Below are 63,912 nucleotides of genomic sequence, written 5' to 3'. Positions count from 1 at the left end.
CTTTGGTATTGATTAAGAGTTTCTAGAAAGAAGGTCATCTCCTTCTTCCTGGTACAGAGAGGGAGGCACCTTTACAGATAGAGATTTACCTTACAAATGTAAATGTGTCCTAAGGAAGGGCAAGTTCCATTCCTCAGAGCCTCCTTCCCTGTCCCAGTTTATCAAATGCAATCAGCCTCAAATAATCCTGATGCCAAAGAGACATATCTTGGGGTGGCCAATTTCAGGTCCCTACAACGGTCAATGGCTAGAAAGATAGGGTGCTTTTAGGGGTTAGCAAGGTGAAGAGAGAGGAAGCAAGGCAGTTAACCGAGAGCAGGTAAGGTACCAGAACCAGGCAGTAAGTGCTGGAATGAGATGGCAGGAACTGGAACCAGCTGGAATCAGCATTGACGGGAATGGACAAGGAGCAGAGGTCTGAAAGACGGGGCAGCGGAGGGGCAGCAGTGACTCAGTGGTCAATCAGCCAAAGCAGGGCGGACTCAGCGCAGAAGTCTGCAAGGGGCACCGTCATGTGAAGGTCACCTCAGGGCAGGGGCCAGGTAGGCAGGACAAGAGGGCAGCGGGCAAGTTTCTCCATGCGAGAGAAAGTGGCGCTTCGGCTCAGTGTGGGGAGACCACGGGACGCGGCAGGCCCCGGGCAGCGGGAGCACCAGGCCCTGCCGAGGGCTGCAGCGGTCCTGCGCTTTCCACCTCAGCCAGGGGTGGCCATGCAGAAACCCTGGCCCACCTGGGCATTTGGGAGAAATCTGGATTTTCAGGTAAACCATCCCTTGTCAAGCACTTGTGACTAATTTAAATTGCAGTTTGCAAAGAAGACGTGATCCAGACTGGCACGTGCCCATGAACTGCTTTCTCTGCCTTCTAAGTATTTAATCTCGTATTTTGTAAAATGTCCCTATTAAATAGTAAGATGAGGTGGGTCCCAATTGTTCACCAAAATCTACCATGGACTTCACTGTGACCTCTTTAGGGGTGGTGACTGCCCAGAGCAGGCAAGGTAGAAGGGAAATGGGGCATTTCATCCTGACCCTGTGCAGAGCGCGCGTTATCTGTGGAGCCAAGGCCCCTCCGCGTGTTCACCCCGTGAAGCTCCACTTTTGTTGTTCTTATGCTCTGGGCTTCATTTCGAGACAGGTCTCCTGAGTAAAGAAAGAGGAGTGGGTGGGGAAGGGATTCAAACCACTCCTCATTCCTTGATGCCATGTTAGACGCCTACTCTGCAAGGCAGGCTACGGGCTGCTTATTCACTGTGTTATTTAATCCCTGTTATCTTTAATTTATACACAAGGAAAACAGGCACAGGAAGGTTAAGTAAGTTGCCTAAGGTCACACAGCTGATAAGGGTCAGGGCCAAGGTGACTTTGGGTTACCTGCCTGAAGGCCAGGCAACCCACCCACATTGTACTGTCTCGCCTCCTGCTATCTCCTTACTGAGCAGAATTCTTACTCCATACTACTGAAGCTATGCAGGATCATTTATCTAGGGCAGTGTTTTAATCTGAGCGGTGAGCTCATCAGAGGGTTAAAATATTAATGGGTCACAGCACAGTAGGAACTTCCACTGTATTAAGTATCATTTCCTGAGACTGTTGTTTCCGTTAGTGTTAGAACCTGCAGGAGCTGGCACGTTCTGTCCCACCTGCCTCACTTACTTAAGTGAGTAGGCCTCAGGCCATCTCCTCTGAGTCATCTCCTGGTGGCACTGAAAAGACCCCAAGTGCAGTGTTTGTGGCAGGATGAGATAGAGTAGTTTGCACTAAGGGGTTAATAACTGCTTACAGCTCTGAAAATCTCTTCAGTAAACAGTGTTGGGAAAACTGGACAGCCACATGCAAAAGAGTGAAAGTAGACCATGACCTTACACCATGCACAAAAATTAACTCAAAATGGATTAAAGACTTGAATGTAAGACCCAAAACCATAAAACTTCTAGAAGAAAACTTAGGCAGCATGTTCTGCGGCATGGGTCTTGGCAGTATCTTTTCGATTACCATGTCTCCTCAGGCAGGGGAAACAAAAGCAAATGGGACTACGTCAGAATAGAAAGCTTCTGCACAGCAAAGGAAACCATCAACAAAACAAAAACAGCCTAACAACTGGGAGAAGATATCTGCAAATCACATTTGATAAGGGGTTAATATCCAAAGTATATAAAGAACTCATACAACTCAACAACAAAAAACCTAATTAAAAAATGGGCAGAGGATCTGGACAATTTTCCAAAGAAGATATACTGATGGCCAACAGGCACATGAAAAGACGTTGGACATCACTAATTACCAGAGAAATGCAAATCAAAACTACAATGAGATATCAGCTCACACCTGTCAGAATGGCTATAATTAAGACAGGAAACAAGTGTTGGAGAGGATGTGGAGAGAAGGGAACCCTTGTACACTGCTGGTGAGAGTGCAAACTGGTGCAGCCACTATGGAAAACAGTATGGAGATTTCTCAAAAAATTAAGAATAGATCTACCATATGATCCAGCTATTCCACTTCTGGGTATTTATCCAAAGAACATGAAAACATGAATGCGAAAAGCTATCTGCACACCTATGTTCACTGTGTCATCATTCACAATAGCCAAGACTTGGAAACAACCTAAGTGCCCATCAGTGGATGGATAAATAGAGAAAATAGGAGAGAGATATATATATATACACACACACACACCATCGACTACTACCCAGCCATAAAAGATGAAACCGTGCCATTTGCAACAACATGGATGGACCTTAAGGGAATTATGCCAAGTAAAGTAAGTCAGATAGAGAAAGCTAAGACCTTACGATTTCACTCATGAGTGGAAGACAAAAACAACAACACACACACACAGATACAGATTAGATTGGTGGTTACCAGAGGGGAGGGAGGGAGGCAGGGGCAAAAGGGGTGATAGGGCACACGTGTAGGGTGATGGATAGCAGTCTTCGGGTGGTAAACATGATGTAGTCCACAGAAATTGAAATATAATGACATACACCTGAAATTTATATAATGTTATGAACCAATGTTACCTCCATAAAAAAACAAATGCAAATAATTTTTTAAAATAAATGATAATGGCCCTAATGCTCAGTCCTTCCCCCCACAAAGGGCATTCATATTTTAATAAGGGTAGTCTTTCCTCAGTGAATGGATTTTAGGCAAGAGAGAATTTGTTTTGGCCACTGGGCTTTTCCACAACTCCACTGTCTTTTCCCAAAGAGGTTCTGGGAAAGGGACTGTCACATGGTGAGAAATTTGGCAAGGTGGAGGGCATGGACCCTTCTTAGAGGATCTAATGGAAGTTAAGGGCCCTCTACTCAGAAAAATCCACATAGATGAGCCTACCCCCTACACATAATTAGAGGGTTCAGGAACTCTGAAGGCCCTTCTCCTTTCCAACTAGGTGTGGTCTGTTGTCATTTGAGTAGTATGATGTGCTCATGTTTGCAAATGCCTTTTTAAGATGAATCAGGTCCAGAATTCTGAAGTAACAAAGGTAACTTAAGTTGACAACTCATTATTGAGTATGTTCGTTGACATAAGGGTTATAATAGGAAAGGGTGCAATTTTATACATCCCTCACAAGCTTTGAAGATCTTGTCGAACTCATCTCTATGCCTCCAAACTATTTCACATGTAAACCTTTAAGACCTAATTCATGAGGTATTTTAAAACTTTTTATTAAACAAGTTCATAGTAGAAAAACCAGGAAATACAAATAATCATAAAGAAAAAAATCCTTTTTTCCTCCCAAAAGCCCCAGTACATGGCTTTAAGTCCTTCTATGTGAGCAGCTGCCACACCATGGCTAAGGACAGACCAGGGGTGTGAAGCTGTCCCCAGAACCAAACCTGGGCCGCCTAAGTGGAGGATGCCAAGCCTTAACCACTAGGCCATCACGGCTGGCTCCGAAATGTTTAGTGACCAGCAATTCCACCACCAGAGATCATCTGTTAATATTTTGGTATATGTCCTTCTAAATTTTTCTCTATGTGTACATTTTTTCCTTAAAAATACTTTGGGATAGGGGCCGGCCTGGTGGCGCAGCGGTTAAGTTCACATGTTCCACTTCTCGGCCGCCTGGGTTTGCCGGTTCGGATCCCGGGTGCGGACATGGCACCACTTGGCATGCCATGCTGTGGCAGGCGTCCACATATAAAGTAGAGGAAGATGGGCACAGATGTTAGCTCAGGGCCAGTGTTCCTCAGCAAAAAGAGGAGGCTTGGCAGCAGTTAGCTCAGGGCTAATCTTCCTTAAAAAAAAAAAAACTTTGGGATCATAGTATGCATATTAAACTTGCTTTTTTCTGTACTGTACTATACTCATTCGTTAGATATCTGAGGGCCTAATATGTCACGAGGAGTCACTAAGGTGACATTTAAGTTCTTGAGATTCAAGAGCCCGTGCACAGGCTGCACATGAGCAATGAGTGTTCTGCCATGGAGAATGAAGTCTAATGATCCAGGGAGAAAATTCGGTGGCAAGTACGGAGAGGGTTAGGGATCCAGGCATGACGGGCCTTGCAGAGACAGTAAGGAATGTGGATGTGAGGCGACAGGAAGGTGTTGAGCAGATCTGGTTTTAAGGTCACTAAATCTAGCGAGGCGTGTGGAGAAGAGGCCGTAAGATGAGAAGAGCTGGAGAGACCAGTCAGGAAGCTATTGCAGAAGTCTGTGCCGGAGATGATGTGGTCAAGACGAGACCTGGAAAGAAGTGGATATATTTGGGGAGTGTAAGGAGAGACGACAGGACCTGGTAACTGAACGGCAGTGCGGGGTCGGGCAAAGGGGAATCAGGGATTACACTTAAGATTTAAGCTGGGCAGACAGTACTGAGTCTGGGGAAATAACAGATTTGAGAGGGGAAAATCCAGATTTCTGTTTGGAGATGTCGATCAGACATCCAGGCAGAGGTATCTGGCAGGCAGTGGCATGAGTCTAGAGCTCAGTAGTCAGGTACGACTAGAGATAAAATTTTGGAGTCACTAGTCTCATCCCACATGACATCCTTGAAGGCAAAGATTTTTTTACAGGTACATTTAAAAACTTTTAAATTGAAGTATGAGATATATACGTAAAAGTCCCCTATGGTGAGGACACAGTTCAATGAATTTTCACAAACTGCGCACCCTGTTACCAAGATTGAAACAGAACGGTGCCCTCTCCCCAGCAGCTCTCTCCTTCCCTGGCTCATCACCACACCCCACGCCCCTCGACAGGACAGTCACTAGCCTGACTTCTCACAGTGTGGCTTATTTTTACTAAGTTTTGTCTGTTACATAATGGAATTGTATGCTATGTATTATTTTGCACCTGTTTTCTTTCACACAATGTTAGTGACTCATCCACATTGTTCATTCTTGTCCATTGTGTGGCTACACACAATTTATTTATTCACTGTACTACTGATGGGAATTTGGGTAGTTTCCACCATTTGTGTATTACAAATAGTGCTGTATCAATAGACAAATTCTAGTATATGTCTTTTGATAGAGATATGTATGCATTTCTGTTGGGTGTATATCTAGTAGAATTTCTTAGTCATAAGGTATACATTAGATTCAATAGCAGTTTTCCAAAGGGACTGACCCAGTATATACTTCCAGCATCTGAGAGCGCCAGTTGCTGTGCATTCTTAGAGCACAGCGATCGTCTTCTGTTCCGGTGCCAGCTCTGTTCCTTCCTTACCTACCTATATAGCAGGTGCAGCAAGTGTGCCGTAAATATCTGTTGACAGAGCGAATCTGAGCATGGGCGGCATTTAAAGCCGTGGCCTGAATAAGATCATCTTGGAGGAACTACGGTAAGAGGGCTGATGAACAAGGCTTGGGTGACTCCTACATTTAGAGCAGGGGCAGAAGAGGAGCAAGTAACGGAGGAGGAAAATGGGAAGCATGGAGTTCCGTAAACTGAGAAAAATGTGTCTCAAGGGGGACAATCAGCTGCCTTGCATGCTGCCAAGAGATCCTAAGATGAGGGCAGAAGCTGGGAAAGGAAAGGAGTCAGGAGTTCTAATTTTGGTCATTTCATGCCTGAGGAGCTTAAGCGTTAATGGAGACTTCAAATGGGCAGCTGGATATAGGAGTCTGGAGTTTATATGGAGAAGAGATGGGGTTGCAGCCTCCAGGCATGTCCACTTAGGTGAACAGAGGTAAACACTTGGAAAGCAGACTATGCAGCATCAATGTCTGATGAATTAGGAGAGAAACCTGCACAGTGTCTTGTCACTGAGGAAATGCCAACATCAATTGTGTTAAATGTTGCTGCGAGTTTCAACAAAATGACCAGAGAAAAATCATCACTGGATTTAACAACTACTCCGGTCAATAAATATACTTCTACAACGTCACTCTGAGTGGCTGCATAGAATTCCCTTTGCATGGCTGTACCAAAATCTGCTCAACCAGTCCCCCTGCTGAATTCTTAGCTTCTTCCCCAACCTTTAGCATCAGAGATAACTGCCTTGAGCATGCTCTTGGAGTTGGAATTGCTGGATCAAAAAAGTATTACATTCTAAAGGCTTGTGCTATAGCTACCAATCTAGTCTCTAGAAAGGTTTTCCTAACTTCTAGCACCACCCCAAGGATGCACAGCATGTGACTGTAAAAACGGCTTTTACCATTTGGATAGGTGCTATGTGCTATCTTACATTTGTATTTTATTATTAGTAAAGTCATATGTTTATCGATCACTGGTTATTTATGAACACCGTGCCTCTATCTCTTGCTCCAAGAGAGAGTTGTTGCAAGGCAAACTGTATGGTGAAATATCCAGAAAACTGAAATGTTGGCTTAACGTGAAAAAAGCAAAAAAATCTCAGCTTGAACCCCAGCTTGTGAATACACTAGCTGCGGGACCTTAGTAACTTCTCAGGTCCCATCTTGTCTGTGAAATGGGGATCTGATCCACCCTGAAGCGTTGTGAACAAGGCCGAAAATTAGGACAATTATGATGATGGTTATTCTGCAGGAGTAACTGCACCACGGCACAAGAATCTAAAACCGCGGAATGCAGGGTAGCTGCGGTCTGAAGTTCTACCAAGGCTATTCTGGCATTTCCACCATCCCTCTCCGCCTCCTGCCCCTCCTCGCTCCAGGGTGCTGGCGGTGTCACCAGGGCAACCAGCACGCGCTGCCCACGCTCAACTCCCGGCCGGTTCCGCAACCGCCCACCGCACTCTCCGCACCTGCGGCTGCGCGGCGCGTCCCACGCCCCGGTCCCGGACCGGTCTCCGGTGGCCTCTGGGCTGGAGCCGCGGGCAGCATGGCCAGGGCAGCAGCCTCTTCGGCGCTGGAGGACTTGGACCTGAGCGCAGAGGAGGTCCAGCGGCTCACCTCGGCCTTCCGGGACCCGGAGTTCCGCAGACTGTTCTCCGACTACGCCGAGGAGCTCACGGACCCCGACAACCGGCGGCGCTACGAGGCGGAGATCACGGCGCTGGAGCGGGAGCGCGGCGTGGACGTGCGGTTCGTGCACCCGGAGCCGGGCCACGTGCTGCGCACCAGCCTGGACGGGGCGCGGCGCGGCTTCGTGAACGTGTGCAGCAACGCGCTGGTGGACGCGCCCCGCGGCCGGCCGGACGGCCACTGGTCGCTGCCCTACAGCCTGGCGCCGGGCCGCGAGTACCTGGGGCGCCGCGGCGGCCGCTACACCGTCTACGACGTGGTCTTCCACCCGCGCGCGCTCGCGCTGGCCCGGCGCCACGAGCGCTTCCGCCGCATGCTGGACGACGCGGCCCTGGACGCCGTGGAGACGCAGTGGGGCGTGAGGCTGGACCGCACCAACGTCAGGACGCTCAAGATCAAGTACAAGGGCACCCCGGAGGCCGCCGTGCTGCGCGCGCCCCTGCCCGGGGCCGGCCCGGCGCGGCCCGAGGGGGAGCCGGAGGGCCCTCTCCCCGGCCTGCCCTACCCCTACCCGCCCCCGGCCCCGCGCCCGGCCGCCCGGCCCCCCGCGCCCGCCCCTCCGGCCGCCGGCCCGCCGCGCGCGCCCACCGAGCCCCGCTACAGCGTGGTGCAGCGCCACCACGTGGACCTGCAGGACTACCGCTGCGCCCGCGACTCGGCTCCCGGGCCCGTGCCGCACGAGCTGGTGGTCACCATCGAGCTGCCGCTGCTGCGCTCGGCCGAGCAGGTGGCGCTGGAGGTGATGGGGAGGCTGCTGTGCCTGGACTCGAGGGCCCCCGACTACCGCCTGCGCCTCTCGCTCCCCTACCCCGTGGACGACAACCGCGGCACTGCGCAGTTCCACCGGGCCCGCCGGCAGCTGCTGCTCACGCTGCCCGTCGTGCGCCCCGCCCCGCGCCCCGCGGCGCCGGAAGAGCCCGCCCGCGCGCCCGGAACTGACGGCCCGGGGCCGGAGGAGCGGGAGAGGGAAGAGGAGGAGGCACCGGAGGAGGAGGAGGAGGAGGAGGAGGAGGAGGGTGGGCGGGAGAGGAAGGATCGGGAGGAGGGAGAGCTGGAGCGGCGGGAGAAAGAGCGGGGGGAGGAGAAGCAGCGAGAGGAGGAGGAGGAGCGGGAGCAGCGAGCAGAGGAGCGACAGCGGCAGGAGGAGCGGGAGCATCGGGAGGAGGAGGAGCCGGAGGAGAAGCAGCGGGGGGAACGGCGTGGGGAGGAGGAGCAGCGGGAGAAGGAAGAGCCGGAGCGCCGGGAGGAGGAACAGCCGGAGGAGGAGCAGCGGGGGGAACGGCGTGGGGAGGAGGAGCAGCGGGAGCAGCAGTGGGAGGAGCGGGGCCCGGGCGGGCGGGCGGTGTGGACTGCGGCCGTCGGGGAGGAGCCGCCCCTCGGAGCAGGGAGCCTCCCGGGCACTTCAGCCGGGTCCCCGGGCAGGGGCCCTGGTGCAGGAGCAAGGGGCGCACGCGGGGAGCCTCGCGGTGAAGCCATGGGTGGTCCTGGGGCCGCCCGCCGGGAGCCCGTGTGTCCCCCTTCGCGGTGCAGGCAGGACGAGGAGTCCCTGACCCTGCTGGTGCAAGTGCCTCGGATCCAGCCGCAGAGTCTGCAGGGGGACCTGAGCCCCGTCGGGTACCAGTTGCGCTTCTCCACCCAAGACCTGGGTTCCTACGCCTTCTCCCTGGGCTTTGCTCCGGAGAACCAGCTGAGCTGCAGGGCGCCCGCGGTCAGCGTCTCCCCGCACAACGCGGTGATCGAGCTGGCCAAGGCTCCGGGCTGCCGCGGGCCCTGGAGGGAGTGGTATTACGGCCCACACGGCGGCTCCTTGGAGGTAACCGTCCTTTCTGGAGTCGGCGTTGGCAGTATCCCGTCCCACTTTGCTGGCCGTTAGGGCCATCCTCCGTGTGTCCTCAACACAGCCTTTCCGCCGTCGCTCCTCTGGCGAGGCCTCGCAGTTGCTGCACGTGCCGACGCGCATCCCCGCGGGGCGGGTCTCGCGTCTTGGGAGCCGCCCTTCCAGCGCTGTCCCCTCCGGAGTCCGCCGCCCTGAGGGAGCGCGAGAGCAGCCCCGGGCCAGGCCGCCGCCGCTGTGGGCGGGAAGTCGGGTGCTGTCCTCGGGCGAGAAGGGCGTCTCTTCCGTCATACTCTCTGAGGGCTTTGTGACCCACCTGGGTTCAGGAGGCACTCTGTTATGGCCATATTCTAAGTGGGTAAATAACTTTTTCCGACCTTAGGAGGTCAGTGATAATCTACTTCCGGAGAGCAAAGTACCCTAGCGGGCGCCGAACCCTTCTCACACGGGAGACGAACTCGGACCCAGGGGTGAACTAAGTCCCTGTGCTCTGGGCCGTACTGCGGACCTTGTAGTCGCTGACGGTGGGCGTTCTATCTTTAGGTCCCTACTAGTATTTGGCACAATGGCTGGCATGTAACGAAGTGTGATACACGTAGTTGTTAAACTGAACAGCAGCAGCAGCAGCTGCGCCTCTTCTGGGCGAATCATCTAGAATCGGGGCTGCGCGTGACCCAGTTAGGGTGTAATTCGGCTGAATAATTCAGTGTGTCCTGTTGTAGTTGCTGCTATACTTTTTAGGTTATTGAGGTTCTTGAAATGCAGATTCACTACGCCAGTACTATTGGCAAATATTGAAAAAAACTACTTAAAATTTGAAGCGCTAAAGAACGTTTTAATCTCAAATGAACTTTTAATTGGTGGTTTTGATTGATGTTTGTATCAGTTACATGTAATTTCTTTTTAGCTCTTTTAACATATCCAAGGGTTAAATTCTCAGAAATGCTAGTGGCACAGATTATATATTAAAAATTAAGGTTTTGGCCTTTGGCTTTAACCTGCCAGAAATTTTCGCTTCTTCCCATTGTTTTTCTAGAAATTTGCTAATAAGTTACATTTATATTTTATGAGGGGTGTCTTCTATGAGAAGTGGTTAATTTGAAATCCTCCAAAAATGGTAAAATAAATTGCCAGGACTGGGTAAGATACTTAGTGAGAATATAAAATATGAAACTGACTATGTGTTTATGTCATCAGAAGGGAGAAGTTTAGGAAAGGGCAGTCATTTTCCTGTAATTGTCTTAAATAAATGTGAAAATAACTCACAGTGTGGGAAGAAAGCTCCACTGACAGCAGTTGAGAGAATACTAAAGAATATATTTTAATCTGATTTTCTAGTATGCTAACATTTTAACAGAAACTAGACAAAAACGGGATTCGGGCAACTGTGTTTTATATCTGATGCCTGAAATAAATTTATAATTCATTAATCATCACATTTGCTAAGGCTGAAAGAATCACAATGTTCAAGTTTTTTCTTTATATTTCTCTGGGCGAGGCTCTAAGGATTAAAGTAAATTTTGTGTGTGTGTATATATTTACATTTTTTTTAAACTTTTTATTAAGATTATGATAGTTTATAACTTTGTGAAATTTCAGTTGTACATTATTGTTAGTCATGTTGTAGGTACACCACTTCACCCTTTGTGCCCTCCCCCCATCCCCCCTTTCCCCTGGTAACCACCAATCAGTTCTCTTTGTCTCTATGTTCAACTTCCACCTATGAGTGGAGTCATACAGAGTTCGCCTTTCTCTATCTGGCTTATTTCACTTAACATAATACCCTCAAGGTCCATCCATGTAAAGTAAATTTTTAAAAAATCACAAGAGTAGTAGGTGGGCAGACAAATAATATATAATGATTATATTATATGCGTTATATGAAAATAATTATAAAGACATTTGTGATTATCAAGGTCAAAATTGTTATTTTACACATAAACCAGTATAAAATGTATTTATATAAGCCTTAAATATCCATTGGGAATTTTCCTAGAGCTTTAGGACCACTGAATTCAGTGTCTTTTATAGTAAAATCACTCATTATAGAATGAGAAGGCAAGTTTATGCAAATCCTTTGTATTTTAATCATAACCATTTCCATTATAAATATTTTTCTTCCTTGGCTTAACTAAAGACTAAACTATTTGGAGTATTTTTTGCAATTAACGCGTGTTTCTTTTTCAGAGACATGAACCTTAGAAATGCTTTTGATAGGGGTGTTTCTATAATACAGTATTATTCTGGATCTTCAAATAATAGCAAGGCAGATTACTCCAAATGTAACATTTTTCTGTTCCCAAGGTTCACTTTTGTTTGGTAGTTGTAAACTGGTTCACACGTAAATAATGTGTACTACAAGCGAGCTTAAAACTTCTCTTTCTGATTCCCCCCTCATTTCGACCAAATAATGAACTGTGTTTATTTGTAATTATAAAATTTGTGTATATGAAAGTACAGAGGAAAATACTTTTATTTTGCGCAACAATGAGCTGATTTTATGAATTTTAAACACAGTTATTCCTTCAACATCCTAACAGTAAACCTGTATTCACTTGACATGAGTATGAACACACTGCTTTGTGTCTGGGATTCTGGTGAAAGTGATTTTTGCATTTCCTAACAGTACTTTGGAAATCTTTCCGTGTCAGTGTCTTGAAATCTACCTCATTCTTATAAATAGCTATATGCTAGTGTCACACTGGACTATCTCAATGCTTAAAAATAGAATATACTTCTCTTCAATATTAAACTGGGCTCTTACCTGGTCACACACAATTTGAATGGATCCTGTCATGTATATTTCATAGCGGACTCATTAGGAAGAGTTGTAAAATCGAATTTTATAGCTGGGACTGCATTTATAGCCCTAAAGGTGATATTTTTATAAAATATTAAGAGAGAAAAAGGAAAAGAAAACGTCATTTGTAAGTAAGATTATCTAGGAGAGAAAACATACCTCCAATTTAATAGAGACCTAGAAAAGGAACTGAGACTTTTTTCTTTTCGGGTCTCTTCCTATCTGTGTGTGTGGGCTTGCTATTCTTATTGCTCTGTACAATACTCACAAAGAATGTATTTCTTTTGCCAAGACAGCACAGGAATAACATTAAACAAATTTAAAAAGTGTAATCCTGAACTGTGAGAGAACTTTTATGAGCTGTTTTTAGATAGAACTGTGTCAAGTATGACCTATAAGGCAGAACATTTTTTCTCTTTTTATTTTAGGAAAGGTTGTTTGTCAATGAAGAAAATGTTAATGAAGTTCTTGAAGAAGTCCTCAGCTCTCCATCCACGTGGACGGAGCCCCTAACCCCACCATTGATCGAAGTTCTTCAGGTTTCTGATAGTAAGATTCAGATTCATGCAAAGGTAAGGACTTGCTTGGCTTTACAGAGTAGTGATGTAGGACAACGTTAAACCCTAATAAATAACTTAATTCCCGATTTTTTGATGTAGTAACTTTAAATGTACATAATGGCTGAGAAGAGTGAGGTTAAGAGGAGTAAAGACTTCTTTGTATGTATTGCACTAAGCCCTACACACTCCGCAATTCATTTTCACATTATCTCATTTAATCTCCAAATAACTGTCCAATGAAGGATAGAGAGAAACTAACATTTGGGAGTTTGAGTCTTTGTGACTCTCAAACCATGGCAACTATGTCATACAGTTTGTTCATTCTTTCTAGTTAAACCTTAAGTTTGGTTTTCTGTGGTTTGTTTTTGCTGAGGAAGATCTGCCCTGAGCTAACATCTGTGCCCGTCTTCCTCTATCTTGTATGTGGGTTACAGCCACTGCATGGCTGGAACAAGTGGTGGAGGTCCATGCCCAGGAACCGAACAGAGGCCAGTGAAGCAGAGAGCACCGAACTTAACCACTAGGCCATGGGGCTGGCCCCAGTTTGGTTATTTTTATAGTCTTCGATATTGGACACAGAAATAATTCAGTAACCAACACTTCTATATAAATTGGAGGGGAGAGTGGCTCTGAAGAATCAGAGAAATTCAAGAATGCCCTTCTAAGAATGACTGCTGAAGGGTTTGTAGGCCAGGATGATTTTATCCTGAAGGAGACGAGGAGTCACTGGAAGGATTTAATCTGAGAAGGAGCGCCAGGTCTGCACTAAGCAGTGACTGGCAGCACCTGGAGGACAGCTTTGAGGGGAGCCGGAGGAAGCCTGTCGGCAGGCTGGCAAATTAGTCCCTCACAACTTTTTAAAAAAAATATCTTATTTTCAGAGGGTACTACAATTTAATTTTCTATTTGTTTGAAAGAATTATTAATTTGTTGTTTCCCTTGACACAGTTGCAAGAATGTAGTAACTCTGAGCAGCTTCATGAAAATGAAGAAACAGTCAACGAAGGAAGTCATCTTACTGAAAAAGAAAGTACAGAACATTCTACCAGCTTCCCGAGCGAGTCTGCTGATTCATCTGGAGCAGTTCAAGTACTAGAAACAGCCAGTTGTGGTTCGGCTGCACACTTGCAACAAGAGTCTCTCGATATTTCTAAAATGCCACTTGGAAAGTCTGAGCAGTCCGAATCAAAAATGGAACCTGAATTTATAAAAGAAAAACGTGCTGTTTACTCAAATGAGGAAAAAGATAATTTAAAAGAACCAGTAACAACTGAAGAGGAGTTGTTAGATGATCACCTGTCTTCATTACTGAACAAAACCACGGTTCACAATGGATCTGGTTTTGACAACATAAAAGAAACCAATATGCAGGATGGTAGTGTGCAGATTATTAAAGATCATGTGACTCACTGTGCATTCAGTTTTCAGAACTCTCTGCTATATGACTTGGATTAATTCTATATAATTTTGGAACTTAAAGGTTAAGAGTAAAAAAGTGTTGGACTTAGAGTCTTTCTGTTAACTACTGTCTTCAAACTGAAGGTAAACAACGAAGTATAAAATTAAAATTTGCAATTTTGATTCTAATGGGGAAGCTGGAGATATTTTTTTTGCATGTAGAGAATTTATACAAAGCTTCCTTAATTATGGAGATAAGTTTTGTGATTTCTCTGATAGAGGTGTATTTTTTCTAACGGAGAATTAAACATTTAGTTTTAATATAACCTGTATATATTTACTTCTGTCTTATTTTTGGCTTCTTTTACAATTTTAATAAAATTTCAAAATATTCACTAAGTTGTATCTGTCACAAAAAGTAATTACCAAGAATGCAATTAACTAGGAATATAAATGTGTGTGTGTGGGGGCGGTAGAATCTCAAAACTATATATAAATCTCACTGAATAGGAGGTACTTAGGCCTGAAACAGGTTCTTAGAGAGGAAAGAACTTACTAACCAATATTAACGATCCAAACAATTACAATACAAATACAGTGAATGAAATTTAGTATTTTTGCCTCAACTCTGTATTTTACTTTTCTGTCACACAAAATATAGGCATAATACAGGTTATTTAGTAATGACTTTGAAAATTGAATTTTTTGGAAGTTGCTGTCATAGTATTAAAATATCTTTTAGTTTTATAAAATATATTTATGAATTTTAGAACAGAATAAAAATATCTGGGAATTTGCTCCCATAGGAAAATTGTCTTCATTATATTTGTTACATGAAAACAACAAAAAAAAGCTGGTGTTTTCTAATAATTTTTTTCTGTAACATCTATAAGAGGGCAGCAGATGATGTATCTAACAGTGGCTAAGTTATTAATTTTGTGGAACAGTATTTTTATTTGTGGCCAGGAGAAAATTCTAATAGATTTTTTCTCACAAAAATTTTTAGTACAGCATGAAGGAAAATTTAGAAAGAAAAATATTTGATCTAATTCCTGACCCCAAGGCCATGGAGCTGATCTATTTCCATTCCAAAAATGGCTACTAATTCAAACCTCTGGTCTTACCTCAGTCCTGGAAACTACCTAATTGTCCTTCAAACTGGGGAGGTCAGATCAGAGCACCAAAAGCAGAACAAACGCAGCTCATCAAGCCAGAGAACTATTCGCTTCACCTTAGATGACAGGATGCACTTTTCAATCCTAACAGGAATCTTGGTTTGATGCAATAATTTTGAGACTGTCAATTTAATACACCATTTTCTTAGACTGAAATGACAAATTGTAGTATCTACACAGAAATTAGTCTGAATAATTTCTTGTTGAATGGAATTATTCACCGTTAAGAAAAACTTCTTTGTTAAGTATGGAGTAAATTAAAGACTTTCCTATTATTTACTGTTTGTCCTTTAAAAAAGTATGATTTCAGTTAAAATAAAGCTGGCACTAGAACATGTTTCACTTCGGAATGACTGAACTTTGTATCATTTCTGGCTTTCGAAAACAATTCAGGCTGTATTTCACTTACACAGCAGCTTTTACTGTTCATTATCTATGCCTGGCTAACCTGAAAGCCAGTTTCTTCCAAAGGGAATAATGCATCGTCAATTGCTGGGTTTTCTTTATTTCAGACTCAGTTACACAATGTACAAATAGTAAATATGAAAATGTAATTTTAAAACTCCTAGAATGCCTTTCCTGAATTTTGGTGTAAACAATTTATTCTACAAAATGATTAGGAATCTTTTTATGCAAAAATGAGTATTTATTTTGGCAGCACTAAAGGAAAAAAAACACAACTGTATTTCTACATTGAGGTGAAAACAGTGTTTAAACTCTCTGATCAATCAAATACATTCCAAAAGAAAGTATGTTCTATGAAGGTTCCAAAGCACAGGCAAATCTTAACAGAGGAATCCGTAATACTGAAAATGACTGTTCCGACAGGGTGTTTAACAGCCAGTGAAGCAATCCCTTCCTAGTAACTGTGTCAAGAGTGAGACTGGGCTTGTCCCATTAATACTCTAACAATTTCATTTGAATACTTTTTACTGCTATGACAATTTTAAATAAATTTTGCTGTACTTAAAATAAGTTTTGAAAGTGGAAAAGTGTACAAAGTTCCAGATAAAAAGATTAATAGATGCAATTTAAATAAAATCCCCCCATTAACAATAATGATTACCTTTAGCAGATACAGCTCTTTAAAACCCAACTCGCAAAATGAAAACCTGTGTTTTAAATCTTAATCAGACATAAAAGGAAAAGATTAATACATTGGACACCTTTTACAAGAATTATTTTTTTTTTTGTATTAAAGCAGAAACCAGTTCCTAAACCCTTTTATTCAATTGTATGTTTGGGCAAATATCAAAAATAGAAGACTGTCACTTTTGCTTTGTACTTGTGATATTTCACTGCAGTCTCCTATAACTTTTACAGAGTTCATGGTCCCTAATATCTCCCCACCCTCCATTTTTCCTAGGTGGGGCAACGGCTGCCACAAACTTCTCACTGACAACTAGAGTTTCTGGAAACAGGTACTGTTTGTTATTATTTAAGAGTGACTCGATTTGGGCACTCTGGGTGGACGGTCTGCAGGCTTTCTTGTGGTGCATACCACAGTCTCCTGCATGAAAAATCCTAGGAGCTTGAGGAACCAGTACTTTCCAGGATTTTGGAAGACAAGATACAGTCAAATACTGAAGAGTCCAGTCCCAGTTATAATCATCGTAAGTACAGAAAGCGTCTGTGCACTCGATGAGCTTCTGATAAGCATCCCGGGTCAAGGCTAGACCCATATTGTGCTCTGTGGATTTCCAAGTTTTCACGTCCACCTTGTCAGCAATGCCGTGGAAGCTGCGAATGGCAGTATAGGTCCCCAGGGACAGCACGTCACACTCAGGACACTCTTGCTGCTTTAGCTTCCACATCTTTTTGAAGACGTGGTAAAAGTCCGGGGCTAAGTAGTGATCCTCCTCCAGGAAAAGTATGAGGCCAGCATAGTCTCGGAGGACCTTGACCCTTTCCCACACAAAGTGCAGCTTCCACCACCAATGGTGTTTGGTTTGGGAGAACTTGGCCTCCCGGTAGTGGCCGAAGGAGTCGGGGTACTCGGCGTTAATGCACCCCATCCTCAGAGCCGCCTTCTTCTCTAGGTCCCTGGGGCAGTCCCGGGGGTCGCTGCCCGGAAACTCGTGGGGGTACAGCTGGATGCTGAAAGGAAAGAAGACCTGCAGGACCGGGCAGAAGTCCACCGCGGCGATCAGCCGGTTGATCTCGGCCGACCAGACGTCGTGGCTGAAGATGACGAGGACGTCGCCGATGCCGCGCGCCCTGCGCAGCGAGTCCAGCAGCAGGCTCAGGTACTCGGGCCGGTCGTGCACCTGCACCACCAGCACCAGCTCGCGGGGCGCCCAGGCGCCGGCGCGGCCCGCGTTGCGCAGCGGCTGGTCGAAGTTGCGCTGGTACACCAGCGCGCGGTAGCGCAGCGTCAGGTTGTCCGCCTCGGGCTGCGGCGCGCCGGGCACGGGCGGCGCGGCCGAGTCGTTGGCGGCCCGGCGGGCGCCCTTGGGCTCGGGGCGGTCCCCGCGGCTGGCGGCGCGCGCGGGCTCGGCGTCCGGCGGCGGCGGGGCCTCGCTCTTCCGGCGGCGGCCGGCGCTGCTCCAGAGCACCACGCCGCAGGCGGCCAGCGCGAGCGCCAGGCCCAGCACCTTCCGCTTGTAGACGCGCAGCCGCATGGTCCCGGCGGGCGGGCGGGCGGGGACGGTCTGCTCGGGCGGCGCGGCCGGGCTCCGCTCACCGCGCCGCCCGCGCTCGGCTCATGCCGCTCGGCCCGCGCTAGCAGCCGCGGCCCGCCGTCGCCCCGGCCCCGGCCCCCTCCATCCGCGCGGCCGCACCAGCCCGCCGCTCCCGTGCCGTTACCTGCGCCGCCCGCGGCCCCGCGTCCTCCGCGCGCTCATCCTCGGCGGCCAGCGGCCAGACCCCGCACCGCGGCCTCCCGTTCCGGCCGCCGTCCGACCCCGCGACTGGCCCGCCGGCGCCGCGGCTCCGGCCACACCCCTCGGCCCGCCCCTCGGAGCGGCGGTCGGCGCCGCCCGGACACGTCAGAGACGCCTATTGGCCCGCCGGCCTGTCGCTCAGGCTCGGAGCCCACTTCCGCTTCCTGCTTCCTTCCGCCGAGGCGCGTGCGGTGCGGGGAGCGGGTCCCGGTGAGCGCGTACCGGTGAGCTGAGGCGGGGGCGGCGGGGCCCGTGGGAGACATGGCGCGGGGTCGGTTACGCACGGGCCCTCGTGGGGAAGGGAGGGCGGCCGCCGCACTAGCCGGTGGTTCGGGAGGGCTTCTCTCTCAAGAGGGGCCCCCGCATGGCGGCGGCGCCCGGAGCGCTCGTAAGGACACGTCAGCTTCGGGCGCGGGCGACGCGGCCACCGGGACGGGCGGTCGGGGCGGCCGGTGGGCGAGCGGGGCGGGGCCGTGCGCGGCGCCCGGGGCCGGCAGGAAGCGAGCCCGGCCTCTCTGCCTGCCGGCGGCCGCCCTGTAGACGCGCCGGTGGCTCGTCCCGAGGTGTACGAACGCGCGTGGAAAGGGAGCACTGGGTGCGTTCATTCCTTACTAGCTCATGTAGTGATACTTTCGCCAGATATTTACGTGGACCGTTACTTTTCAAACGCTTAACGTCCGCTGCCGTATTTTAAGTCTCTCACTAGTTTTCATCGTGTGGACAGCCCTACTGCAAAGATGGTCAACGTCCCTAAAACGCGAAGGACTTTCTGTAAGAAGTGTGGGAAGCACCAGCCGCACAAAGTGACCCAGTACAAGAAGGGCAAGGACTCGCTGTACGCGCAGGGCAAGAGGCGCTACGACCGCAAGCAGAGCGGCTACGGCGGGCAGACGAAGCCCATCTTCCGGAAGAAGGCCAAGACCACCAAGAAGATCGTGCTGAGGCTCGAGTGCGTGGACCCTAACTGCAGGTCCAAGAGGATGCTGGCCATTAAGAGGTGCAAGCATTTCGAACTGGGAGGAGACAAGAAGAGGAAGGGCCAAGTGATCCAGTTCTAAGCTTTGGGATTCCTCTGCTTTTATTTCTGAGAGGAAAATGTTGACGCCATAGGAAGATTACCTGTATGAAAATAAAGTGAGAATCTTGCCCAAGTCTTTTGTGTTTTTAAAAATATAATGACATGCTTAATGTGGTTCTAAATTAAGGAAATAACAGTAAATTATTTGTAAGTGAATTAAGGTTTAGCCTTTCTCAATTTGTCATTTAAATTTAGTTCCACAAGAATTGGTACTTTGTATTTATACATAAAAAAGATAGCAGTCCTACCTCAAACCTCACAACTAGGTTTTGGAGAGAAATCATATAGCAGGGAAAAAACATACTTTACTCTTTTCTGGTCAGTTTCAAATATATGTGGTGGGTGAATTCATAGTCATGAGTGAACTGCTGGGAAAGGTCTCAATCAAATTTTTTTAAAAAGTACATGAAGCGGATAAGCTAGGCCTGTGTATAGCAGACTGGGTGGGGCAGAGGATCCAAGTCGGGGGGAAAAGAGCCGACTTTTTACAAATTGTAGTGTCCAGCAGGGACTACTAGCCACATGTAGCTATTTAAGTTAAAAATGCAGTTCCTCAGTTATACTAGCTACATTTAGTGCTCAACAGCCACATGTGGCTAATGGCTACCCTACTGGAGGACACAGGTAATAGAACATTTCCATCAGTTTTTTTGGACAGCACTGTTTTAGACTGTGGTCTTGAATGTAAAGCAGGAATTGATTTCTAGCTATAAAAAGTTCTAAAGCTAGTGAAAAAGCCATGAGTCCATCACAGCATAAACCGTTTCTTGAACCTTTTAGAACATAACTGGGAGGTATTCAAATATTCTAACTTTTTGACTGTTGAGAGGGTTGAGGAGGTAACTGAAAACGGGATGGAAGGTTGCAACTCAGAATTAAAGAAGTGAACCTAGCAATTACCTGAAAGGCAAGAAAGAAAAGTTGAGTATCGAATGAAAGGAAAAATAAACTGGGAAAAGGTATGGGTTATGAGGACAGGAAATCCTGCTTTTCGTATAAGACTTTGAAGTCAGCTAAGATAGTTCCATGGGGATAGCTTATAGGTAAGTGGTGAGAATGCAAAGGCAAGGGGCTGGGGTGTAGGAGGAACAGCACTTACTCCCAACACAGACTATTATATTTGCCTTTGTTGATGAAATTGTTTTCCTACAAGAGTGTGTAAAAATCAGATACACAAAAGTATGCCAAAAAACATCACTTTTTAAAGAACCGTATTTTGATGTGGTTTGTAGTATTTATGGGCAATCCCTCGCCAACTTATGAGTTTAGAGAATCCTAAGATATTTTACTAAATTACAAAATTCTTGGTTTTAAAGACCAAAAGTGAAGTAACTTTACAAGGCAGCATAAAGCCTGGGCTTAAAATCTCTGATCTGGGTTCATGGTACCTCCTTCCTTGGGTGATTTGTGAGTATTAAATAAAATACGTTATATAAAAACACCTGGAACAAAGTAGGTACCAGAAAAATAGCAGCTCTTTTTATTTAAGGTATGTGTGCACTATATATAAAATTTTCTTAAATGAAAAACTAGAAAGTATGTAAATCTTTTGTAGGAAGAATCTAACTGACCATTAGTAATACAAATGTAAGGTCACCCAAAGAATTACTCCTCTGGACAATGCCTAGTCTCAAAGAATCAGCTCTGAGAAGAAACTATGTTTTGGAGATCATATACATAAAATTTTAATAAAAATGTTCTAACATTTAAACAGTATTTACTCAAGAATATTTGTATTTTCAGAAAAGAAAAAAATGTCCCCAATAAGAAATGTTTTAGGAAGAAAAGGAGGTAGTAGTTAAACCATAAGAAACTTTCATAGACTCCACCTCGCTGCAAGCCCAAACAGCAGTGATATGCTGACACTGGAGAGGCACTTCTCCAGTCACTTTCTCTTTCCACTTCTTGTTTCTGAACCAGTTCCGAGACTACTGCCATGATCCAGGAGGGAGGCTGGCTTGGAGAAGGGTAGTGGGAAAGAACAGAATGGCACAGGTCTACTGACTCCAAGTTCCATGATTCTTTCAACTTAGTTTCTTTTCTCTTCCCTCTGACCTAGTTCAAAGCCTCATCTTCCTTTAGCTGGTGTATTACCACCAGTTTTTAAATTAAAAAACTTAAACATAGCAAGTGACTAAACAGAAAACCACCCTCAAATAATACAGAATATAGTCAGTAAAAAGCAGCAATTTTCTGCTCTTCCCACCCAACCCCAAAACCTTGTTCCAACCCTAAAAATTAACTTAGAAATCACAACAAAGATTATATGATTAACATTACAAAACTTATAAAAGCTGAAGTCCATTTGTCCCAAAGCAACTCATACTTCATACCTGTTGAATATAAAATTCCATATATAGAATACACATAAAAAAACAAAAAGTGGTATGCTAAAAACTTCTATGTAGTTTCATACCAAACAAGTTTTCACTATAATTTAGACCATAGTCCTCTGAGGTATATTTTCTGCATACAGAAACTCAATTTCTTTAACTGAAATGCAGGAAGAATGTTGATAAGAAAATCCTATGACCAGAGTGATTGGGATCAATATCTGTTTAACATTAAAAGATAACCCACAACCCATTCTGGAAACACTAAGCTGAAATCAACACAAGTGCAATAAACTGATAAAAAGTTAACGCCACGATGAAAGTAATCAAGTTTTAATGAAATTAAGACTTTATAGTCAAATGATTGAAAATTTTAGAATAACACACATTCTTCCCCTCAAGCAAGTATACAAAAGCTTCCCTTTCTCCAGTTTGACACTGTTAAACCACAAATGAATCCCAAACTGATGTGTAACTAAATGGGATTTCTTTTTTGTGGTTATCACCTATTACTTTAACATATCACAGGAATTTACGTAACAGGCTAGAGAACAGAAGTAAGAGATGACAGGCGCTTCAGTACCCCCCATGTTATCTACTAAGACCACAGTGTGAGCAACAGAGTGTAGATTCATGGTAGAAGTTCCTTGAATAAAACAGCTTAGACAGAATCTTCCACAAACACAGGTTTTTGCAGTATCCAAATCTCGGCAAAGATGGAAAGGAATGATATGAGAGCTGTACGGAATCCTATTGGAAAAACATGTTTAGAAAATATTTTTTAGTATGTTATTAGATGCAGAACTTCACATACAGTAGTCCCCCCTTATCAGTGGGGGATACGTTCCAAGATCCCCCAGTGGATGCCTAAAACCGCAGATAGTGCCGAAACCTATATATACTGTGTTTTTTCCTATACATACATATTTGATGCAACAGCAAAACTACCTCGAATTTCTTTTTCCTTTTTTAAATTTCATGACTAGAAGATTCATTCTTTTTTTCTCTTTTTTTGGTGAGGAAGATTGGTCCTGAGCTAACATCTGTTGCCAATCTTCCTCTTTGTTTTCTCTCCCCAAAGCCCAAGTATATCATAGGTGTATATAATACTTGTAAGTCCTTCTAGTTCTTCCATGTGGATGCTGCCACAGCATGGCTTACAGCATGGCTTAATGAGCGGTGTGTAGGTCTGGGCCCAGGATCCAAACTGGCGAACCCCAGGCTGCCAAAGCAGAGCGTGTGAACTTAACCACTATGCCACTGGCCAGCCCTAGAAGATTCATTCTTAAAGTAGATCTTAGCAACCTCAGCATATGAATTTTTCTCTTTCCTTAAGTTGAGAACTTTTGCCTTTTCACTTAAAGGTAGCACTTTATGCTTCTCTTTGGCATATCCAAGTTGCAGCATCACCACTCTTGCACTTTGGGGCCATTGTTAAGTATGGGTTAAGTAAGGGTGACTTGAACACGAGCACCGTGTGTGCAATACCTGACAGTCGATCTCATAACTCAGATGGCTACTAAGTGACTCATAGGCAGGTTGCACATATAGTGTGGATCCACTGGACAAGGGGATAATTCATGTCCCAGGTGGAAGGAGCAGGTCAGCAGGAGATTTCATCATCAGAATGGCGCACAATTTAAAACTTATGAATTGTTTATTTCTGGACTTTTCAATTTAATATTCAGACCACAGTTGACCACAGGTAACTGAAACTGCAGAAAGCAAAACTGTTGATAAGGGGGACTACAATATGAGGACATGAATTACTGGACACTGAATTATAACCAGGGAAAAATAAAATTACTCAACTGACTCAGTATGTTTTATCTTTCAAACTGGTAAGAATGGGGAAAATACATTAAAAAACCAGCATATGACATACTGTAAACTGAAGTAGATCTATATCACTTCATAAAGTATCTTGTAGCATTGCCATTTAATAGCATAACCCATTGAACAGAATGAGTCATCTGTCCTTTATAATTATATTGTATGACCAGTGTAACATGATAATTTAAATGTCTAGCTCTGTCATGTAATTCTCATAATGGTAATAGGAGAATTACTGAGTTCCATCTGTGAAGAAACATTATAACAAATAAAGAAACAAGTAAACTGTGTGAAACAAATTTAAAACCTGAGTCGTTTGGGGCATTAGTTTTATTTTACTGGCTGAGCAAGTAAGGCTCACCTCACCTTGCTTCAATCGTTCACCCTCCTGATTAAAGCTTCAGCGGTGCCCAGTGCAATTAAAATCAAGTCAAACTCTTTCTCCTCATCTATGAGACGCTAAGAGATGGGCTCTTGAGATTGCCTGCCCACTGCCCAACTCCTCTCCCCTAAACACAACCATGCTCCAGCCACTGTCTGTCTCCCACACACTGTCTTTTCTTTGTTTCTCTAGGCCCTAGCCAAGGCTGGCACATATAGGTGTTCAGATCTTTTTCAGTAAATAAAAGCTACTCTTCAATTTAAAATGGAGTTTAAAACTCTATTAGAAAAGTCTGAAAAGATACACATCAAATCAAAAATAGAGATTTACTTCTCGTAAGGGATTTGAGATTGGCCTTGCTTGTAATTTTTCTTTTTTTCACATGTACTAATTTGTTGCTTGTGTAAGTAACAATTTTTTTTTTTTTTTTTTTTAAAGATTTTATTTTTCTCCTTTTTCTCCCCAAAGCCCCCCGGTACATAGTTGTATATTTCGTTGTGGGTCCTTCTAGTTGTGGCATGTGGGACGCTGCCTCAGCGTGGTCTGATGAGCAGTGCCATGTCCGCGCCCAGGATTCGAACCAACGAAACACTGGGTCGCCTGCAGCGGAGCGCGCGAACTTAACCACTCGGCCACGGGGCCAGCCCCAAGTAACAATTTTTTAAAAACTGTGCCAGAAGTGTCTACCATGTATTTACATTAATCTCTTTCAGGCTATTAATTATAGTCTAAGGAAACAGGCAATAGTTAAAAACTATATTTTCTATCTAACATAATTTAAATCCCCACATATTTTTTTAATAGACCATAACTTTGTTTGTAACCAGTAGGTTTAGGACAATTTACCAACAGCTAGAGAATAGATATTCTTCTCATGGTTTGGGATCTATATTCTTTTTAAAACAAAGGGGCTGAAAACACGCAAAATTATACTTTAGTAAAGGTTAGGGTCACCTTATGAGGACCTATATTAATGGAGGGCAAGTTTAAAAAAACAATGTAGGCGGCCAGCCCAGTGGTGTAGTGGTTAAGTTTGCGCTCTCTGCTTCAGCAGCCTGGGGTTTGTGGGTTCAGATCCTGGGCCCAGACCTACACACTGCTCATCAAGCCATGCTGTGGTGGTGTCCCATATGCAAAATAGAGGAAGACTGCCACAGTGGTTAGCTCAGGGACAATCTTCTTCAAGCAAAAAAAGGAAGGTTGGCAACAGATGTTAGCTCAGGGCCTATCTTCTCACAAAAAAAAACCAAACAAGCCAACAATATAAATACTACAATGCTAAATCATTCAGCACTAACAAATTATTTTTCTGCCTTACCTATTATATCACATTTTGATCATGTATTTTTTTCCTTCCAACTCTGCACTTTTCCATGTTGGATGTCAGTCTGGTGTTTTTTGATCATCTGGCCAATTTGTTATGGTCTTTTCAAATCACCAGAAACCATTTACAATGTTTCCCATTTGGATATAATTTTCAAATTTGAATAAGTACAATGTTATGTTTTTCATATGTAAGTCTCAGAGAAAGCATAGAATAAGAGTCTCATGAGCAACTCTTTGCCAAAAGACACCATTTAGAGTTCCCTCATATCAGTGGTCTTAATCTGGATCATCAGTATCACTTCTGGAGATTTTTTAAATCTATAGCATAGAACAGGAGCCCATCTCTGGAGATACTAGTTGGTCTGAGATAGAATCTAGGCATCTATATTTCTCATCTACTACTATTTAAAAGCTCCTTCACAGCTAATAACATTGATTTTTAATTGCCAGATAAGCAAATTACATGTATTTATACATCTAATAAATATTTTTGAGAACTATTATGAACCAGGCACTGTTCTAGGCACTTACAGGTAGTCATTGAACAGGTAATTTTTAACTCCTAGTTAAGAGTCAATGTCTTGGGGCTGGCCCCGTGGCCGAGTGGTTAAGTTCGCGCGCTCCGCTGCAGGCGGCCCAGTGTTTCGTTGGTTCGATGCCTGGGCGTGGACATGGCACTGCTCATCAAACCACGCTGGGGCAGCGTCCCACATGCCACAACTAGAAGGACCCACAACAAATATACAACTATGTACTGGGGGCTTTGGGGAGAAAAAAGGAAAAAAAAATAAAATGTTTAAAAAAAAAAAAAAGAGTCAATATGTCTTAAACCAGTGGTTCTCAGAGTGTGGTCCCCTGAACAGCAGCATCAGCATCACCTTGTGATCAACTTGTCAGAGAGGCAATTTCTTCAGCCCCACTTCAGATTTACTGAATAAGAGTCTCTGAAGGTGGGGACCAGCAACCTACTTTAATAAGCATGATTCTGATGCACTCTCAGGTTTTGAGGATCACCGTCTTAAAACAATAGTGAGTCCTTAGTTACTTTTAGAGCCTTAGTCCTTGAAGCGTGGTTCATGGACTAGTGGCCTCAGCCTCACCTGGGAGCTTGTCTGAAGTGCAGGGTCTCCACCCCAGAAATCTGAAACAGAATCTACTAAGGAGACTCCTGGGTGACTGGAATGCACATTAGAGTGTGAGAAGCACTGGTATAAAGCAGTGGTTCTGAATCCTAGTTAGCTGTGCTCTGGAATCACCTGGACATTTACAAAAATACTGGTCCTGCTCTCAGACATTCTGATTTACTAAGTCTGGGGTGGGGACTAATTGCCAGAATTTTTAAAAGCTCCTCAAGTGATTCTAAATGTGAAGTAAAGTTTGAGAACCACTGCTTTAGAATGAGAGCTCTTAAGCAAAGGATGGTGAGGAGGGAGGACTGGACTGGGTTTCAGTGGGGTCCATGGGCATTATCAAGTTGTATGTGGGTGCCAGTCCCGTGGGCAAGTGGTTAAGTTCACGCTCCGCCTCACTGGCCCAGGATTTCGCCAGTTGGGATGCTGGGCGTGGACCTAGCATTGCTCATTAGGCCATGCTGAGGTGGCATCCCACATAGCACAGCCAGAAGGACCTGCAACTAGAATATACAACTATATACAGGGGGCGCTTTGGGGAGAAAAAGGGGGAAAAAAAGTTGTATGCAAAATTCTATGTGTGTACTCATGTGTGCATTTTTCTAGGCCCATAACTTTTGTGTTTCTCTTTAAAGAGCCTCTTCCCCCATAAAAAGTTAAGTATCTCTCCTTTGAAATATGGTCTTCCTACTATTTTATAGGTGCTCAGTAATAATTTAGTCCACATGCACATCTTAGCTTCCACTCCTATATGAAAGAAGCATGAACATAATGAATAACAAGTTCAGTGTCTTATGAAACCAACTGTAGTTAATGTTCGAAGACAAGGGGAAGAGAACCAACAGCTACTGAGTCCTACTATGTGCCAAATACTTTGGCATTATATTAGCTCATTTACCTTCACAACTCCGTAAAGTGGGTATTACTGTTTCTGTTTTCCAGATGAGAAAACTGAATCAAATAGGCTAAATAAATAATTTGCTAAAGCTGTACTAAGGAGTGAAGATAGGAATCAAACCCAAGCCTGACTGCAAAGACCACACTTGGCCATTATGCCAGATTGGAGTTCTCACACTTTAGAGTGCATTGGAACTACTGGAGGACTTAGTAAAGCACAGATAGCTGGACCTCACCCTCAGAGGTTCTGATTCAGCAGGTCTGGGGTGGAATTCAAGAACTTGCATCTCTAACAAGTTCCCAGGTGATGCTGATGCTGTCAGCCAGGGGACCACAAGTGGAGAAACAATGCCACTCACTCATTCAAGTATTCATTAAGTGCCTAAAATATGAGAGAAGCAGGGGATATCACATTTTAGACCTTAGGGGAACAGTGGAGAATAAGATAAAGTCCATCTCCTCATGGATCTTACATCCTAGTGGGGAAAACTGACAGAAAACAAACAAATGTTAAAAAATATATAATGCCAAGTAATAAATTTTATGACAAAACATCAAGCAGGGGCTACCTTGCGGCTGAGTGGTTAAGCTCACGTGCTCCACTTCAGTGGCCCAGGGTTTTGCCAGTTCAGATCCTGGGTGCTGACATGGCACCGCTCATCAGGCCATGCTGAGGCTGCATCCCACATAGCAGAGCCAGAAGGGCCCACAACAAGAATATACAACTATGTACTGGGGGGTTTTGTGGAGAAGAAGGAAAAAAAAGAAAAAGATTGGCAAAGGGGGCCAGCCCGGTAACATAGTGGTTGGGTTCGCACACTCTGCTTTGGCAGCCTGGGGTTCATGGCTTCAGATCCTGGGCATGGACCTACACACTGCTCATCAAGCCATGTTGGGGCAACGTCCAGTATACAAAGTAGAGGAAGATTGGCACAGATGTTAGCTCAGGGACAATCTTCCTCACAAAACAAAACAAAAAAAGATTGGCAAGAGATGTTAGCTCAGATGCCAATCTTTAAAAAAAAAAAAAAGCAACAAAAAACATCAAGCATTGTAAGAGGATTGGGTATAAAACTATAGATAGGGTGGTCAGGAAAGGCCTTTCTGGGGTGCCACTTGGACAGAGAACTGATGAAGTGAGAAAGTGAGCTCTGAGACTTTCTGGAGGAAAAGCATTCCAAGCAGAGGTGAGGAGCAGCAAGGGCATGTAGCAGGCGGTCTAACTGTGCACAGCACCATAAGCTATGTTCAGAACTTTGACTATTACTCTGAGGATGATGAGAATACTAGGATGCCATCAAAGGTACCACATTTTATGACTATAAAGTCTTACCTATTATATAATATGGTCCGTGCAGAAGATTCCAATAAAGTTAACGGCGTCTGCAGCATTATAACTGGAAGGACTTCTGGTTGTTCGAAAGTATTTCCAAAAAGATCCAAGTACTCAAGGGATAAATTTTTAAATTCACTAGGCAAAAATGGAAGCTTATTTCGAGCCGCTGACAAAAAACGCAAGTTTGTCAGTTGTCCTATCTTAAAAGGAAATCGAATCAATTCATTATCATCAAGTTTTAAATCTGTAAGTTCTCGGAGCTGGCAAAACTGCACAGGGAGTGCCTTAATTTTGTTCTTGCTGAGATCCAAACTCCGAAGTGACTTCTGGAGTGTAGACTGACACAACGCTACACTAAATGACTCCAAGTGATTGTCATTCAGGTTAAGTTCTTGAAGGTGGATGAGGTCTCCAATTGTAGCTGGAAGCTTTTTTATATGGTTGTGACTTAAGTCTAATTTCCTCAGGTTTTTTAAGCAAAGCATACGCATATCAACTCGGACAAGCCCACAATAAGAAGTCTGAAGATGTTCCAGAGAATATGGGAAGTTTTTGCTTAGAGGATAGTCCTTTTTGGATGTGATAACCATTTTTGTTTTAAATTTTTCAAATTCTGAAGTCTTCACAGGGGTGAGGGTTGAAAGTGATGTCTCAACCTTGCAGCCTCTATGAGCCAGTCGCACAGCTGAAAGGAAACCCTTTAAACTGCTGGAATTGGCCTGAATAAATAAAAATAAGTTGTACAATTATAAATTCCATTTTAGGTAATAGATGCATGCTAATTCATCCTATAACAGATTCTGTAAAAAGTTATATATGCAAACAATGCAATCGTTTATTGAAAACAGCTGTAAAAATTTTTTTTAGTATTCCGACTAAATTTCAATATAGATACAAAAAACTTTAAAAGTTTTTGAAAAGAATTATTTCGAGAGACAAACTCTAAATGAAACTGTTCAAAGGGAGAACCATAAACGAGGAAAGCATGGAAAAATTCCACTTAAGATTTGGGTTAAAGATGAATTGACTCAAATCTCCATGCCACTGAGAGAGTACTGTGCACTGCAAACTGCCCAGGGGTGCCATTCACAAAGACTAGGAATTGTGAAAAGCTATAGCCCTGTCAAAAGTGCTAGAAAACATCAAAAGCAAGAGAGACTGCTTACAGCTGGAAAGAGAAATCACTAATAAAGTAGTATGTGCAACAAAAATAACTAACACTTGCAAGATACTTTAGAAGTTTCCTGAAGTTTACATGTGAAGGACTAGTGAAATTTCAGCAAGTTTGGGAAACTAAGTATGCATCTGTATTTGGCTGGAATGTGGGAGCTTTGTAGAGGAGTAAAAGATTAGAAAGACAGTGTGGGGGCTGATGATAGATGAGCTTCATGTCAACGTAAGGAGGACAGAAGGGTCAGGCTGTGGGAAATCATGGAAGAATTCTGAGCATGAGAATTACATGACAAGAGCTAAATATTATTTTGGCACCAGTGTACACAGGAAGTGGAGTAAGGAAAGTCTGGAGAGCTGGGTGAAGTAGGTCCAGCAGAGGGTACCGACTTACAGACTGGGGAGTTACACACAAAGGTTGAGCTGTGAGAATGGAGGGCAGATATGATAGAGAACAGGCAGAGGACTGGAATAAAGCCTTTATTTGGGGGATAGAAAAAAGGTTGCAGAGATAGGCGACAAAGGAGTGGCTGAGAAAACCAAAGGTAAGCCAGGATAGTGCCCTGTCACAGATGTCAAGAAAGTTAAGATTTTTAAGAAGGGAGTGGTCATCAGTGTCAAATTCTACAGAGCTCAAAAAGGATGAGAAATAACAGCAATGTGATTGGCAAATAGATCACTAATCTCTGAGGCAGTGTTTTCAATACAAGTTTTGAATAAAAGTAAAGGTCAAAAGAGATAATAAGAAAGTGGAGGCAATTTCGTCTTTCCAGAAATTTGTCTATTCTATTTTTTAACTGGTAAGACCTCAGTTTGTCTTTAGGTAGAAGGCAGGAGTTAGTACGATGGGCTAATATCAAGAGAAAATGAAAAACCACAAGAACAGGAGGAGATAGGACAAAATTATTCCATTCAATACAAACCCCTTAAATAGTCATTAAATTTTTAATCTTTGCAAAGCACTTGGCTTGGTGTTAAGAATAACGCAAGATTGAACAAGATGCTGCTACTACTCTCTGGGAAGAGGGAAGAGGAAAAGGGGAGACAGGGCAAAGAAAACAGATTTTTTATTCTTATGGTTCATGTAGTTTTAAAAATGATTATAGTAAACAAAATGCCTGTCCCAAAATGGTTCTAGTTGCATTTTATCCTCTTTTCTTACGCCAAACTTAGACTTGAAACCTGTGATTTAGCTGGCAAAATGTAGACCTCTGCCACTTGCCTTATAGAGTTCCAGTCTAAGAACACCCTAAGGCTCCATCTTGGGCACAGAAGCAAACTCAGTTTTCCTCCCCATCCTGGGCCGCCGTACCAAGAATGCCTCTGTCCTTTGCAGCCACACAAATATGCCTGGGAGGCTGCCATCGCTTCTCCAAACACACCTGCAGAATCCACTACTATGCAGCCATGTGGAATATCAGGATGTTCAAATAGCCTCTTCTTTAAAGAAAATACAGCCAACCAACCTAACCATTAATGTTTTAATACCATACCTTACTTAGATAGATATCCACAGGAGGCTCCTTCAACCGAACAGTGGCTCTCCCCTCATCCACAAATTTGGTGAAGAATTGCTCAATGTTCTCCTTTAGCTGCTTAAAACCAATAGGAAAAAAGGACAAAACCAGGTATTGTTATTCAGTAATATTTATTACAACCGGAATGTGCCAGTCACTTTGCCAGACTTTGATTTGGCTTTTAGTCCTTAAGTCTGGGTGTTTTGTGGTTTTAAGTTTTAAAGTTTTTGGTTTGGTTGAGCTTTCTTTAGCAGTTGGGTAATTATACTCCTTATCTATTTTCTGGTACATACTATTATTCTATCTGCCCAGTAACTCTTTCCTCTTCTGAGAAGAGAATCCCGTGTTCGGGGAGAATGCTCCTCTTCTCCCATTCCAACTATGTGGCCGTAGGAAGAGTTGCCAATAGCAGTTACTTGCCTTCTCAGTCTCAGTCCGTTAGTCTGGAGTGGGCATGTCTCCTGCAAGACTATCAACTCCACAAAAGCAGGAATCTTGTTTCCTTTCTTCACTACTGTATCCCCAGAGCCAGAACAGTGACTGATAGATAACAGGTGCTCAAAATTTTTAACGACTGACGTTTTTTCTGCTTTAGACTTCAATTCAACTACTTATTGAGAAGCCACTATGTACCATGAACTATGATGGGGGCTTGGGACAATGGTGGTGAATAAGACCAGCATGGTAATTACACTGGTATAGTTGCCAATCTGATGAGAGATAGTTATTAAACAGGTAACAGTAAGCATAACAAATACTAAGACAGGCTGCTCTAAGACTTTATAGCAAAGGAATCTTACCTGGTCTGGGGGTACGAAGGTGACCTGAAAGGTGAGAACTGAAGGATTAGGAGATGTTGGGCAAGTGAAGATACTGGTGGAAGAGGGAGGGGATGGCCTACCAATAAGAGAACAGTGTGTGCAAAGCCTTGAAGGCAAGAGAACTCGGCAGCTGTGAGGAGCTGAAAGAAGTTCGGAATGGCTGAAGGATCCAGTGAAAAGAGGCAGGTGAGCCTAGAGGTAAACAGAGATTAGATGGTGAAAGATTTTGTAAATCACGTTAAGAATCTTGGATTTTATCCTAAGAACAATGATACCTACTGAATGACTTTAAGTTGAGAACAGGGTTAGATCTACATTTTGAAAAGTTCCCTTTAACCACAGCGTAAGACTGACCTTTGGGGGAGAGGAGAATAGGACGGGAAAGGACAACGGTAGAGGTAGAGAGATCCCTTAAGAGACTGGGCAGGCAACCGATAATGGTGGTTTAGACCACAGCTGGGATGGAAGGAGGTATGAGAATCTGAAAGATACCTAGCAGGCAGAACTGGAAGGATTCAACAATACACTGGATCTGGGGAAGCAAAGGTTTCTGGATGGGCAGAACACTGTCAGAGAGCAGGTTTAGGGGTGGCAGGGAAAATTAATTTTTAGATATTTTGAGTGTGAAATGCTGCAACACATCCACGGGAAGATTTCCAGTAAGCAGCAGATTCAAGGCAGAAGTTAAGGGAGAGGACTGGGGAAAGACACAGGTTTGGAAATCACAGTCGGGTGGGTGGTAGCTGAAGTCACAGGACCCTTGAAGGCCCAGAACCAACACCACCTCAGTTCATCCAACAAATGATCACTGAGCACCTCCTCGTCCCCAGCCCTGTGGCACCAGCTCTTCCACAAAACTTCCTCAAGCCGTGCCATCAGCATTCACCTCGCTTCGACCTCTCTTCCAGCACTGCCATCGCCCACCTGTACTGTAAGCAGTGGTTTGCTTCTCCCTTTCTGGTCTCGGAGGGACAGTGACTAAATCAAGTTTATCTCCCACGGTATCTAGCACTGCACCCTGCACACAGTGAGTCTCCAACGAGCGGTTTACAATAAAACTGATCACGACTGCCACTCAGTGGGAGCTTTAAGGGCGAGATCATCACAGACTTCTCAAACAGGCAGGCCTCAGCTGGGCATGGCGGAGAGAGGTTTCGGGGGAGACACTGGAGGAGAAAAGGGACACCCAATTCTCCTCATGAGTTTGCTTCTGTCCCCCAACAGCTCTCCAACCTATAAAACGGTGGGTGACTTCTGAAGTCCTTTCAACTCAAAAAACTACACGAGTGATTCCGTGAACGGGGCGGGGAGGGGGGGGGGGTGGACCATCGAGACTTTCAGCTACTGACGTCCAACAGCTAGGGTCTCTGAGAGCGGCAGGGACGCCCCTTTGCTCCGCGGAGCCTTCGCCGCAGGGGAGACGATCCCAGGGACGGCACCAAGTCCCGTCAAGAGGCGCACGCGAGGGTGGGCGACCAATTGCCCCCTCGACTTCATTTACAGCACTCGCGGGGGGACTGCAGGCATTCTGAGCAAATGTCACAGTGCTGCTCGTGACGGGAGAAGGGCTGATAAAACCCGCGGTCCAAAAGTCCTATTTCGACTTGCATCCGCTTCTAGAGAGCTGTCTACCGCTCTGCAGGTAAGAACGAGCCCAGTTCCTAAAAAGTCGGGCCTTGGGAAATTAGACAGGAAAAAACAAAAGGGACGCAGTAACCAACCACTTTCCTAAGAGCATCAGCCGCCCCAGAGCACTCCCGCTTCGCCGCTGTCCGAGCCCGGTCTGCCGCCCTCAGTCAGACGCCGCGCCTCCCCGGGAGCCTCACGGCAGCGCGCGGCGACGCCGCCGAGACCGGCCCTCCGCCGAGCGCGCCGCCCGCCACACTTCCCGCGGGCAGCTCCCGCCGTTCCCGCGCGCGGCTCGGGGCTCGGAGGCTGAGGCGCAGGCGCGCTCTCTGGAGCGCCCGCCTCGGGTCCGCGTGGAGACGCCGAGGCCCGGGGGCCCGAGACGGCCCGGCCGCCCGCACGCACCTCGTAGCGGGTCCCGCGCTTGTCCCGCAGGGTGGCGACCAGCAGGCCGACGCGCGGCGGGCCGCCCCGGGGCTCGCGCTGACAGAGGCTGAGCACGGCGCGGACGGCCCTGCCCCGGCTCCGCAGCCCCAGGGCCGGCAACCGCCGGCTGACCACCTCCACCTCGCAGTGCAGCCTCATGCCCGGGCCGCGCGTCCGCAGGCCGCCTTGAAACTTCCCGCTTCCCGCCGCGCCAGGGTCCTCGGGCGCGGGCTGCCCGCGCTCCGCCTGCCGCGCGTCGGCCGCGCTCCCAGCCGCCCCCTCCCGGCCGCCCGCGGCGGACGGCGGCCCCTCCCCGCGCCGGCAGAGCGCTCGCTCCCGGAGGCTGCGGCCCGGCGGGGCGCGGACACCGCCGCCTGAGGACCCCGGCGACGGGCGGGGCCGGGCCTCCCGGAGCGACGCGGGGGTGGCGGTGCGGGGAGGCAGCGTCCCTCTGTAAAGGGACACTCTGCATCTGCGTGGCTTCGGCCTGGGACGACGCGAGTCGCCCAGGGCTGGGCGGGGCGACCGTTACTGCCCTTGTGGCTCCGCGCGCTCCGGAGGCAGCGCCCGTGCTGTCAGAACGGACTGGCCGGGACGCCGTCGGGGGCGGGTGGGGGACCGGCCCCGGGGCCTTCGCGCCCTGAGCCCCTGGACCGAGCGGGGCCAGCCCCGGGTCGTGGTCGCGCCGCCCCGCCTCGCCCGGCCCCGGCCTGGCGGTGAACGTCCCACTGGGTCTGAGCTGCCCCTTCGCGGGTGCGGAAGGCCGTCCGGAAATAGTGTCAATTCTCACCGACGCTACGACCGTTTCTCTCTAAATGAGGTCCCTGTTGACATGTTGAACCTAGTGTTGTCTGTTGATTCCTCATTCTGAAACACGTGATTGGGTCGTGAAAAATAGTAACTAAGATAATAAAAAATTACCTTTGTTTCTATTTAGTATTTCTGCATGGACAGCGTGAAACACTACTCAGAATTTAGCAACAGTTAATCTCATGGCTAGAGAGAAACAACTAAAATGACAGCCCTAGGATTTTCAAAGACAATTAGACATTATAGGAGTTACCCATTTTTGTTCTTTGAGTGGGTGATAATGTAGAAGAAAATAATAAAACCCCATCCTAAAGCATTACAAGTACGTCATCCATACTCTCAATCTCTAGGGACAGTTGGGAGCTGGGAAAAATCTTAAATGTATAAATTGATGTACAAAAATCAAGAATAACCCCCCTCTCCCCAAAAAGCCCCAGCTCTTTATTTGGTGTTATATGCCTTTTACTTGGGTTGTTGAAACATGAATTCAGTAATTAAATAATGTAAATGTATGAAACTTGCTTAACTGTCCTAAGGTGATCTTAGAGTTGAAAAATAGTGTGTACTGCCAAAAACTTGTCCTAATCACCAGATTCTCAAAACGGATGTGTGATTGATTCCCAAAATATTTAAGTAAGATTAAATAAAATTATCGTGTTAAACAAGATAATATTGGACTGAAGGTAAAGCAAACATCTGTTTTTGAGATCTCATCCCCCTCTCGCCATCTTCCCCTTAGTCCACCATTTTTAATGGCTGACATGCTTGGATCTGATGTTTGTTCTTAGTGGAGTGTTTTATGAAGCAAAGTATTCTTTGAACAGCTATCCACACTTTTCTCTTTACCACAATACAAATAAAATCTGCCCAGTGACCTCCCCTACCTTCGTTTACCTCCAGGTAGTTTGCATTGCAGAGTGACTGGACATGGAAATACAAAAGGAATTTTAAATTGGGCCACCAGTTTTTGATAAAAGGAACCAAAGAAATAACATCTAGATTTGTTTTCCTTCTGTAAACCTGGTTCCTCTTCTTCCTGATCTACACCTCTTCTCTGTTTTCTTCATACTAATTAATCCTATTAATCATTCAAAACCCATTAGTTCAGTTTCCGTTAAGCTTTCTTTAACATCTTTTTTTTTTTTTTCCGAGGAAGATTAGCCCTGAGCTAACTACTGCCAGTCCTCCTCTTTTTGCTGAGGAAGCCTGGCCCTGAGCTAACATGTGTGCCCATCTTCCTCTACTTTCTATGTGGGACGCCTACCACAGCATGGTGTGCCAAGTGGTGCCCATGTCCTCACCCGGGATCCCGGCCGGCGCAACCTGGGCCACTGAGAAGCGGAACGTGCGCACTTAACTGCTACGCCTCGGGGCCGGCCCCTTCTTTAATATCTTAATCTTCCTTTTTTGAGTTTGAAAATCCAATTGCACTTAAAATTACCTTTCATTTCTTTTATTTTCCTGGGTTTCGGGCACTTAGCAGACATTCAACAGATAATGAATTGAATCTCTCTGACTTTTCCCTTCATTTGTGCCCATAGTGAACATTACTGAGTTTGTGGCTCACTTGGGTTCAAGTTAGCAAAATCATAGTCACATCATATTCTTAAAAGAGCGAGGTCACATTCTATGGGCAGTATTGACTTGACTGCCCTAGCACATTGGGACCAGATCTTGGAGTTGTTTGTTTTAATGGTAAACTTCATCTAAAGGAAATAAAGCTAAATAGTTAACAAGCATACACTTAAGCATTAGACCCCATGGTGCTGCCTTGCCCCTGTTGACAGTCTTGGATCATGTCTTTAGGTGGTGTTTCCACTATGACTTCCTAATTAATACCCACCTTTCCATTCTTAGTACCAGCATGTCAGCTCAGAGCATTACTTCCCTCCAGAAATATTCCTAAATTCATAGGTCTTTTTACTTCAATTTATTCATTCATTGAGTATTTATGGTGTTCTTGCTGTATGCCCACATCCATGCCAGATGTTTAGAAGGCAAAGATGAGTTTACAGTGTTTAGGAAAGACAAGTCAAACAACAATGATACTACAATGGAATAAATGTTAGAGGAGGACATTAGAGGAGTATAAAGTAGCCAGACGAGGAAAACATTTTGTTTGCTAAACCAAGGCCTTTGAACTTTAGCCTGAAAGTCCTGGAAAACCATTGATAATTTTCAAGCAGGAGTTAAAATTCAGGCCTGTTTAGGAAAGGTCCCTGTGGTCAGTAAAGAGGATACTTTGGAGGTGGAGCAAGCCCAGAGGCTGAGGATAAGTCAGGAGGCTAATGCAGTCAATAATGCACCATCCACACTGCTGCCAAATTGAATTTCTAAAGGGTCTCCTATCACAGAACTCTAAACTTTTGAAGCTGAAACAGAGTTCACAGATATTCTAAGTTACTTCTTTCATTTCACACAAGGGGAATAGAGGCGGAAAAGAGTAAAGGGATTTGTCCATGACCTCACAGATAGTTAGTGTTAGAACAAATAGTGCTCAACTCAATCTCATATGCTGCACCGAATTCTTCCCAAAAACTTTCATGGATTTCCACTCTTTGCAATTTAATTAAATACAGTTGCCCAGAGGCTTATCTCTTGTTCTCTTTAGAACCCAGGTCCTATTACTCAGCTGGACACATCTCCCCAGGGCATCCTGTGTGGTTTTTAGTTCCTTCTTAGCACCTGCTCTTGGGATTCCCTGGAGCTCAACTCTGCATTTCAAAACATACGATATTTCATCTCGCACTTTTGGTGTTCACGGGAAGAAGAATCTTAGGTCATCTTGTCCAAAATATCTCTATATGAATAGTTATTTAATGCCTGTCTTCACCTCTAGACAACAAGATGCCTGGGAACAGGTTCTGAGTCACTACTGTTATATGCAAGGCCCAGGGTAGTGTTCACATATAGTAAGCACTCAATGCAAATTTGTAGAAAGAATGAGTGAATAAATGAATATATGTATTCATTTAACGAATATTGATGACAGCCTGGATTGTGCTAGAATAGAGCAAGCTTATAGACTAGCATGCACTCAATTAGTATTGCTTGTGTTGGAGTATGGAACTAGTCATTTGTGAGAGAGGGAGTCTGGATTTCTCCCTCACTCCTGGTGGACAGGGAAATAAATTTTAGGTGGATTCAAGATTTGAAATAAAAACTGAAAATGTAAAAGTACCACAAAAAAACGCAGTTTTAGAAATTTGACACAAAACCTAAAAGAAGTAACATAAGTTAATAAATTTTTTCCTTTAAAATATTTTATTACTTATAAAACACAATAGGAGTAAAAAGACACAAGTGACAACATACATTTACACATTACAAAACAATCTTTTCAGTGTCTTACATTATATAATACAACAAATGACACTTTCTCTTTATATCTAAATAGATCATAAGATTTTTCTAGATCACTGTTATGCAAATTCATTTATTATGTCATGAAAATGTATATTTTTAGCAACATTTTTTAATTGCAATAGCATTGGTTTATAACATAAATTTCAGGTGTACATCATTATATTTTGATTTCCGTGTTCACCACCCAAAGACTAATTACAACCCACCACCACACACGTGTGCCTAATCACCCCTTTTGCCCTCCTCCCTTCCCCTCTGGTAACCACCAATCCAATCTCTGTCTCTATGTGTTTGTTTGTTGCTTAATACATAACATGTAAGCATTTTGCATGGAAGAATATACCAGAAACAAATTAAAGAAAGAAATAAAAATCTGGGGTTGTGGTGAATAAAATAACTTTGCAACTAGGATGAAGGACAAGGGCTCATTTCCTTGCATGTAAGCATTTACAAATAGAAAAATTACAGATCAGCAACAATAAAAAGGTGGGCTGTAGACTCAGAGGAGAAGTGCCCAGGTGGAGCTACATGGCTGGCTCGTACACATATGAAAACATGCTCTGCCTCACCAAAATTCAAACTAAAACGACATCTACTGTTTTTAGGCTATCAGAAGAACAAATATAAAAAGTTTGCTAATTTACACTGTTGGGGGATTGTGGGAAAACAGATACTTTCTATGGGTATGAGTTTGAATTGCTACAATTTCTATAGACAGCAAATTGGTAATATCTATGAAAAATGTAAAAACTCATATTCTGTGACCTAGCAGTCCCATTTTCAGAATTTTAGGCGCACTTTATTACATTTATATACTACATAAATATAGATATGTAAGTATGCAAAAAAAAGTTCACCTAAGGACGTTTCACTTCCTATTTTTGCTATATATCTCTTCATAGCTTTTATACCCTTCTAAGATGCTTTATGATCTATGATCATTGGGTATGGTATGTTTCTGTTTGTGTAAAGGAAAAGAGATGTAATAAATACATATAAATATGAATACAAGCATATGTATATAGACACATTTATACGCATGTGTGTCCCTAGATGTACACACAGGTACACACATACATGGGTGTGTGAGTGCATAGACAGAATATTTCTCTAAGGCTCCCTCCTAAAACTGGTAACACGTTGGTCTGGATAGGGAGATGAAGAAATAGGGGTCTGGGCTGGAGAAAAACTCACTTTTAAAAATATATTTTATGTATGTATGTTTTACTTTAGAATATATAGTTAAAATATCCATTTTCTGAAGTGGGTATATATATGCACACACACTATTAAACACTGGACTTTAAAAAAGATTGATTAAATCATTAAAGACAATTCTGATCAGCTGGAAAGAACTGGCTGCTGAAGCTCAAGTGTACATATTATTGTGATAGTTAAACAGGCAAAAGATGTATCTTAGACCTTGTCTATGGTAAAATGAATTTTTAAAAGTTTAGAGAAAAAGTATGGTTCTGAAATTGAATAACTCAAGAGAGATGCAGGTCTTTAAATAATAAAATTCTGATGTACAATTACAAATGATTGTGAGAATAATCTGAGGAAGAAAATAGGAGATATCTGGACTAATAGTGTTTTACATGTAGATCATTCCAATGTGGTTAAATTAAAAATACAATGTCTATATTCTGTACTGTTAGAATGTTTCAATCTTCTAAGTATTTTATTTTTTCAAAAAGAAAATATCAGTAGGGGTTATCTGGCCAAGGAGATTATGGTACATTTTTCTTTTTCTTTGTATTTCATTGTGGGAAGGAAGGAAGGAAGGGAGGGAGGGAGGGAGGGAGGAAGGAAGAAAGGAAGGAAGAAACCAAAACCCAGTAAGTTTTATATCAGAGGAAAATGTGTCAAAAAGAAGTATTTAAAAGCTAAATACAAAAGAGTGCTAGGAACCTGTAAGAAGAGTACAAGATTAAGGTAAAAGGTCTTTATAAACACCAGCTTAAAATGGACTTTTAAAGCTGTATTCTTAGCTTTCTTATTGAAAAAGGAGATAATTCCATTGGTTGAGATAGACGGTACCACATTATCTTAAAACTAAGAGGAAACACAACTTCTCAACTGCAGTTTTGTAATATCTCCATCAAGAATAATTTTCAAGACCAGAATAAACATTAAGAACGTCTTGAATATCAAGATAGTTTCACAGATTGTTCAAGTGTAACTAATTACTTCTTGTTTGTCTCTTTTCTCTTTTAAATGAGTTCACTTCTTTAGGCCCAACAGATTATATATCAGAATGTTGAAAATATTTATGGAATTGATCTCAGAACCACTGTAATCTTTAAAAAGTTATGGAGACCAACTAGGAAAGACCTGAGAAGGCTATAGTGGGCAAATGTTAGATTAGCTTTTGAGAGGCACATGGATTTTGGAAACCACACGTCAATGACTGATATAAATTCCAGGAAAACTGTGGAAGCTTGACACTGGACCCTCACAGTCAGGCTCTCAATACAAGACCTTTTCAATCTTATCTAGCACTGTGCTTCTGTGCGTCCTCCACTCTCGTTACACAAGGTTCTTCACCTTCCTCCAGACCTTTCCCAACTCCACTCTTTGCCTCAAACTATTCCTCATTCACTTCCTGTAGAAATCCCATCCTTTAAGGTTTATCTCAAAGGCCCTGAAATGTACCTTAAGCTGGAATTAATTTCTCCTTTGCTCCTCTTGAACTCCACGAGCACATCCATCTGTGAATACCGTACGTTCTGCTTTAGTTGCAGACAGGTCACTGAGTGACAAAAGTTGAAACTGGAAGAAAAGGCTCTTTGAGTTCATCTTGTTTTCCTCACTACATATGCAAGTTTTAGGGGCAGGACTCTAGCCATATCTGGTGTTTTAATCTGACTTGTCCCCTTCCTTCATCATGTAAAAAAGTGCCTAATTTAATGACTGGGAGGGGCACTCCACCAGAATCCTGAAGTAACTTACCTTCCAGAAGTGTTGTATTTCAGTTATAAAATAAGGGTTCACGTGTCAAAGTTTCCTGGATTATTGCACGTTGTGGTACGTTTCATAGTTAAAGCTTTTATTTCAGATCCATATAACGTTCTAGGTTTATCTAGAGGCATTATAAACGACCACGTGGAATTTAGAAATCTTTCAGCAGATTATCAGACGGTATTTGGTTTTCACTAGTTGTTTTGTCACCAATCACCTAGTCAAAGCAACATACGTTGCACATTTACTCGTTTCTCACTTTAAACTCAACCAACTACATGTAAATATCAAACACACTAAGGCTCGCATCATTTTTATGGAATGACGTAGGTGTACTTCTATGAGGAGTGTGTCAATAAAAAAGGAAAAAACTTTGAAAACGGATTCTGTTTGACCAAACAGAAACTCCTACTGTTGACTCCTAATTATTACAGCTGATTTTGTTATTTTGTAAATTTATCCCAGTAGGTGTCAGTGCTGAGTTGAGGCAAAATCCTTTCCCCGAGTGTAAAATTAATTAAAAGGACGTAAAATGTTCCGGCGATGAAAAGATGGTAGGATCACAAGGTCATTTGTTTCTTTTCTGGGGGTTCAAAAATTTCTTCCTGAGGGTACAAAAGAGACGGGGTCTCGCTATGTTGCCCAGGCTGGAGTGCAGTGGCTATTCACAGGCGCGATCCCACTACTGATCAGCACGGGAGTTTTGACCTGCTCCGTTTCCGACCTGGGCCGGTTCACCCCTCCTTAGGCAACCTGGTGGTCCCCCGCTCCCGGGAGGTCACCATATTGATGCCGAACTTAGTGCGGACACCCGATCGGCATAGCGCACGGCAGCCCAGAACTCCTGGGCTCAAGCGATCCTCCAGCCTCAGCCTCCCGAGTAGCTGGGACTACAGGCGCGCGCCACCGCGCCCGGCGCTCGGAGCCGGCGCCGGGGCGCACTAGAGGCTGCGGCGCGTGACGTCACCCGGCCCGGGGCGGGGCGGGGCGGGGCTAGGCACGCCCCGCGAGAGGCGGTCCGGAGGCGGAGGCGCGCTGACGTCATCAGCAGCGCCGGCCTGGAACACTTCCAAGACTTCGCGCCGGTCGCTCCCGCGAACTAGCGTAAGCAAACTGCGCACGCGTCACTTGTCAGCACTGCATTCTGGGTAAAGTGTCCCCGAAGTGTGAAGAGCGCATGCGTGCACCACCTCCTTCCTTTCGCCTCGTTGCCTCCGAGAAAGCAAGATGGGTCACCAGCAGCTCTACTGGAGCCATCCGAGGAAATTCGGCCAGGGTTCTCGGTCTTGGTGAGAAACGGAGTGTGGTTGTAGGGGGAGGGCTGCCCTGGGCTGCGACTCTGCGTGAACTCTACGGGGAGGAGCCCAGGCGGCGCAGGGGGGCGATGGCGCGGTGGCTGCCGCCATCACGGGTCTCCGTGACGTCCGCGGGGTCGGCGGTGCGGGCGCGGATCCTGTGACTCGTGCGGCCGGCAGTAACGCCGTCTTCCCTCACAGCCGCGTCTGCTCGAACCGGCACGGCCTGATCCGGAAGTACGGCCTCAACATGTGCCGCCAGTGCTTCCGCCAGTACGCCAAGGACATCGGCTTCGTGAAGGTGCGCGGGCGGGCGGCGGGGGTCCTGGGCAGAGCCTTCCGGGCCTTCGCGCCCGCCGCTGCAGTGTCGGGCCGCGTGCGTGTGGGACGGTGACTCACTGTTGAGAACCCGTTGAGTTGCGTTTTAGATCTCTAGTCGTCTCTGGACGGTTTCCAGGGATGTGCCTGTGTTGACCACTGCCGTGCAGTTGCTGGGTAGCTGGATGCACGGGAGTGTGCTGCAGTGAGCTGGAGGTTTGGGCCGCGTAGACCTTGTCAGGGCGCGGACGGAAGTCTGCCCTGGTCGTCTGACTTCAGTCAAGTCTCTGGAAGCTCATCTTCTGCTTCTGAAAAATAAGTGCCAGTGCTGTTGCAGGAATTAGCTAGTTAGCGTGTAGGAAGCTTTCTGGGCTCTTAAAAATCACTTGAATGCCCAAGTGTTTTTAAGGTGAGATGGAATTCTTATTGGCTCTTTCAGATAGAGTAACTAGTTTTCTAAGTAATAAGTATTTAGGGTATTGAGTAGAACCTACTTGTTAGAAAATGGATGTCTTAGTGTTAAGGTATTGTAGTGGATAGAAATTGTTAATGTGAGACCTCTGGCAGAGACAGAGTATCTTAAGGTTAGACTTTTAGCTTTGACCAGATTCTTTACGACTGTATGCTTGGTGTTAGAACGTGGAAGTTCAGTAACTCAGTGGGAGGTAGCATGTCACAGAGGAGAGAATGGACTCAGGCCTTCGGGCAGCTGTGTGTCCCCAGTTTCTCAGAGGTTAAGATCAAATGACAGTTTATCAATGACTTCTGGAATAGTGTCTGGCACACATTGAGTACCAAAATATTAGCTATGTGATTAGTTACCTACTTATTAACCATCGCGAGCTTTTGGTAAAGATCATTTTCTGTAGTAGTGTTTTTGGAATGGGAATTACTTCGTGGAAGAAGCGAGAATACCAATGCCAAAGTTCACAGACTGAAATATAATGGTTGTGGTGTGTGCAGCAGCTTGTAGTAGGCATTCAGTAAATATTTAGCTAGTTTGGGTAGGTCAGATTTCCAGTTTACACCTCATTCTACAATGAACCAGTTTTTGTGAGAATAAAACAGATATTTAAAGCCTTTAGAATTAATTCGTTTTTTTTTTTTTTCCAGTTGGACTGAGTGACCTTCCACGAATGGGTTATCCAAGACATCTACCGACGACAGAAATGATGCTACTTATTTGTACATAAAATAAAAAAATACTTCAATTATGGGTGTTTTAACGTCAATGGAATAGTCAATTGATTATGGAAATCCTTTTAAAATTTACTATTTCTCAGTGGATTTATCTTCAAATATGTGGCTTATGTTTTCTCAGGTAAAAGTATTCATGCTAAACTCTGAGTATGACAGTTTTGTTATTACACTGTAAAAAAACACTTTTTATGTGAAGTGCCTGCTATATGTAGGAGCATCCAGCATTGTAACCTAAGACAGACTGTCTCGTGAGCCCTTGACTCACTGCAGTGAGCCGGGCGCTGGGAGTAAAGCTGTTGAGAAATGCCTTTGAGAAAGAAGGTTATCATTAAAACCGCTCTGGGCATTTGCCCAGAGGTGGCAGTCCTGCCTTTTGGGGAAATTCACAGATGAAAGCTTGTAAGTTTTTCAAATATTTGTGTGTGTGGAAGGGAACAGTGGTTAAAAGTTCACTGGGTCGTGTAAACAAAATAGGTTTTAGTGGAGTGAGCATGATAGCCGGGAAGCAAGTCTTTTGGAACAGTTTAGGCAGGTGATCTTGGCCTGACCAGGATAGAGGGAGGGGTTGAGGTAGTTGGAAAGAATGGTGGGGACAGTGTCATCTGATGGGAGGGAAAGGATGACCAGAAGCTGGAGCAGAGAAAACATCTTTACTGATTGTGGTTATTTATCTGCAGTGTTTTTAAAAATGTGACTGAGCACTTAACTAGTGTGCTTTCTGGGGGCTTAGAAGGAACTTAGGAGTTAGGGACACTGAAGTGTAAGTTTCATGAGCTTGGGTAAGTCTTCCTGCTGTTAACCTGAGTCCAGGAGTGTGTGATGATAACTGCAGTTGCTGCTGGGAAAGTGTCTTTAGAGGAGAGCCAGGTTTCAAACAGGATAAGGAGGTAGAAGGAAGATTGGGAGAAGAGACTGAGGCTGTAGGAAGGGTTTTGGTAATGGGATGGAGCTGACGTTGCAGGTGGTGAGGTTGGGTAAGAAGGTGTGTCTGCTGAGCAACTGTGAAAGTTTGAGATAAAAGAGAAAGGCTTACACAGCTGTTGATTTAGGTAGATGAGGTGGTGAGATGTGTGTGATTCGGTTATGAGAGTCTTGGCTGAGCTAGACTCTGGTCTAGTGGGATGGCCCCATGTAAACGCTCCTGTAAGAAGTGGTCATTGGCTGGGGGAGCACTTCCCCAGCCAGTCCTGGCCCTCTGTGTGGTGCAGTGGGTGTGAGGGCTTCGCGGATAGGAGGGAGGAGGTATGGCTTCCCTGTTGGGGGCTGAATGACTTACTGCTAGAGTCTGTTTTAAGATGTATGTGCCAGACACCATGCTAAGCACCCTACTTTTTAAAGTCTCAGAAGACTTTTCCATAGATATGCTCATTACATAGCTGAGGAGACAGACTTAGATTAATTTCCGTGAGGTCTCCCCAAGTTGGAAAGGGTCAAAACTGGGTGGGAACTTGAGTCTGTCTGACGTCAAATTACATGAAGGCAGGAAGTGTTATTTTCATGTTTATCATAGCACATAGCATGATTCCTTGTATATTAATAGTAGGTCCTCGATTGTTAAGCTGAATTAAGTTCACTAGTAAAAGCTCAATAGTGTTGATGGCAAAATATGATAGATCTTTTAAGAGAGATCCAAGCCACTGTTAGAGTATGGAGGATAGATTCTTAGCTTTGCGTTCCTTGGCTTGTTAAATTGGGGTTGAGTGGACCTGTCAAAGGACCTGTTAAGGATTTTATTTAACTCACTAATGAAGCCAGTAAGATGTTTGAACCCATTCAAAGCAGAATTCAAAGCATCACACTTAATAGGTGAATCAAGGATGTTGAGATGAATTGACAAGTGTAAAACTGGCATTTTCTGGGGGAGAGTGAAGTCAGTTACCCGCCGGACAGAATTTGCATGTCTGGACAAGTATTTACGTACAATAGCTCACACATGGGCTCAGCCCAGGATTGTGCAAACAAAGCTTTAATTTCCATGTGACAAGAGATTTTCGTGTAATTGGAGTATATGGGGGTAGCTATTCTGGTTCAAAATGCATTTGGCTTGAACTAAAGCCTGACTTACAGTCTGTCAAACACGTTCTACATCTTTAACTGTTAGAGTAAAGAGGGCATTAAACATCATCTCAGAGTGAAAGAATGCACTTTTCTTTTTTTTTTTTTTTTTGCTGAGGAAGATTAGCTGTGACCTAATGTGTGCACCAGTCTTGCTCCACTTTACATGTGGGTTGCTGCCACACCATGGATAACAAGTCCTGTAGGTCTGTGCCCAGGATGTGAACCAGGGCTGCTGAATTGAAGCATGCTGAATTCAACCACCCCACGAGGCCTGGGACTGAAGAATTGCACTCTTTAAGATAAGAATGCATACTTTCCCTCCTACACTGACCAGTATCAGTAATGCCTGTACTAGTACTCCTGAAGGTAAATTATTTTTCTTTTGAGGAAGATTAGCCCTGAGCTAACTGCAGCCAATCCTCCTCTTTTTGCTGAGGAAGACTGGCCCTGAGCTAACATCTGTGCCCATCTTCCTCTACTTTATATGTGGGATGCCTACCACAGCATGACGTGCCAAGCGGTGCCATGTCCGACCCCAGCATCCCAATTGGCAAACCTCGGGCCACCAAACCGGAAGGTCCAAACTTAACTGCTGCCCCACCAGGCTGGTCCTTGAAGACAAATTCTTTTTCCCAACATCAGGGTCATGCTGACTTAATTTGCAACTGAATACATCATCGAAACTTTGATGACTGTGTTCTGGATGTGTTTAATGTATGTTCTGTGTTCTAAAAAGGTATAAAACTATTGAAAGCAGTGTTTCTGAATGCTTTGTTCCTTTGTGGAAACTGCCCTCTGGGGTTATGATCCTTGCTCTGGCTCAAGTAAAACTCACCTTATCTCTCTTCTGTAGAATGCTTATTGGTTACTTTGTGTCAACACGTGAAAGACACCTAGTAATCTTTTGGTCCATTTTGAAGCCTTTCACAATTTTTCTCAGACTTTTAGGCTTTTACCTATAATTGGTAAAATTTTTGAGTGCATGCTATATGCTGGGCAATGTTCTTAGTGTTTTAGTTGAGTTAGCTCTCATACAACAACTCTGTGAGGTATAATCCCCATTTTGATACCTGCTCAGCACAAGGTTGACATGAGGGAAGCCATATTGTAGAGAAGGAACCATATTGTAGGGCCAGTCTTGTGGCACAATGGTTAAGTGCATGTTCTGCTTTGGTGGCCTGGGGCTCCCTGTTTGGGATCCCAGGTGTGGACATGGTGCTGCTTGGCAAGCCATGCTTGGTAGTCCACCCACATATAAAGTAGAGGAAGATGGGCATGGATGTTAGCTCAGGGCCGGTCTTCCTCAGCAAAAACAAAGAAACAAACAAAAAAAACACACACCATATTGGAACTTTGAGTGACTTGTGATTAACTCACCCAGACATGCTCTGTAGATTTTATGGCCCCTCCCAGCTGCTGTAAGTTGATAACTTCATTCTTTTGAGTTCCTTATGTGGGGGAGGAGGACATTTCTTATGCCCACTCTAGGTCCTTCTGGCTGGACTACAAATTAAGTTCACATGTGACAGACTAGCAGGAGAATATTAAGCAAAGCTTTGTAACATTGTATATGTGGAAGAGACTCAGGAAAACTGAGCAACTCACCAAAATGGCAGAGGTTCTCATCTTAAATATCATCTTCAACTACAAAGGAGGATGTTGGAGGTGGGGGGAGCCAGTTATGGGAGATTACCAGAAAAGCACAGTAAACAAGAGTAAGGTGATTATGCAGATTTAAGTCCTTGCCTTGCACATTGATAAGAGTTTCTAGAGATGAGGTCATCCCCCCTTCTTCCTGGGAGACAGAGAGGGAGGCACCTTTACAGATGGAGATTTCCCTTACAAATATGTTTCTTAACAAAGGGTAACTTCTACTTTTCAGAGGTTCTCTCATGTCTGCAGTTTTTAAAAGTTACCAGCCTACAATAATCCTCATGCCAAGAAGACATATCTTGGGGTGGCCAATTCCAATCCTCCACACTTAGAATGTGGTGACTCCTGGAGCAGGGAGTCTGTGCTGATAGCCATTATCAATGAGAACTGAAATGTCAGGGAATAGGGCATTCCTCCGTTCTCTGATGCATATCCAGTAAAACAAGACTATCAGGAACTAAGACCAGATGGCTCCTCCCTCTGGAGACCAGCCCCCTGTATAACTGGCCTGTAGTCTGTTCTGTAAGATGGCTCTTCTGGGCATTAGTCAGTCATCTTCCCCATTGCCAGCAGGCCATAATACAACCCTTTCTCTCCTACCAACTTGCCTCTTCACTATTGGCATGTCCTGTGGTGGGCAGATGGCTGCTCCTTGGGAGGTAACAATTTTACAAATGAGGCAACTGAGGCATAGAGAATTAGTAACTTTCCCAAGATGGCCCAGTCAGGAAGTGAGACTCAAAGCAGGCGATGTGTCTCGAGAACTGCTCTTACCACTAAACTGTGTCTACGCAAAATAACCAGTAACTATTCTATAGGTAAGGGAAAAAAGATGAGTTTACTTGAGTCAGAGTGAGGATTATAACCCGGGAAGGCCTTTTCCAGAAAGGAATCATTCTGCGTAAGCATGGTTTTCAGTACAGTCTTACATCTTTTTAGGACAAAGAACATACATTAAACACACCCAGGATACGTTTTCATCAAAGTCTCAAAGAGAGATTTAGTTGCAAGTTAGCAGATCAACATGACCCTGATGTTGGGAAAGGGACTAATCTGGGTGTTACTGATAGGGCGTAGGAGGGGCAGTCTGCATTCTTATCTTGAGGGAGAGCATTCTTTACGTTGATGGTTAAGCAGATGGACAAGGTGTGTTTGACAGGCCATAAGTCAGGCTTTAGTTCAAGCTGAATTGGTTTTGAACCCGAATAGTTACCCCATATACCTCAATATGTGAAAACCTCTTGATAGCTGTAAATGTCCAACAATTAGGGAAAGGTTTGGTAAATACTGGTAGACTACAAAATAGCCTACAGAAGTAATTTTCAATAAAAAGTGGAAAATTGTATATGTGGTACGATTTCACTATGTTAAAAAAATACACAAAGAAACCAGAAGGCAACCTGCCAGTATGTTAGCAGTGACTGCCTTTGGCTGATAGGGTTACCAGAGATCTGATTGGGAAGCAGTCGGGTTAAGATTTCCTTGGGGCGGGGTTCCCAGTGATGGTATGTGGTGCTCAGGTACCTGGACTGCTCATTAGGCTTCTCCTCCCCAAACGGCTCCTTCTATTTTGAGATTGCTCTGAAAACAAGTTCTTTCTTAGTGTGTCTACGATTTCCTTCCTCTGATTTCCGCCCCCTGATGGCAAGTCCACGTGGTCCTGTACAAAACTAATTATTTTCTGCAAGAAAAAAGGTTAAATGTTTAGGCACGAGAGCTCTCATGTTCTCTCAGAATCTTCTAGTTTCAGGCTAACCATTCCTGATTATTCAACTGTTCTCACAGGACATGCTTTAGAGCCTTCTTTGGTGTTGTCTGAAATAATTCCACTCCGTCTAGATCCTGGCGGTGTCCCACACAGCACGTTTCACAGGGCAGGCCTACAGTGAAAGCTTGTCGCGTGGACAAGTGAGCGGATTTGGTGATGTCTTTAATGTGGTTGGGCGTCAATGATGCTTCTCTTTTCATGGGCCATCTTCTACTGTTACAGAAAGACCAGAGGCCGGGGCCTTGGGCAGCTCTCCATACGGCTGATGCCTCCAACAGTTTTACAGCTGCCTGCTTGGCATAACCTCTGCCTAGGACGTAGTTCTTGTTGAGAACTGTGTGTGATAATCGGTGCCTTGGTGAGTTGGGCTTTTGGGTAGGCAGAGGTATGATTAAGGAGGGTCTAACAGGGTGTTTGGGTTTCCTCAATATCCACCAAAATTGAAAAAGGAAATAGGAAGAGAAGGCTGAGCTACCAGATGTTTCTCAAGGGTTAATCTAGAAAATTAAAGGCTGTTTGTTGGTATCGCTGAAGGTATGTGTGTGTAGGAATCACAGCTGTATGGGGGCCAAAGATTTGACTGGATTATGATCCGTACTAGTCTCCTCTATCTTTCAGAGCTTTGAAAGAATTGAGATTGGAAGTGACACGCTTAATCTAGGTGGGCTAATTATCATTTAAAGAAGCTGGCGCTGACTTTGTTTACTGAAAATCCTTTTGTTAATTTCAGTCTCTTATGTGTGCCAGTGGTGCCCGCTCCCTTGAGCTGATCCGGACTGGACCTTCTGACTCCTGTAAACAAACGCTGGGCTCCTGACGTGTGGAACCATGACGGCCTCCCTGTCCCCCTGCCCCCACCTTCTTGCTGTTCCTATCAGTCATCTTATCCCCAGACGCCATTCCATCTGCTTAGACTGTGTAGTTTGAGAACCGCTGATCTTAGGGCAAGGACTAAAATGTCTCTGGCTCTGGAAGTGCCTGGTGTGGACCTCACATGGGCCCCATCCCAAAAGTCCAAAGGGTACCTTTCAGGAAGCTGTGCTCTGGGCCCAAAAGACCAACATTCACTACACCTTTGGATATATAACACTGGTTGCTCTCCTGGACTCCTTTCCCCAGACCCTCCCACTTCTCTGTGGGTGGCTCCTTCTGACCACTGCTTTTGATGTCTTTGGTCAGCTCACTTGGTCAGCCCAGCAGGCTGCCACTCAGCTGTTTCATTGTAAAACCTTTATTAATTCAGATAACCTGCTGTTCTTAATGCAACAGCAGTAATGAATAAGAAAGGAGTGAGTTTCCATTGACAGAGACTGTGGCTGGAGTTGCTGAGGTCTGGAAGGAAGGGAGGAGAGTGACGTATCTGCAGAGGTGGGGAGGAGAGAGCTGGTTTGAGAGAACAACCACGCCCTCTTTCTGCCAGTCTGTTGCAGGGGTTCTGGGGCCAGTAGTGCGGGGTCCCACTGATCTCTCTGACCACAGGTCAGGGCAGGTCTGCTTTCAGGAGCTGACTGGGTCACTTCTTACCGGGTAGGATCGCTGTAGGTGTGTTTATGGCTTCAGATGTCACAGCAGTGAAAGAAAAGAACAGCTTTATTAATTCAGCTGTAAGAGAGGGCTGGCCTGGTGGCGAAGTGGTTAAGTTTGTGGGCTCCGCTTTGGCTGCCTGGGGTTGAGGGCTTGGATCCCAGGTGTGGACCTACACACCACTCATCAAGCCGTGCTGAGGTGGCATCCCACATACAAAAAAAAAATAGAGGAAGATTGGCACAGATGTTAGCTCAGAGCCAGTATTCCTTACCAAATAAATAAATAAATAAATAAATAAACTTGTAAGAGTGTAAATACCAGTGGCTTCATGCACATTATACAATCCAGCAGTGATAGTGCTGATTGTCTAAACAGCTCCTCTGTGTAGACTAGCTGAGCCTCCATCACCAAACGTCCAGCATTAACAGCAGGAGCTAGAAAAATCAATAAGCCTTTACCCAGGGAACCAAAGATGTGTAGGTTACTGAAATTCTTAACAGTTGCCCGTAAAGAATAATGCCTCATTATATTAATGCTAATGGAGGTTTTGTTTTATTTCCTGAATAATAAAAAAATTACATATTTAAGGACTAGTTGACAGAATGATAAACATTCATGGCAGCACAGACATCAAGAAAAGCACAAAATAAGAAGAAATAGAACCTGGTTCTCAGCAATCTGCTTGGTTGAATTTCATAGATGGAGTCTGGTTTACCTGGCGTTCTCTCTTCAGTAGCGACAGATCCCACTTTATGCTGGCACTTGTGCCTCTGTCTTCCAATGATGCTAATGGACTCCTGTCACCATTTGTGAAGATGATGTGTGCACATCTAGCACAGATGTCGTATTCAGTCCGTCACAGCAGGAAAGGCTTTGTGAATACAAGTTCACATTTGAAACTTTTTTGGAGAGTTTTTGGGGCAGCTAATCTCCTTAAACACAGTTTCCTTTAAAGTTTAAAGATCCTTTAAAGATCATCTCCGTGATTAGAAGACTTCATTATCTGATTCCTGAGTATTCTAGCTTCTTTGTTACCTAGGGAGCAGATCATGGAGATGACTGTTCCTCATTGGAGTCCTTCATTATAGGTTTTCTAAATAACCTTTTCCCTTGTTAATGACTTTAATTTGTTCCTGAAAACCCTTCTACTAAGTTAAAAGCTATTAAATGAAAAAAATTCCGTTAATTTTATTGGAAAAAATGATGTGTTCCATTGCACCACAAGATACTCAAGTAATTTTCACAAATAGAAAAATATACCAATTAAAAAATGGAAAAAAAGCTTATAAAAGTAATAAACAATTTGAAAGTATTCTGACACCAACTGGCGTACTGAAATTCAGTTCTGGCACAGACCCCACGAGTTAGAAGGCACGGTCCAGAAGGAGGCCACCCTCACTTCAGTGCTAGCCCACTTTGGGAGCCTTGGGGCCTCCTGCAGGATAACATTGACTTCCTACCTCTCTCAATGCAATGCCATGTGGGGAAACGAGACAATGTCTGTAAAATTTCTTGAGAGAACTTGTTCGTTAAGTGCATAGTGTCTGCCTTGTTATAACTACACAGGACGCTGGGTTTTGAGGCCTTACCTAAGCCTAATGCACCATGTGGGTACCTGAATCAAGAGAAGAATCCTTAGGCCTGTCCGGAATGAGTAGGTAAGATAATTCCTCTGCTTTGGGGCAAGACTGAAGCTACAGCCTCCTGGAAGATGAGGGAGAGGTGGAGATGGAGAGAGGTGGAGACAGGAGGTGTATTCCTGAGGCTTGTTTCTTGAGAGCCTGTAAAGCAGGCTAGATCAGCATCTGATCCAGCTGTGGCATCCTGCAGGCCAGAAGCCCTCAAAATCTCTCTCTGCTTGGTATTGGAGGTTCAACTTCTCTTTCTTTGATCTATATTTACATGAAGAATAGCTGGTTCACACTGTCACCTAATGACCCCAAATCCCAAAATAATCCTTACTCTTCTAGTGAAAAATTCCTATTCTTTCGGTTAAATACACTAAATTGGAAAATTGGAATGGAATGTGTGTCAGTGGAATGTGGGTCATTCTGGAAGACATTAACCTCATCTTTAAAATCAGCATGATGATTCTATCTATCTCATTGAAGTGTTGCAAGTAGCAAATGGGTAACGCGTAAATGTGCACAGATGGTTGACTGTGGATGGTTTTGGATGGTGCAGTGCCTTGAAGGCTGGGGACTTGATGCAACTCATCCTCCAGGCATCTGAGGACCCAACAGGCAGCTGGACACACTGGGAGCACACATCTCACTTTTGTTGGTCTGTCAAGTAGTCCCCCAGAGTTGGACTGACTGTGGCTCCGGGGGTGTGAAGAGTATATGGGCACATGGGCACTCCTGTTCCAGGGAGGACAATCTCAGAGCACCAGAATGAGGGTTTTGGACAGTGGAAAGTGTTACCCTTTTTCTGGGGACCAGCGTTCTATTTTCATTGCTGCTGTCCCCGCTCCAGTGGTCCTGGCACCATCCTGGCTCCTGGTCCAGGAGTGTTAGGCCTGCAGAGAGACCATGCAGCAGTTCTTAGACTAAGACACCGGGATGACTGACTGCTGTCTCAGGATGGCACACTGAGGAGAAGCAAGCGTGAAAAAAACCAAGCTGTCAAGGGGTCAGTCAGAGTTCGAAACATTGTTTACGGAGAGAACTGTTGACAAGAATATTTTTGTGTGTGTGTGTTTGTCATGTATTACCTTTTGTTGATATTTATCCTTCCAATTTAGTCTAAACTTCTTTTTTAAAAATATTCAGATAAAATTGACATGTAATATTGTGTAAGTTTAAGGTGTACAGCATGTTGCTTTGATACATTTACGTATTGCAATATGTGTACCAGCGTGGTGTTAGCCACCACCTCCAGCACTTCACACAATTATCATTTCATTCTGTGGTGAGGACATTTAAGAGCTAGTCTCTTAGCAACTTTGCAGTATATAATACTGTATTGTGGACTGTAATTACAAGGCTGTGCCTTAGATCCCCAAACTTACTCATCTTCTAACTGGAAGTTTGTCCGCTTTGACCAACATCACCCCAGTTACTTCAGCCCTTTGGCCCTGGTAACCATCATGCTGCTCTCTGTTTCTGCAAGTTTCTTTTTAAAAAAATTTACCCATATAAGTGATATCATACAGTGATTGACTTTCTCTCTCTCTGACTTATCTTACTTAGCGTAACACCCTCAAAGTCCATCCATGATGGACTCTGTAATATTGCATTTCACATCTTTTTTTTCTTTTTTTGAGGAAGATTAGCCCTGAGCTAACATCCATGCCCATTTTCCTCTACTTTTTTTATATATGGGATGCCTACCACAGCATGGCTTGTCAAGCGGTGCCGTGTCCACACCCGGGATCCAAACCAGTGAACCCTGGGCCGCTGAAGCGGAACGTGCGCACTTAACTGTTGCGCCACAAGGCCAGCCCCCATATCTTCTTTATCTACTTATATGTTGACAGACCATAAGATTGTTTCCATATTTTGACTATTGTGATTAACCCTGCAAAACATGGGAGTGCAGATATCTTTTCAAGATCCCGTTTTCATTTCCTTTGGATAAATACCCAGAAGTGGGGTAGTCGGATCATCTGATAGTTCTATTTTTAATTTTCCAGGAGTCTGTATACTGTCTTCCATGGTGGCTGAACCTTTTACATTCCCACCAACAGTGCACAAGGGTTCCCTTTTCTCCGCATCCTATTCTCCCTTTTCTTTTTGTTGATGATTTCCTTTGCTATGCAGAAGCTTTTTAGTTTGAAGTCTCTTCAGAAATTGATAAATAATAATGTACACCCCAAATTACATAATACTATAAACCATTATGATCGCAACAAAACTACTGGAGAAAAAGAATAATAAAAAAAAAATCATTGCCAAGACTAATTCAAGGAATTTTCCCCATATTTTCTTCTAGGAATTTTATGGTTTCAAGTCTTTAAGTCTTTAATTCATTTTGAGTCAATTTTTATGAGTGGTGTAAGATAGAGGTGCAATTTCGTTTTTCTGCATGTTATCCAGTTTTCCCAGCACCATTTATTGAAGAGACTGTCCTTCCTCCATTGAGTATTCTTGGCTCCTTTGTCAAATATTACTTGACTGTATATGTGGGAGTTTATTTCTAGGCTCTTGATTCTCTCCTGTTGATCTATATGTCCACTTTTATGCCAGTACTATACTGTTTTAATTACTATAGCTTTGTAATATTGTTTGAAAGTGGAGAATATGATGCCTCCAGCTTTGTTCTTTTTTAAGATTGCTTTGGCTTTTTGGGGTCTTTTGTGGTTCCATACAAATTTTAGGATTGTTTGTTCTATTTCTGTGAAAAATGCCCTTGGACTTCTGATAGGGATTGTGTTGAATCTATAGATCACTTTGGGTGTTATTGATATTTTAACAATATTAATTCTTCCAATCCATGAGCATGGAATATCCTTCCATTTATTTGTGTCTTTTTCAGTTTCTTTCATCAGTGTCTTATAGATTTCAGTGTACAATCTTTTCCCTCCTTGGTTTAATTTATACTTAAGTATTTTGTTTTATTGAAGCTATTGTAAATGAGATTTTCTTTTCTTTTTTTTTGAGGACGACTAGCCCTGAGCTGACATCTGCCAATCCTCCCCTTTTTGCTGAGTAAGACTGGCCCTGAGCTAACATCTGTGCCCATCTTCCTCTACTTTATATGTGGGATGCCTACCACAGCATGGCATGCCAAGCGGTGCCATGTCCGCGCCCAGGATTCGAACTGGTGAACCCCGGGCCGCGGAAGCGGAACGTGCGCACTTAACCGTTGCGCTACCGGGCTCACCCCGAGATTGTTTTCTTAATTATTTTTCAGATAGTTCATTTTTAGTGTATAGAAACAACTCATTTTTGTAGGTTGATTTTGTGTCCTGCAACTTTGCCAAATTCATTTCTTAGTTCTAACAGTCTTTTTGTGGAGTCTAGGGTTTTCTATATATAATATCCTGTCACCTGTAAACAGAGACAATTTTCCTGCTTCCTTTCTGATTTGGATGTCTTTTCTTTCTTTCTTCCTTTCTTTCTTTCTTTTCTTTCTTTCACCTAATTGCTCTGCCTAGGACTTCCAGCACTGTGTTGAATAGAAGTGGGGAGAGTGCACACGCTTGTCTTGTTCCTGATCCTAGAGAAAAGCTTTCAGCTTTTCACTACTGTGACGCTGCGAGCTTGTCATATATGGCCTTTATTATGTTGAGGTATGTTCTTCTGTATCTAACTTGTTGAGAATTTTTTCATGAAAGGATGTTGAATTTTGTCAAATGCTTTTTCTGCCTCTACTGAGATGATCGTATAATTTTTATCCTTCATTTTGTTAGTGTGGTGATTGGTTTGCATATATGGAAACATCCTTACATCCCTAGAATAAATCCCATTTGATCACAGTGTATGACCTTTTTAATGTGCTATTGGATTTCATTTGCCAGTATGTTGTTGAGGATTTTTTTTTAATGTTTTTTGGTGAGGAAGATTGGCCCTGAGTTAACATCTGTTGCAAATCTTCCTCTTTTTTTTCCTCCTCAAAACCCCAGTACATAGTCATATATCCTGGTGTAAGTCCTAGTTTTTCTGTGTGGGATGCTGCTACAGCATTGCTTGATGAATGATGTGTAGGTCAATGCCCAGGATTGGAACTGGTGAACCCCAGGCCACCAAAGTGGAGTGTGTGAACTTAATTACTATGCCACTGGGCTGGCCCCCAGGATTTTTGCTTCTATGTTTAACAGGGATAGTGGCCTGTAATTTTATTTTCTTGTAGCGTCCTTATTTAACTTTGGTATGAGAGTAATGCCGGCTTCATAAAATGTGTTTGGAAGTGTCCCCTCTTCTTCAATTTTTTGAAAGAGTTTGAGAAAGATTGGCATTAATCTTCTTTAAATCTTTAGTAGAAATCACCCATGAAGCCATCTGCTCCTGGGCTTTTCTTTGTTGGGAGATTTTTGATTACTGCTTCAATCTCTTTGCTCATTGCTGGTCTGTTCAGATTTTCCATTTCTTCGTGAATCTGTTTGGATGGCTTAAATGTTTCTAGGAATTTATCCATTTCTTCTAGGGTATCAGTTTGGTGGTGTATAATTATTCGTAGTAGTCTCTTGTCATCCTTTGTATTTCTGTAGTATCAGTTGTAATGTCTCCTCTTTGATTTCTGATTTTATTTATTTGAGTCTTCTCTCTTTTTTTCCTAGTCTAGTGAAAGATTTGTCAATGTTGTTTATCTTTTTGAAAGACCAGCTCTTAGTTTTGTTGATCTTTATATTGTTTTTCTGGTCTCTATTTTATTCATTTCTACTCTGATCTTTTTAATTTTCTTCCTTCTACTACCTTTGGGCTTAGTTTGTTCTTCTTTTCTAGTTCATTGAGGTATAAAGTTACGTTGTTTGAGATTTTTCTCTTTTCTTGATGTAGATGTTTATCACTAATAACTTCTCCTTAGAACTGCTTTTGCAGCATCCTGTAGGTTTTGGTATGTTATGTTTTTGTTTGTTTCAAGATATTTTTTTGATTTCTTCTTTGACCCAGTGTTTTTCAGGAGTATGTTTAATTTCCATATAGTTGTCAATTTTCCAGCTTTCCTCCTGTTATTGATTTCTAGTTTCATACCATTGTGGTTGGAAAACATGCTTGATAGTCAATCTTCTTAAATTTGTTAAGACTTGTTTTGCAGCCTAACGTATGATCTATCCTGGAGAATGTTCCTTGTGTATTCTGCTGTTGAATGGGATGTTTTGTGTATATCTGTTAGGTTCACTTGGTCTAAAGTGTGGTTCAAGTCCAGTGTTTCCTTGTTGATTTTCTTTCTGGATGATCTATCCATTTTTGATAGTGGGGTATAGAAGTCCCCTATTATTATCGTGTTGTTGTCTATTTCTCCCTTCAGACCTGTTAGTATTTGTTTAATTGTATTTCAGTGCTCTGATGTTGGGTACATATATATTTAAGATTGTTATATCTTCTTGATGAACTGACCCTTTTACCATTATATAATGACCTGTGCATCTCTCTCTCTTTTTTTCTTTTTTTTGAGGAAGATTAACCCTGAGCTGACAGCTGCCACCAATCCTCCCCTTTTTGCTGAGGAAGATTGTCCCTGAGCTAACATCTGTGCCAATCTTCCTCTATTTTGTATGTGGGATGCCTGCCACAGCGTGACTTGATGAGTGGTGGGTACATCTGCACCTGGGGTCTGAACCAGCAAACCCTGGGCTGCCAAAGCGGAACATGCAAACTTGACTGCTGTGCCACTAGGCTGGCCCCTCTCTCTCTCTGTTTAGTTAGAAAATGAGTTTATTAAAATATAAGGCAGAGAATCTGAATCTACAGACAGGAAAATGTCTCACATCACTGTGGGGGATGGGGGCTTCTTTAGTGAGAATACCCCTGCCACCACAGATGCTCAGAACTAGATGTTGGAAATTCCACTGCTGCCACCCCCAAAGAACCCCAGTGATGATGGGGTGGAGGATGCAGTAAGGATGAGGGTTAGGATTAGAGAGTCCTGGCTTCAAACCTCTAGTCCTATAATCAATCCAGTGAAGAGATGATGTGCTCATGCATTCACTCATTTATTTCACAAATATTTATGGATTGTCTCCTTTGTGCCAGACCTGTGCTAAGTGCTAGGGAGAAAGTGATGAAAAAAGCATAGGCACACAGTTCTTGCTCTCATGATGCTTAGACTCTACTGGATAAGACAGAGCTAAAACAAGCAGACCCATGGGGAGAAGGACAGAGCAGGGTTCTGCTGAGGATGGTGGGGTTGAGCAGAGGAGGAGGCTGAACTCTTTCAGAAGGCAGCCACAGCCCAGCCCTATGTGGGACCTCCTTGGATTTTGGCATCTCAGGGGAGCACAGTGCCAGGCTCTCCCAGGCTTGGGTCTTGGTTCTTTCCCACCACACATCCTGGTGCATTTCTCTAGGAGGTGGTTCTCCTTCCCTCTACAGGTGCCGTACCCAGAGGTCTCACAGAGCCTGGAGCTAGTTTTAAGGATGAACCTGGTTCTCAGGGCCCTGCAGGGTCCTGGAAGGGAGGTTCTAGGCAGAAGGCAGATGCTGGGGCTTGGGAAGGGGTGCTGGCTTCATTCTACTGGGTGCCTGTTGGTTCACACATAGTCCAGCTTATGCATCAACCAGTGTTCACGTCCTCTCGATGACCTCCTCCAACAGTGCTGGCCAGCGGGGTGCCTAGGAGGACAAGAGGAGCTGCCAAGAAAGAGCCAGCTCATCTTCATGGTCCTGAGGGAGGACTCCTGTGGGAAGCTGGGGGCTGGCAGAGCTCTCCACAACCCCAAAGAATCTTTGTCTCTTGTTACCATTTTTGGCTTAAAGTTAATTTTCTCTGATATTTGTACAGCTATCTGCTCTCTTTTGGTTTCCTTTGGTATGTAATATCTTTTTCCATCCCTTCACTTTGAGCCTATGTGTGTCCTTAAAGCTGAAGTGAAATCTCTTGTAGGCAGCATCTAGTTGGGTCTTGTTTTTTGGTCTATTTAGCCAACCTGTGTCTTTTTGATTAGAGAATTTAATTCAGTTACATTTAGAGTAATTACTGATAAATGAGAACTTACTAATGCCATCTCAGTGGTTTTCTGGCTGTCTTGTGGTTCCTTTGTTCCTGTCATCCTCTCTTGCTGCCTTCCTTTGTGAAGTGATGATTTTCGCTAGTAGAATTCTTTAATTCCCTGCTCTTTATCTTCTGTGAATCTACTGTAAGCTTTTGCTTTGTAGTTACCATGAGTCTTACATAAAAAATCTTATAGGGGCTGGCCCAGTGGCACAGCAGTTAAGTTCGCATGTTCTGCTTCGGTGGCCTGGGGTTCACCTGTTTGGATCCCGGGTGCAGACACGGCACTGTGTGGCAAGCCATGTGGTGGCAGGCATCCCACATAAAAAGTAGAGGAAGATGGGCATGGATGTTAGCTCAGGGCCAGTCTTCCTCAGCAAAAAGAGGAGGATTGGTAGATGTTAGCTCAGGGCTAATCTTCCTCAAAAAAAAAAAAAATCTTATAGATATAACAGTCTATTTTATGCTGAACAACTTAACTATGGTCCCATACAAAAACTCTACCTTTTTACTCCCCCCTTTTTATGTTTTTGATGTCACAGTTTGCCTCTTTTTATATTGTGTATTCATTAACAAGTTATTGTAGCTAGAATTATTTTTGATACTCTTGTCCTTTAACCTTTACACAAGAGTTAAGGGTTGATCCTCTACCATGTTACAGAGTGGTATAATATACATACATACACAGGCTCCCCAAGGCTGGCGAGGATCACCCATTTTTCTCAGCTCCTCACCTACGCAGGACTTCTGTGCCTCCTGATTCTAATTCTGATACTGCATCCTGGTCTGAGTCAACCCTGATTCCACAGAGGCAGGCATGGGATGTCGCAAGGCAATCTGGAGGGAGAAGTGAGAATACAATTCGAAAGGGACCAGAGTACGTCTCTTTGGCATAAGCATCAATTTGAGCTGATTATCTTGAGAAACAGCAGACACAGGAGAAGCTCTGAAAAGACAGCATAAATCTTCCTTTTGGAAGGGAGGTTTACATTTATAAAGGGAATTTCTATTTGTAAAGGTGTCTCCTTTCCCCATACCAGGAAGGAGGAGGAAGACTCTTAAGAACTCTCATCAGTGGAGAAGGCACTGTCTTCAATCTGAGTAACAAAACGCACTAAAAAAGCCCTTGTTTAACATACATTTCCTGGTCACCTTCTTGTAATTTACCCCCTGCCTCCCCCTAAGCTGAAAAATGCCTTTTCCTTTGTCCAGCTGAAGATGATATATAAGTCCCCCGACTTTGGCTACCTCCTTGAACCACATTTTTCCTTGTGAGCTCTTGTGTGTATGTATGTAGTGAAGTCCATTTTCTCCCTCTTGTTAATACACCTTTTATCAGTTTGATTGGCAGGCCCCACAGTGACCCTAGGAGAGTAGAGGAGGAGTGCTTGCCCCCTCCCAGAAGCGCCAACAGCTCTCTCTATTTATTCTCCCCACAGCTGAATGGGCTTCGTCAAGCCTAGGGATGCACTGTCTCTGCCACCTCCCCACCCCCATTCAAAGCACCCCTCCATCTCCCTAAGGGTTTCTCAAAATATCATCTGTATTTTGCTGTTTTCCCTTCGTAGTTCCTCCAGAGTCGATCTGGGAGCCAGTAGTCCTTGTGTGTAAAGTCAGTATCTTGGTGGGAAATGCAGTTGGAGTTCTTTCTACGATGACAATAGGGTTGCAATGCTCTCGAGAATACCAACAATAAGAAGCGATGCCTCAGGGCTGGCCCGGTGGTGCAGCAGTTAAGTTCACACATTCTGCTTCTCGTAGGCCCAGGGTTCTCCAGTTCAGATCCAGGGTGCGGACATGGCACTGCTTGGCAAAAGCCATGCTGTGGGAGGCGTCCCATGTATAAGGTAGAGGAAGATGGGCATGGATGTTAGCTCAGGGCCAGTCTTCCTCAGAAAAAACAGGAGGATTGGCAGTAGTTAGCTCAGGGATAATCTTCCTTAAAAAATTTATTTATTTATTAATTAATTAATTTATTAAGATTCATAATAGTTTACTTCATTGTGAAATTTCAGTTGCACAATATTTCTTGTCTGTCACCACATAAGTGCTCCCCTTCACCCCCTGTGCCCACCCTCCAACCCCCTTCCCCGGTAGCCACTGAACTATTTTCTTTGTCCATGTGTTTGTTTATATTCTGCATATAAGTGAAATCATATGGTGTTTGTCTTTCTCAGTCTTCTTTATTTTGCTTAACATAATTCCCTCCAGGTCCATCCATGTTGCTGCAAATGAGATGATTTTGTCTTTTTTTATGGCTGAGTAGTATTCCATTGTATATATACACCACATCATCTTTATCCAATCATTGGTTGATGGGCACTTGGGTTGCTTCCACACCTTGGCCATTATGAATAGTGCTGCAATGTACATAGGGGTACATATGTTACTTTGGATTGTTGATTTCAAGTTGTTTGGATAGATACCCAGCAGTGGGATAGCTGGGTCACATGGTAGTTCTATTTTCAGTTTTTTAAAGAATCTCCATACTGTTTTCCATAGTGGCTGCACCAGTTTGCATTCCCACCAGCAGTGTATGAGTGTTCTCTTTTCTCCACATCTTCTCCAACATTTGTTGCTTTTGGTCTTGACTGGTGTAAGGTGATATCTCATTGTAGTTTTGATTTGCATTTCGCTAGTGATTAGTGATGTTGAGCATCTTTTCACGTGCCTGTTGCCCATCTGGATATCTTCCTTTGAAAAATGTCTGTTCATATCCTCTGCCCATTTTTTTGATCAGATTGTTTGTTTTTTTGTTGTTGTTGAGTTTGTGAGTTCTTTATATACTTTGGATATCAACCCCTTGTCTGATAAGTGATTTGCAAATATTTTCTCCCAGTTGGTGGGTTGTCTTTCCATTTTGTTGATAGTTTCCTTTGCTTTGTAGAAGCTTTTTAGTCTGATGTAGTCCCATTTGTTAACTTTTTCTTTTGTTCCCCATACCCAAGTAGACATGGTATTCAAAAAGATGTGGCTAAGACCAATGTCAAAAGAGTGTACTGCCTATATTTTCTTCTAGGATTTTTATGGTTTCAGTTCTTACATTCAAATCTTTAATCTGTTTGGAGTTAATTTTTGTGTATGGTGCAAGATAATGATCTACTTTCATTCTTTTGCATGTAGCTGTCCAGTTTTCCCAAGACCGTTTATTGAAGAGAGTTTCCTTTCTCCATTATATGTTCTTGGCTCCTTTGTCAAAGATTAACTGTCCAGGGGCTGGCCTGGTGGGACAGCAATTAAGTGTGCACATTCCGCTTTGGTGGCCTGGGGTTCGCCGATTCGGATCTGGGGTGCCATGCCATGGTAGGCGATCTTTTTGGTTCCTTTCAGTCTTTCACAGTTCTTCCTGGCAGGTCACATTGCGCGTCTGATCACCTTATGCTCATCTCTGTCTTTACAATTGATCATTAAAAGCTGACTATGGAATGAGAAGTGTACTTTGTTTTTCACTCATTCTAAACTAAAAACATTTTAGAGCTAGATGCCTCAATAGAAAGAAAAGTGTTTAAATGTGTGTGTGTGTGCGTGTGGTGGGGCCACTCTGGCAAAACAGAGAACATCAAGATCTCCATTGTAACTGATACAAATACATTAATAACAGGGAGCAGATTCACAGGAATAGATTCAGGTCGCTCTGTGTGTGAATAGGCTTGTCTCTGCTCGGCTGCTCATGTGTCCGCTTATTTCCTGAGATTGGTGGCTTCCTAAAGAACTCTGTTTTAATACGATCTCAAACCCAGGTTTCCAAAACAGAGATTTCCCCTCATTTCCTGAGGTATGTTACCATTTTCTAGGAACAATAATTTTTCTACAATAAATACTATTCTTGGTAACTTAGAGGTAGCAAGCTTAAAGAAATTGCTGTTAGAGAACATAGACTACCAGAAAAAGCTTTCCCTTTCCTAGTAAATTTTTCTAGAAGAAATTTAATTTCTTCTAAATTTAACAAGATTTAGTCAAACAACAGAGAGATACTCAGTGTTTTATCTGTTGGCCTTTCATTTTAATGTCCCTCACTTTACGTTTAAAATCTGCATTCCTGATTCTTGAATGCTGTGCCACTTTTTTTTTTTGGTGAGGAAGTTTTGCCCTGAGATAACGTCTGTGCCAATCTTCCTCTATTTTGTGTGTGGGATGCTGCCACAGCATGGCTGATGAGTGGTGTGTATGTCCATCCTGAGCATCTGAACCCTCCAACCCCAGGCCGCCAAAGCCGAGTATGTGAACCCAACCACTCTGCCACCCAGCTGGCCCCCCGCTTTTCAATTTTTTTTAGCAATCAGAAATCTTAACTAGCTCAGGGGACTTTCACAACATTGTAGATTGACCTTTCAAATAAGGACTTCTTCCTGCTGTGGAGGAGACATCATGCTTCCTGTTATTGCTGTGTGTGTGTGCATGTGTGTAGCGTCACTGAGCATTTGTTAAGTGATCTAAAA

The 63,912-nt window shown here is 44.1% G+C and overlaps 5 protein-coding genes across 9 annotated transcripts; 3 read left to right on the top strand and 2 right to left on the bottom strand.

Annotated features, from left to right (window-relative positions):
* Positions 1–6,863: 6,863 nt before the first annotated feature.
* DNAAF2 (dynein axonemal assembly factor 2) lies at positions 6,864–15,507 on the top strand. Its single transcript, XM_044765579.2, has 3 exons — positions 6,864–9,211; positions 12,461–12,604; positions 13,541–15,507. The coding sequence occupies exons 1-3, from the start codon at positions 7,001–7,003 to the stop codon at positions 14,045–14,047; spliced, it is 2,862 nt and encodes a 953-aa protein (XP_044621514.2). The 5' UTR covers positions 6,864–7,000; the 3' UTR covers positions 14,048–15,507.
* Positions 15,508–15,790: 283 nt separating this feature from the next.
* MGAT2 (alpha-1,6-mannosyl-glycoprotein 2-beta-N-acetylglucosaminyltransferase) lies at positions 15,791–17,927 on the bottom strand. Its single transcript, XM_014854785.3, has one exon. It carries the CDS (start codon positions 17,784–17,786, stop codon positions 16,461–16,463), a length of 1,326 nt encoding a protein of 441 aa, XP_014710271.3. The 5' UTR covers positions 17,787–17,927; the 3' UTR covers positions 15,791–16,460.
* A 185-nt stretch (positions 17,928–18,112) lies between these two features.
* RPL36AL (ribosomal protein L36a like) lies at positions 18,113–19,198 on the top strand. The gene is made up of 2 exons (XM_044765590.2): positions 18,113–18,271; positions 18,743–19,198. Exon 2 carries the CDS (start codon positions 18,785–18,787, stop codon positions 19,103–19,105), a length of 321 nt encoding a protein of 106 aa, XP_044621525.1. The 5' UTR covers positions 18,113–18,271; positions 18,743–18,784; the 3' UTR covers positions 19,106–19,198.
* A 2,577-nt stretch (positions 19,199–21,775) lies between these two features.
* On the bottom strand, positions 21,776–34,433 carry LRR1 (leucine rich repeat protein 1). 5 transcript variants are annotated; one of them, XM_044765583.2, is made up of 5 exons: positions 33,902–34,433; positions 31,850–32,062; positions 31,026–31,124; positions 28,360–29,081; positions 21,776–22,208 (listed from the first exon to the last, which is right to left on the bottom strand). In XM_044765583.2, the coding sequence occupies exons 1-5, from the start codon at positions 34,079–34,081 to the stop codon at positions 21,968–21,970; spliced, it is 1,455 nt and encodes a 484-aa protein (XP_044621518.1). In that variant the 5' UTR covers positions 34,082–34,433; the 3' UTR covers positions 21,776–21,967. The 5 variants fall into 5 exon arrangements, with proteins under 5 accessions (XP_044621518.1, XP_044621519.1, XP_044621520.1 ...); XM_070504305.1 differs by lacking the exon at positions 21,776–22,208 and adding an exon at positions 27,263–27,408 and having other exon boundaries at positions 33,902–34,218; XM_044765584.2 differs by lacking the exon at positions 31,850–32,062 and having other exon boundaries at positions 31,026–31,127; positions 33,902–34,218.
* A 7,681-nt stretch (positions 34,434–42,114) lies between these two features.
* On the top strand, positions 42,115–43,886 carry RPS29 (ribosomal protein S29). The gene is made up of 3 exons (XM_014854733.3): positions 42,115–42,348; positions 42,556–42,655; positions 43,786–43,886. Exons 1-3 carry the CDS (start codon positions 42,287–42,289, stop codon positions 43,792–43,794), a joined length of 171 nt encoding a protein of 56 aa, XP_014710219.1. The 5' UTR covers positions 42,115–42,286; the 3' UTR covers positions 43,795–43,886.
* The last annotated feature ends 20,026 nt before the right edge of the window (positions 43,887–63,912 follow it).

The sequence above is a fragment of the Equus asinus genome, chromosome 2 (genome assembly GCF_041296235.1).
Source record: "Equus asinus isolate D_3611 breed Donkey chromosome 2, EquAss-T2T_v2, whole genome shotgun sequence".
NCBI lineage: Eukaryota > Metazoa > Chordata > Mammalia > Perissodactyla > Equidae > Equus > Equus asinus.
Note: the sequence above shows the minus strand (reverse complement) of the source record. Positions and strands in the feature narration are given on the sequence as shown.

Excerpts from the sequence above, each read along its gene's own strand:
- DNAAF2 (XM_044765579.2), top strand. The coding sequence starts at position 7,001 with ATGCAGGGTAGCTGCGGTCTGAAGTTCTACCAAGGCTATTCTGGCATT. Across the intron at positions 9,212-12,460 it reads CACACGGCGGCTCCTTGGAG|GAAAGGTTGTTTGTCAATGA; the intron begins GTAACCGTCCTT and ends TTTTTATTTTAG. Across the intron at positions 12,605-13,540 it reads AGATTCAGATTCATGCAAAG|TTGCAAGAATGTAGTAACTC; the intron begins GTAAGGACTTGC and ends CCCTTGACACAG.
- MGAT2 (XM_014854785.3), bottom strand. The coding sequence starts at position 17,786 with ATGCGGCTGCGCGTCTACAAGCGGAAGGTGCTGGGCCTGGCGCTCGCG.
- RPL36AL (XM_044765590.2), top strand. The coding sequence starts at position 18,785 with ATGGTCAACGTCCCTAAAACGCGAAGGACTTTCTGTAAGAAGTGTGGG.
- LRR1 (XM_044765583.2), bottom strand. The coding sequence starts at position 34,081 with ATGAGGCTGCACTGCGAGGTGGAGGTGGTCAGCCGGCGGTTGCCGGCC. Across the intron at positions 32,063-33,901 it reads AGCGCGGGACCCGCTACGAG|GCTCACCTGCCTCTTTTCAC; the intron begins GTGCGTGCGGGC and ends GTTTACCTCTAG. Across the intron at positions 22,209-28,359 it reads CGGACCATATTATATAATAG|GATTCCGTACAGCTCTCATA; the intron begins GTAAGACTTTAT and ends TTTTTCCAATAG.
- RPS29 (XM_014854733.3), top strand. The coding sequence starts at position 42,287 with ATGGGTCACCAGCAGCTCTACTGGAGCCATCCGAGGAAATTCGGCCAG. Across the intron at positions 42,349-42,555 it reads GGCCAGGGTTCTCGGTCTTG|CCGCGTCTGCTCGAACCGGC; the intron begins GTGAGAAACGGA and ends CTTCCCTCACAG.